At 34.7% G+C, this 72,089-nt stretch overlaps 7 protein-coding genes across 12 annotated transcripts in view; 4 read left to right on the top strand and 3 right to left on the bottom strand.

The window, feature by feature from the left end:
* Positions 1 to 1,690, top strand: part of LOC104900686 (pathogenesis-related genes transcriptional activator PTI5) — a 7,322-nt gene extending 5,632 nt beyond the window's left edge. The window contains exon 3 of the mRNA XM_010688177.4: positions 1,523 to 1,690. Within this exon, the coding sequence (XP_010686479.3) occupies positions 1,523 to 1,690 (168 nt within the window). The remainder of the gene's footprint in view (positions 1 to 1,522) is intronic.
* Positions 1,691 to 3,462: 1,772 nt separating this feature from the next.
* Positions 3,463 to 4,490, bottom strand: LOC104900685 (ethylene-response factor C3). The gene has a single exon (XM_010688176.4). The coding sequence runs from the start codon at positions 4,488 to 4,490 to the stop codon at positions 3,714 to 3,716; it is 777 nt and encodes a 258-aa protein (XP_010686478.2). The 3' UTR covers positions 3,463 to 3,713.
* An 18,995-nt stretch (positions 4,491 to 23,485) lies between these two features.
* On the top strand, positions 23,486 to 42,961 carry LOC104900598 (GDSL esterase/lipase At5g45960). Its single transcript, XM_057391289.1, has 5 exons — positions 23,486 to 24,208; positions 24,791 to 24,921; positions 38,161 to 38,397; positions 39,958 to 40,219; positions 42,584 to 42,961. The coding sequence occupies exons 1-5, from the start codon at positions 23,923 to 23,925 to the stop codon at positions 42,775 to 42,777; spliced, it is 1,110 nt and encodes a 369-aa protein (XP_057247272.1). The 5' UTR covers positions 23,486 to 23,922; the 3' UTR covers positions 42,778 to 42,961.
* Positions 42,962 to 45,662: 2,701 nt separating this feature from the next.
* Positions 45,663 to 52,208, top strand: LOC104900597 (GDSL esterase/lipase At5g45960). The gene is made up of 5 exons (XM_010688060.4): positions 45,663 to 46,097; positions 46,272 to 46,402; positions 49,485 to 49,718; positions 51,095 to 51,371; positions 51,841 to 52,208. The coding sequence occupies exons 1-5, from the start codon at positions 45,788 to 45,790 to the stop codon at positions 52,032 to 52,034; spliced, it is 1,146 nt and encodes a 381-aa protein (XP_010686362.2). The 5' UTR covers positions 45,663 to 45,787; the 3' UTR covers positions 52,035 to 52,208.
* A 2,427-nt stretch (positions 52,209 to 54,635) lies between these two features.
* LOC104900596 (GDSL esterase/lipase At5g45950) lies at positions 54,636 to 60,240 on the bottom strand. Its single transcript, XM_010688059.4, has 5 exons — positions 59,931 to 60,240; positions 58,169 to 58,299; positions 57,472 to 57,705; positions 56,152 to 56,401; positions 54,636 to 54,956 (listed from the first exon to the last, which is right to left on the bottom strand). Exons 1-5 carry the CDS (start codon positions 60,205 to 60,207, stop codon positions 54,766 to 54,768), a joined length of 1,083 nt encoding a protein of 360 aa, XP_010686361.2. The 5' UTR covers positions 60,208 to 60,240; the 3' UTR covers positions 54,636 to 54,765.
* Positions 60,241 to 66,246: 6,006 nt separating this feature from the next.
* LOC104900595 (uncharacterized) lies at positions 66,247 to 70,873 on the top strand. The gene is made up of 8 exons (XM_010688057.4): positions 66,247 to 66,582; positions 66,958 to 67,049; positions 67,551 to 67,617; positions 67,766 to 67,796; positions 67,885 to 68,025; positions 70,122 to 70,147; positions 70,234 to 70,292; positions 70,420 to 70,873. Exons 1-8 carry the CDS (start codon positions 66,379 to 66,381, stop codon positions 70,445 to 70,447), a joined length of 648 nt encoding a protein of 215 aa, XP_010686359.2. The 5' UTR covers positions 66,247 to 66,378; the 3' UTR covers positions 70,448 to 70,873.
* Positions 70,874 to 71,264: 391 nt separating this feature from the next.
* LOC104900593 (hypothetical protein) overlaps positions 71,265 to 72,089 on the bottom strand; it is a 6,745-nt gene continuing 5,920 nt past the window's right edge. For all 6 annotated transcript variants that reach the window (XM_048634848.2, XM_048634847.2, XM_057391208.1 and 3 more), the window contains one exon: positions 71,265 to 71,637. The gene's annotated coding sequence lies outside the window, so the exon portion shown is untranslated. The remainder of the gene's footprint in view (positions 71,638 to 72,089) is intronic.

Below are 72,089 nucleotides of genomic sequence, written 5' to 3'. Positions count from 1 at the left end.
ACAAAAGCTAGAGAGAGAGATTAGAGAAAACACAATAGAGAAGATTAGAGAGAGTCTTTGAGATTCAATTGGAAATCCATTCAATTGAATCTTGCCTATTGTATTTGTAATCGTCTCGTTCATAGTGAAGCGATCTTTTTCCCTGCCTTGAGGACGTAGCTATCACGTTGATAGTGAACCTCGTTAAATCTGTGTGTCTTTTATTCGCTTTCTTGTTTTCTTGTGTGTGTGCTTGGTTGTTGTGATTTCTTGTTGGTCTAATTAAACGCTTCCGCATAACAAGTGGTATCAAGAGCTACAGGTTAACACCGGGGTTAATCGCTTTTGGGACATGGCAACAACAACCTTAAAGATCGACAAGTTTACGGGAAGGAATAGTTTTGGGCTATGGCAGATAAAGATGAGAGCTTTATTGAAACAACAAGGTATCTGGAAACATTGATTAAGGGTTTCACAACGACATCAAAAGAGGGAAATCTGACTGGTCTAACTGAGGCTGAGTTGGAATCTATGGAGGAAAGAGCACACTCCACTATCTTGCTATGCTTGGCGGACGATGTCATCACAGAGGTTGCAGATGAAATCACAGCTGCAGGTTTGTGGTTGAAACTGGAGAGCTTGTACATGACAAAGTCGCTCACAAATAAATTGCTATTGAAGCAAAGGTTGTTTGGCCTACGCATGAGAGAAGGTATGTCCTAAAAGATCATCTCGATCGTTTGAATTCTATTTTACTGGACTTGCGTAATTTAGATGTTAAGATTGAGGATGAGGATGCTGCTTGATATTGTTGGTTTCATTGTCAAGTAGCTATGAACATTTTGTAGAGTCTTTTGTGGTTGGAAAAGACACTGTGTCCCTAGAGGAGGTAAAGTCGGCACTTTACACTAGGGAATTGCGTCATAAAGCAACTGGTGATATGGTAGAGGATCGTGATTATTCTGCAGGTTTGGTAGCAAATGAGAAAAATAAGGGAGATTCGAGTAGGGAAAAGAGAAAACCTAGGTCGAAGGGCCCTAAAAGTAGTGATCTTTGCCATTATTGTAAAGAACCGGGTCATTGGAAGAGTGAATGTCCTAAGAAGGATGGTTCGGCTTCTTTTGCAAAACAAAATAAGGTTGACTATGACTCTGAGGAAGATTTAGCTCTAATTGTCCATGAGGAGAAACGCTTAGAAGATAAGTGGGTTCTTGACAGTGGATGTTCTTCACATATGTGTTCTGACAAGGAGATGTTTTCGACCTATAGCTTATGCAAGAGTAGTGTTACTTTGGGTGACAATACGGTGTGTGAGGTGGTTGGAGTAGGCTCTGTGAGGTTTAGAATGCATGATGGGAGAGTTAAGGATCTTAGAGGCGTGAGGCATGTTCCACAACTTAAGAGAAATCTTATATCTCTTGGGATGTTAGACCGTAAGGGTTTTCGATTCCAAGGAGGGGATGGAGTTTTGCGTGTGGTGAAGGGTTCTTGTGAGTTACTTCGTGGCGTGAAGTCAGGTGTGGGTAACTTGTATGATTTGCAGGGTACAGCACTGGCTAGAGATGATTCTGAGTTGAAACTGCATTCTGGGTTGAAAAATGATGGTCTTGAGTGTGAGGTGGAGCTTATGGGGGCTTCTTCACAGGTTGAGAGGTCAGAGTCAACGGGAATGAGTTCAACAACCTGGTTTGAGAGTACTAGTTGGGCTTAGGATGAGAATGTCAACAGTGAGGTAGAGTTTGTGGGAACTTCTACACAACTGGTTGAAACTAAGGGTCATCAAGAAGAACAACCAAGGGTCTCTCAGCAGCAGATTGGTATGATAAGGTTCGGTTCTATCGATACTTGTGTGCCAACTTATAGCTATGGGATCTCGAGCGACATGTCTTTGCCAGGGAGTGTTGGGTTGAGAGGTGATTCTGAGAGAAGTCACAAAGAGGTAGCTAGATTGGAACTCCAGGAGGAGTTGCCTGCGTTCCAGTGAGAACGGGGTGGAGTGCTCCGGCGCGAGCATAGAAGAACTTCGACGGAAGTTCCCCTGCGCCAAGGGTGTTTTGTTTTGGGTACTTAGACGTAAGTGCAAATGGCTCTAGTTGGAGCAACTGGCAGGGTACTGGCTCGTCTTGATTAAGGTGGAGCTAGTGTGTTTGCGGTTCAGTGAAGGCGATTTGATATCCGACGGGTAATAAATTGGGTTTCAGGTGAATGCGCAACATGGGTCTCATAGGCTGTGAGACCGGGTCGTTCATGATGAGTGGTCAGTGATCTTGGCGAGATTGGGTGAGACTCATATGAGGGCAAGCCTGGCATCGGGGGTGAAAGATGCATGAGCATGAAGGGAAAGGAGTATCTCGCGTACTGTTGCAGAGGTACATGCTGTGTTGATGGTTTTCGAGGTGGAGTTGTGTAGTAGATGCAAGTCAAGGTGGAGATTTGTGAGTTGTGACTTGCAAAGAGACGAGGATCGCGACCATCGCGAGTCGCGACGTGCTTCGCGAGTCGCGACCAGGACATTTTTGGAGCAGCGAGCAGCAGCAAGGCAGGAGGCTCGTCGCGAGTCGCGACGAGTATCGCGAGGCCATCTATCGCGAGGGGTTCGCGAGTCGCAACGCTTGTCGCGGGTCGCGATCTGGGCTGTTTTTCCGCGACGCGCGAGGGCGATTTTTTCACTCGGTTTTATTTTACCACTTAGGGCTTGTATCTTAGACTTCATATAAATATGTTTTGTCATATTTAGGGCTTATAACCACAAAAGCTAGAGAGAGAGATTAGAGAAAACACAATAGAGAAGATTAGAGAGAGTCTTTGAGATTCAATTGGAAATCCATTCAATTGAATCTTGCCTATTGTATTTGTAATCGTCTCGTTCATAGTGAAGCGATCTTTTTCCCTGCCTTGAGGACGTAGCTATCACGTTGATAGTGAACCTCGTTAAATCTGTGTGTCTTTTATTCGCTTTCTTGTTTTCTTGTGTGTGTGCTTGGTTGTTGTGATTTCTTGTTGGTCTAATTAAACGCTTCCGCATAACAGTTAGTTATTTGTCTTCAACTAATTGAACCAAATAAAGATCTACTTCAAAATTACTTATTAATAGATCCGGCCTCTCATAATCTCTTGTATCAAATTAGTAACAATGTGAAAAAAGACTTTGTCGAATTGGTAGATCGCACCAGTGATATAACTTAAACACAATATATATAATGGACTAATTTTAATAATGAAAGGTAGTACATATATACCTAAATTTACATAACATTACACCACCTAAGTTGATATCTACCGCCCACTTAATCTACCATCCATCTGCCCGCCACAAGCACTATATTCGCTATCTGAAACCTGTCGATCATATGTCTAATAGTTGCAAGTTGTGTGCAAGACTGTCTTACAATAAAATTATGGTAATACCACCTCACTATGTGTCCTAAAAAGGTCACTTTATAAGTAGATGAGTCACTTTACAAGTTGAAAGGGTCACTTTTAGATAATGGGTCGCCTTATACCTTAAATAGGTCACTCCAACCATAAGTGACCTCTTTATGACAACAAGTTACCCTTGTCTTTCTTGACGAAGCTATGAAGGGGGACAAATCGGAAGTTACCTACTTACCATCTCTATAACTAGAAAATATACATAAATTTCAGATCAAATTTTTGGAAGGAAAAAAAGATCTAGCTCATGATACACCAAAGTAGTTGAACAACAAAATATTATTTACAACACTTAATTACAATCATGTAGTCAAGGAAAGCAAATTTTCCAAGATATCACTCCCAAGATCTTCCAACTCGAGTACATCATCTTGAGCATTAAGTGAATTCTCCATGTTATCTCTTGATCTCTTCAATGATGGCTGCTCCATCATCAAGTTATTACAATAATAATTACTTTGCAAATCCCAATCTGATCTCGCTTTTCTTTTCCATGGATTACAACCATTCTTTTCTTCCAAAGGCTCATATTGCCTTCCAATACCTTTGTTTAAAACCTCAATTGGAAAATTAAGACAAGCTTTAGCTCCTCTAATTCTTAAGGCTGCCTTATCATAAGCCAAAGCAGCATCTTCGGCTGTATTAAACGTTCCAAGCCAAACTCGAGCTCCTTTCTTTGTAGAGTCCCTTATCTCAGCCGCGTACTTTCCCCATGGTCGCCTTCGTACACCTCTATAATGTCGATCTGGTACAATTCGGTTAGATTTCTCCATGCTTTCGCTCGAATCATATCTCCCCCTTTCGCTTATATTGCCCTCCTCGCAAGGGTTTGTACTAGTACTAGGGATGACATTGCCATTAAGGAGTTGTTCCCATGTTTCGGCACCCATTGACATCCATCTTCCTAGGCTTGGTAGCCTTTGTAGCGCGAATGGAGTTCCTTCTTTCTCTTCTAAACAAGGTATTTCTGTCCAATCTTGAAAAATTTCCGATGTTGATTCACCTACGTAGTTAGCCCAAATGTTCTCTAGAATAGCTTCTTGTGGTTGGTAGTTTTGCTCCTCTTTTTTTATTGTCATTGTGATCAATAAATGGCTAAGATAACTTCATTACTATGTTGTAGAGGAGATATTTTTTGGATAAATATGTATATATAAAGAGCAGTGTTACGGCGTAGGCATATTATACTGGTTTTTTCAAAGAACAGCTCAGCTATTGCTTAATACTAGTTTTTCTCAATTGAATTTGAACCAATAATAAGATGATGCTTGTGTTTTAAACTATTGCCTTCACCTGAACTCAAGGATGATTTTCAATATCAAGTGCTTGAAATATGCTTGTATTGATAGCAATCCACTGTACTTTAATCGCTTTCATATTGTTCTCATGCGTTGAATATGTTAAATGCAAGTTGAAGACAATTATTCTAAGAAGAATAACTCAAAAATGGCTTATAAATCTTAGTTGGTATTCTAGGTATGAAGCGTAAGAAAGGTGATGCCAGAATGTTTTTATTGGAGCACATTAATTAGCAGTCTTTATACTACACCCATTATAGAAAAAAACAATTGCAATATATAATGTACACCAACCTCAAATAAAAAAATGGAGGATCCCAAGGAGGGGGGAGGAGAAGACAACCTATAGCCATGGCATAGCCTTGCCCATAACGCCTAATGATTATCAAATTCAACTTTACACAGCATATAAACTCCATACTCTATTTGGAAATAGATCTCATATATATTGTGCCTATTTCTAATAATTAAATTGGGAAATTTTCTTAGGTATCCCTGAGATTTGACGTAATTCTCAAATTACCCCTCACATTCGAGGAATTTCTCAGATACTCTTGAACTTTGTGTTTGTGCTCAAAATACCCTTAACATATACCGAAATTCAAGTGCATTAATTTCCTAAGGTATCCTTAAAACTTAAACTTTGAACTTCAAAATTCAATAAGGGTATTTTGAGAATTGAGCTGAACCTCAAGGCCATCTCAGAAAATATTCCTTAAATTTATAGTATGATTTGACCAAAATAAAGGCTAGAGGTGCTCGTACTAATCTATTTTCTATTCATAGCTTAAATTTAAATACTTAATTCTAGATGAATGCATTATCTCCTTATACTGATCGATTATCTCTTATAAATATGTCCTCCGTTTTTAATTATATGCAACATTTGTATAGTAATCATAATTTATATACCAACCTTATTATTTAAGTTTCTCTCATAAATGTATAAGAAAAAATATAGTCAAGGTTAATATTATTTGATTCATCTTAATACATACTTTGGAATAGATTGGTATAAGAATGATAACCCCATGGGTAAGGATTCACAATTCATTAGCTTTTTAGTTGTTTGTTTCTGTTGTAACCTAAGGGAACACTCAAGAAGGGGGGGGGTTGAATTGAGTGGTGAAATCTAATCGATTTTCGCAAAAATCCTTTCACAGCTCAGTGCCAGGCTCTGAGCTGAACACTCGAAAATTGCTATTTTGCGTTTTTGCGAATAATAAACTTAAAAGATATTAGATTTGACACAAGATATAACGTGTTCAATCTCACCTCTGAGATCTACGTCCACAAGAAACAAAAACTCTTTTATTTCTTTGAATCCTATAATATCAAACTCTTGATACAATACGATTCCCCTCACTACTAACCCTAGTAATGACTCCCAACACTTAACTCTAAGTGTTGACACTCTCAATAATGTAAAAGTTACAGAAAAGAACGATCCTCAAAGATGTGCTTCTTAGTCAAGCAAATAGAGGACAATTACAATTATGAAATAGTAACTTAAACCTAACCGCTCAGTGCTATGCTCAGTGCCAAGGAAATAGTTTTCAGCTTTTTAATTAGACTCGATTTTTTCTCTCTGAAAACGTGAGATTTAAAAGTGAATTCTGATTCCCTTTTATAGGCTTGGTTAGGACGAAAATCACTTAAAAATATCTTTATCTTTTAATCCTTGATTTAAGGGATAAACTTTTTCTTTTTCTCTCTTTTATCTTTTAAACAAACAAAGATAAGTTTTCCATAAAGATTTTCTTTTTCAACTTAAAGTATTTTTCCAAATCCTTTTAGAAAAACTGAAAACACGTTTTTATAAAATTCTGTTTTTATAAAAAATCTTTTCTTTGAAAACACGTTTTTATAAAAACTTGTTTTATAAAAATCTTTTCTTTAGAAAACACGTTTTTATCAAAAACTGATTTTTATCAAAATCTTTTTCAAAAACTTGTTTTATTAAAATCTTTTCTAAAACTTGTTTTATCAAAACACGGTTTTTATAAATCTTTATCACAACTTATTTTTATTAAACCGCAATTTTTAGAAAATCTTTTTCTTTAAAAACTCGTTTTCCTAATCCCTTTTGATTTCTGATTTTGAATACTTTTTTCCTTTTTATATAGAAATATAATTTTAATATAATTATTTACTTTCTTAACTCAAAGAAGATAATAATTATATTAACTTTATATTTCTATATTGAGCACATTGCATATTACTAAGCATATTACATTTGAATCTAAAGTTACTATTCTAAGAAATTATAAACTCGAACTTCATTCTTGATTCTTCTTTTCTTCAAAGTCTTCGTTTATCAATTTCTTTCTTCTTCATGCATCTGTTGTAACTGTTACATACTTTCATGCTATAACATATTATATTAATTTTCATCATCAAAACATAACATGTGCATAAAACATAACTTGTACATGCACAACAAATTCCCCCTTTTTGATGATGACAAACTCATGAATATAATATTGTTAAATAAACATTTGTTCCCCCTTAAAGTATGCATATTCCCCCTCAAACAATGCATGGTTTGAATATTTAGTATTTACCCTTTTAGAATCTATCCGTACCTCAGATTAATAGCTTCAATCATTCACTTGTCCCTACAGGCTCATTTATATTTTATTCACATTAGCTCAACCTAGGATATCATCAAGATTCTAGTCAATATTATATGCTTTCTTTTCCCCCTTTTGTCATTCTCAAAAAGCATCAAAAAGACAAAAAACACACATATACTCAGAATAGATCCAAAATAATCCAATAGCTCAACCAAGTGGGCTAGGGATGCTGGTGCTACAACCAATACCAATTCACAATCAACAGAAAGTTCCAAATAAACATCCAACAGTACCAAAACAGTTTAACAAAACGACAAGGTTAACAAAAACTACAAGCCATCATCATAAGTTGAAAGTGGAGCTAGGAGAAACAGATGGAAATCAAGGTTTGGACATAAGTTGACGGTGACGTTGGGCAGCTAGAGTGTCACTGGCGCGTTGTCTAGCCAAGAGCTGCTGCATCTGAGCCTTCATAACTTTCATATCTTCCATCATTTTCAAGCACCCTTCACACGCCTCTCTTGGTTTAAAACCCAGAAAATCTTTCTTGAACAATTCATTTTTGAACACATAACTCCATTCTGCTCAAAACACCATCACTCATAACATCTTTGACAGTAATCCCAACCGAAGTAGGCAACAGCACATCAAACTCGCGGAAAATCCGAGTCAACCACAAACCATACGGATAAAAATGAGGAGATTGAGAAACATGTTGCATGTGTAGCATCATAAGGATGGGCAGATTAATGGGCTGACCGTGAATCAACAACCACAGCAGAATTTGGTCCATAATCAAGACCTCACCACGACTTTCGACCCTAGGCAAAATGGTTTTAGTTATCAGACTACGAAGTAGTTTATTTTGGCCGAGAGATAGGAGGTAGGAAAGATCTGAGCATGTGGAAGAGGATGGTCAGAAAGTGTGCGGCTAATTTCAGCATTATCAACCCCATAAATAAACGGCCAAGATTGTGTTTTATACTCAGAAAATCCGACATAAGAAACCCCAAGAATTTCGGCCAGCCTATCAACACCCATATGAATCCATTTGCCATTAACGTGGGCTTTTAACTCAAGCACATGTGAAATTTCCAAAGTCTGATAAAATTCTTTAACTTCCTTTTCATAAACAGCATCAGTAAAGGAAAGTAAATTAGACCAACCTTGAGATTGTATGGCGTCAAGAAAAAACTTGAAAACAGGTTGCTGACGCCACGGATCTGCAAAAACTCGCCCAGAGAGAACCTTTGCGCCGGTGTTGGTGACCGGATTTCGATGTGTGGAAGACGAGGGGTCAAACGCCGGGGATGCAGTGGCAGCGAAAGTTTTGCGTTTGCGGGTGGAGGGTTTTGGTGCAGCTTTTTGGCGAGTGTTAGGACGACGAGCAGAGGGTTGTGGGGATTTTGTGGACTTCGGAGGTGGTTGTGAAGGTGGAGGCTGAGTAGGAGAAGGAGATGGGTGCGGTGGTGATGGCGGGGGTGTCGGATTTCGCGGAGGAGAAGGCGGTGGAGTGGGGGTCGGTGAGGGAGTAGGGGGAGGAGCGTTTTTCCGGATATAACGCCGCCTAGCCTCCATTTTTCGGCCCATAGTGAGATATGGAGGTTAGAGGAGAGAGTAGGAAAAAAGTGGGGATAGGGTTTTTTGTTTGAAAGGTGCCGGTGTTTAGGAAGGGAAGGTGAAGTGTTTTAGGGTTGTTCTTGAAATGGGGCGGTTATTATGAGGGTAGGTGGGGGTTGTTTATGAGGGTAGGTTTGTCCACTTATTTCCTCTATGTTAAATGCCTTGCATATATTTTTTTTTTTTTAAAAATTTTATAAAACAATTTTGAAATTCTTTTAGTTTAGTCAAAGCAACATCAATGGAGATTTTCGAAAATTGTGATACTTTTGTTGGAACTTTTTATGGAATTTTTCTGAAGCAACTTAGGTGTCAGTTATCAGGACAGCATCAATAGCCTTTTCAGGAGTCTTGAATTAAATCAAACATCTGACTTAGTGTAGGTATAATCTTTTGAACTCTTGAAGTTTGCAAAGGGATCAAATAAACACATAAATCAACTAGGCACTAGAAATCAACCCCAAGGCTAATCTAAGCTTTTCAAATCTTTCACGAGCAAGAGGTTTAGTGAAAATATCAGCTATTTGGTCTTCAGTACAAATAAATTCAAGGGCTATGTTACCTTTTTCTACATGATCACGTAAAAAATGATATCTGATTTCTATGTGCTTTGTACGTGAATGCTGAACAGGATTTTTAGAGATGTTTATGGCACTTGTATTATCACACATAATGGGCACATTATCAATCAACACACCAAAATCTCTAAGTTGTTGTCTTACCCATAATACCTGTGCACAACAAGATGCGGCTGCAACATATTCAGCTTCTGCAGTGGAAAGAGCCACGGAATTTTGCTTTTTGGAAGCCCATGAGATTAAGCAAGGACCTAAGAAGGTGGCTGTTCCAGAGGTACTTTTTCTATCTACTAAAAATCCTGCATAATCTGCGTCAGAAAAACCAATCAAGTCAAAGTTGCCTCCTTTAGGATACCATAGATATAAGTTAGTAGTGCCTCTTAAGTATCTAAGGATTCGTTTGACAGCTTTGAAGTGAGACTCCTTTGGACATGATTGAAATCTGGCGCAGAGACATACACTGTGAAGAATATCTGGTCGACTGGAAGTTAAATAAAGAAGAGAACCTATCATACCTCGGTAGATTGTTTCATCTACTTTCTTACCATTTTCGTCCAGATCTAACTTAAGTGCAGTAGGTACAGGTGTAGGATAAGTCTTTGAATCTTCCATACCATACTTTTCAATAGTTCCTTCACATATTTCTGTTGGTGTATCATGATGCCATTGTCCAGTTGCTTGATTTGTAAACCTAGGAAGAAACTTAATTCTCCCATCATAGACATTTCAAATTCACTTTCATTAGTTCAGCAAAATAATGACATAATAATTCTGTAGTTGCTCCAAAAATAATATCTCAACATAAATTTGAACAACTAGCAATTCTTCCCCCTTACTTTTCAGAAACAATGTCCTATCTACTGAACCTCTTTTAAAGCCATTTTCCATTAAAAAGATAGATAGGCGTTCATACCAAGCTCTAGGAGCTTGCTTTAAACCATAAAGTGCCTTATCTAGTTTATAAACATGTTTAGGAAAATTTTGATCAATAAAGCCAGGAGGTTGTTCAACATACACTGTTTCTTTTAAGTACCCGTTTAAGAATGCAGTTTTGACATCCATTTGAAAAAGTTTAATATTTTTAAAAGCTGCAAAGGATATCAAAATTCGAATAGCTTCTAAACGGGCTACAGGGGCAAAGGTCTCATCATAATCAATTCCCTCTTGTTGGTTAAAGCCTTGGCACACTAGTCTGGCTTTATTTCGAACAATCATCCCACTATCATCCAGTTTGTTTCTAAAAACCCATTTTGTTCCAATTACTGATTGATGAGTGGGACGAGGTTCTAGATGCCAAACTTCATTTCTTTTGAATTGATTTAACTCATCCTGCATAGCCAAAATCCAATCAGGGTCAGTCAATGCAATTTTATAATTAGATGGTTCAATTTCAGATATAAAAGCATTGAAAGCACAAAAGTTATGAAGAGATGAACGAGTTTGGACTCCCTTTGATATGTCTGTGAGTATTAGGTCAGTAGGATGTGATCCTTGGTGTTTCCACTTCTTCGGAGTGAAAATTTCGTTCTGTGGCTCAGTGCCATGCTCTGAGCGTTCACTGTTGTTTTCGTTTTCTTCAGCTTCTGTTGGTTCTGCCGACACTTCTTCTTCGACAGTTTCAGTTATCTCTTCTGCATCTTTTTCATTCTCGTCGCAGTTGTTGATTTGTTCTTCAGACTGTGCCATGCTCTGAGCCTCAGAACTTGTTTCAGGTTGATTCTCATCATGCTGTTTGTCTCGTGACTCTCTAATCAGTCCAATAGAGAAGTCTTCGTCATCATCTACCTGCACATCTTGTAAGCTTTTATCAGATTCATCAAATATGACATGGACACTCTCCTCCATACGCATTGTTCTTTTGTTGTATACTTTATATGCTTTGCTATGAGGAGAGTAACCAATGAACACTGCTTCATCACTTCTTGGATCAAACTTACCCAAATTATCCTTGCCATTGTTGTGAACATAACAAGTACATCCAAAACATCTTAAGTGAGAGATATTTGGTTTCCTACCTTTGATCAGTTCATATGGAGTTTTATTCAAGATGGATCGTACTTTAGTTCTGTTATATATATAGCATGCAGTACTTACTGCCTCGGCCCAAAAATTTCTAGGTAAGCCACTTTGTAGAAGCATGGTTCGAGACATGTCTTCTAAAGTACGATTCATCCTTTCTACAACTCCATTCTGTTGTGGTGTTCTTGGTGCAGAGAAATTATGATCAATTCCATTGTCATTGCAGAATTTTTCGAAATCTGTATTTTCAAACTCAGTGCCATGATCAGTACGGACAGACAGCAATTTACAATTTGTTTGATTTTGAACTTTTCGAATATGAACAAGAAAAACATCAAATGTTTCATCTTTCCCACCAATGAATAATGTCCAAACAAATCTAGAGAAATCATCAACAAGTACCAACACATATTTGCTACCACCTCTACTCCTTACACGCATTGGGCCACAAAGATCCATGTGAATTAGTTCCAAGGGTTTAGAGGTGCTAACAAATGTCTTTGACTTAAAAGATGATCGAACATGTTTGCATCTAGCACATGCATTACAAATTGTTTCCCAATCAAAGTTTATGGATGGTAAACCATCTACTAAATCCATTTTTCTCAATTTGTTAAGCAGTCTAGACTAACATGTCCAAGTCTTTTATGCCAAAGTAGTGGATTATCTTGTAGGGCACTCATGCATGAAATTTTCTCATTAGGTAAGGTATCTAGACAGATTATATAGACATTGTTTAATCTTTTACCTTCCAAAATTACTTCCCTAGTTTTCATATTCAAGATTTGGCACAAATTTGCCTGAAATTCAACAACATTACCTTTATCACACAGTTGTGATATACTTAACAAGTTGTGTTTCAGTCCATTTACCAACATAACATTCTCGATGGAGTGTGTTAGAGACTTGCCGACATTGCCTATTCCAATGATCTCTCCCTTTTTGTTGTCGCCAAATGTAACACACCCTCCATTGTGGGCTACTAGTGAGAGGAATTGTGTTTTGTCACCAGTCATATGTCTTGAGCAACCACTGTCGAGATACCATAGGTTGCTTCCTCTCACGTTTACCTGCACAAGAATCACTTGTTAGTTTTAGGAACCCATACTTGTTTGGGTCCCTTTTTCTTACGTTGAGCATCTAGAATGTCTTTTCTAACCCAGATTTGAGTGACATGTTTAATGTTCTTTGCAATTCGATTTTTCTTTTTGTTACAGTCCTCAATTAGGTGTCCATTATTTCCACAAAAGTTGCAAATAAGATATTCAGGAAGGCCAACATATTTTCTTTTTCGAAAGTCTCTTTCGAAGGGTCTGGCACTGAGCCTGGCACTGAGTCGCTGGTCAGAATATCCTAATCCTGTTTTGTTCGTGTTGTTTGTGGTGCAAGTTAGGTAATTTAGAGCATTCTTCCCATTGGTCCATTTTTCGTGCATCTTTCGAGCAATAGAAAGTTGTGATTCCAAATATTCAACTGAGGTGTTCAAATCACTACTTCTTTTTCGGGAAATCTCTAAGTCCTTTTTAACCTTATCCAGTTCTTCTTTTATTTTCTCATCACTAGGTAGCGTAAGTGGGACAATTTCAGATTGTTGTCTTGAATTTTTAAGTTCATTCAACTCGTGATTTAAATTTTCAATTTGTTCCTCAAGACTAGACTTTTCAGCTTGGAACTCAGTGACTGGCACTGAGTTGTTTACGAGATTATCAACTAGAGTCTTTTCTTGTTTTAGTGTGTTTATCTCTAAGTCTTTCTCGTCAATCCTTTTTATTAGAGTTTTGTTTTCTTTCAGCAATTCCTTATATTCTGTTTCTAATCCAATTTTTAGCCTGGTCAAATTTTTTATTTCCTTTTTCATGTTATCAAAATTATCATTCATGTTTTGACAATCATCAATTACGTTTTCAAGCAATATGACAAGCTTACTTTTGGAAAGAAGATGAATTGAAGGTTTTAAAGAAGTTAGACTTACCTCACTGTCTTCTTCCTCTTCAAGAGGGTTCGAACTTTTAGCCATCAAGCATAGATGTGAGTCGTCAGGGCTCAGTGCCGTCTTCAGAGTGGTCTGTACAGCATTCAGACATAATTTTGCTTCGTGGCTCTGAGCGTGGCACTGATCTTCGTCAGAATCCGAGTCTCCCCAGACTGCTGCGATCATGGCTTTCTTGTACTCCTTCTTAGACTGCTCTCGTTTTTCTCTAGGCTTTTCTTCATCCCACAGAGGGCATTCTTTAATCTTGTGATCATACTCACCACACTTGAAACAACCAGAGTTAGTAGCACTTTTCTTAGGGTTAAAAGTAGTGCCTTTACCTTTGGAGTTTCCACCTCTCCTGAAGTTGTTATTCCTATTCTTTTTCAGAAAGTTTTGAAATTTTCTAGTTAGAAAGGCTAGTTCTTCATCACTATCACTATCATCCGTTTCTACTTCAGTTTTTAAGGCCAACCCTTATTCTTTGGTTCACTTGATTTAGAGTCTAAAACAAGTTCGTGAGTCATTAAGGAACCAATGAGTTGTTCTAGTGAGAGTTTTGATAAATCCTTAGCCTCTTGAATAGCAGTTATTTTAGGAAGCCATTTATTAGTCAAACTTCTTAACACTTTTCTAACTAAATCTTCAGAAGAATAGATTTTTCCTAAAGATCTTAGTTCATTAGTTATTAGTGTAAATCTGGTAAACATATCTTTAATAGATTCATCCTTAGTCATTGTGAACAGTTCATATTGTTGGACTAGTAAATCTATCCTAGACTGTTTTACCTCGTTTGTACCTTCATGTGCCAATTCCATGTGTCCCAAATTTCCTTAGCAGTGTGCATGCAGAGATTCTTGAATATTCATCAGGTCCAATTCCAGATTGGAGAATACTCATAGCTTTGAAATTCTTTTCTGCCTTTCCGTAGTCAACAGAATTGTACTCTCTTCCTCTTTGTCGAACAGGTTACCTTCATCGTCTTTGTTTTGAATAGGAAGAGGTCCAGTCTTTATGATTCTCCAGCATTGAAAGTCAGAACCTTGAAGTAATCCTCATCCTGTCTTCCACCATCCATAATCTTTCCCGTTGAAAATTGGACACTTGGAATACTTGTCGCGAAGTCGTCTTGTGTGTTCATGATTTCTATTCTCTAGATGTGAGTCTTACGAGAATAGCCTGCTCTGATACCACTTGTTGTAACCTAAGGGAACACTCAAGAAGGGGGGGTTGAATTGAGTGGTGAAATCTAATCGATTTTCGCAAAAATCCTTTCACAGCTCAGTGCCAGGCTCTGAGCTGAACACTCGAAAATTGCTAATTTGCGTTTTTGCGAATAATAAACTTAAAAGATATTAGATTTGACACAAGATATAACGTGGTTCAATCTCACCTCTGAGATCTACGTCCACAAGAAACAAAAACTCTTTTATTTCTTTGAATCCTATAATATCAAACTCTTGATACAATACGATTCCCCTCACTACTAACCCTAGTAATGACTCCCAACACTTAACTCTAAGTGTTGACACTCTCATAATGTAAAAGTTACAGAAAAGAACGATCCTCAAAGTGTGCTTCTTAGTCAAGCAAATAGAGGACAATTACAATTATGAAATAGTAACTTAAACCTAACGCTCAGTGCTATGCTCAGTGCCAAGGAAATAGTTTTCAGCTTTTTAATTAGACTCGATTTTTCTCTCTGAAAACGTGAGATTTAAAAGTGAATTCTGATTCCCTTTTATAGGCTTGGTTAGGACGAAAATCACTTAAAAATATCTTTATCTTTTAATCCTTGATTTAAGGGATAAACTTTATCTTTTTCTTCTTTTATCTTTTAAACAAACAAAGATAAGTTTTCCATAAGATTTTTCTTTTTCAACTTAAAGTATTTTTCCAAATCCTTTTAGAAAACTGAAAACAGTTTTATAAAATTCTGTTTTATAAAAAATCTTTCTTAAAACACGTTTTTATAAAACTTGTTTATAAAATCTTTTTTAAAACACGTTTTTATCAAAAACTGATTTTTATCAAAATCTTTTTCAAAAACTTGTTTTATTAAAATCTTTTCTAAAACTTGTTTTATCAAAACACGTTTTTATAAATCTTTATCAAACTTATTTTTATTAAACCGCAATTTTTAGAAAATCTTTTTCTTTAAAAACTCGTTTTCCTAATCCCTTTTGATTTCTGATTTTGAAAACTTTTTCCTTTTTATATAGAAATATAATTTTAATATAATTATTTACTTTCTTAACTCAAAGAAGATAATAATTATATTAACTTTATATTTCTATATTGAGCACATTGCATATTACTAAGCATATTACATTTAATCTAAAGTTACTATTCTAAGAAATTATAAACTCGAACTTCATTCTTGATTCTTCTTTTCTTCAAAGTCTTCGTTTATCAATTTCTTTCTTCTTCATGCATCTGTTGTAACTGTTACATACTTTCATGCTATAACATATTATATTAATTTTCATCATCAAAACATAACATGTGCATAAAACATAACTTGTACATGCACAACAGTTTCATTCACAATGCATTAGTAGTATGGATTTATAATCCATTAGTAAAAGGAAGGTGTAGAAATTTAAGTCTTTTCAAGGGTGGTGACTATGAGATTTCATGGGTTCGGAAGAGGATGAGAAACCTACTAATACGAGTTCCATGCTAAAGTTACCTCAGCAAACAATTTCATGATCATCAATGATATCGCATCCATTCGATTCCATTCCAAGAATTTCAACTAAACTCCTCTAAATCGTAAACGCTACACATATACTGGTTGTATGTGGGCCACACATATACTAGGTAGTGTATGTTTCTCTAGTAAATCTGTATCTTGTGTATTTATTACTACTAAATTGTATATTATTACTAAAAATATTACAAACTTACAATATTTCGACAGATAATTTTGTTTTTAATGATTTGTTCTTTATTTTTGTTTAAAAAATATGTTTTATGAAATTTTCTTTGTTTAGATTTGTATGAATTCTTTGTTTAAAAGTAAAAAAAAAAAGAATTAATTTTTTTTCCAGATTATTCATATATTAGCTTCATCTTATTTATCTTCAGTATTTTTCTACTACTGATTTCTACTAAATTTTCCTGTCAATTTATTATTTAATTTATTTGTAGAAAAATAATGCTATATTTTCATCCCTACCATGTAATAAAATTCAATTCAAAATATAGTATTTCAATCGTCTATGTATGGTGTAAATTCAAATATCGTTGAACAACAAAACATGTTCAAATGATGGTAATTTTGTAATTTTTTTAGTAACAATATACATAGTAGCAACACATACAAAAGGTATATAGTTTACTAGTAACACATACATCCAGTGTATGTGTGACCCACATACAACGAGTGTATGTGTATCATCTCTCCCTCTAAATAAAACGTAACTCTATCACATTAAAGACAGAATCGTATAATTGTTTCTTTCACTCCCCCAATTTCTAAATTATAATACTCCATAATATAGTATTTGTTTTGTTTCATTTCATATATTTTCGTAATTTGCATAAAAAATGGTGCTAGCATCATTTATTTTCTTCTTGGAATTAGTCATACACTTAATACTCTCTCACCCATATCTCCATTCTTTTATCTCTTAAATTCAGCTATTTCCTCACAATATTAATTATTTATCATTTCATGTCCACTTATCTTGATTCTTATGAAAAATGATAAACAAGCACTATATTATGAAAAGAAGGGAATAATTAATAAGCCATACTTTCTAGCGGGTTTTTCTAAGGAACTAATCTGAAAAGTGAAAACCATTATTATTGTTTGTTATTTTAAATTTTATATCTCCACAATACCAGTTTTTTCTAATAAATTCTTGTTTAAGAAAATCAATATTAAGGGGAATACGAAAAAAAAAACTTTAGTCTTTACATACTAAATTTAGAAAGTGACACGCTTTTGAGACGTCAAATATGAACATATTAGTTAGGTGTCCTCTTATTTAAACAAAAAGAAGACTAATATTCTTTTTCTTCTCCTGCAATCTCGTCGTCTAGATGAACTGATAAACTTGCAAGCTCAATAGTCTAATATTAGCCGCCTGTCCTAGTCTTACCTATTATTTTCAGCATATTTTGAAATATAATTTCTAATTCTAAATAATTAAGCAATGTATAATCTCATTGGCATAGCAATCTCTTAAAACGAGCGTAATACATTTTCACATTGAAGAAAAATAAAGAAATTACTCAAGGAAATGATAAAGAAAAACACAAATGTCAAACAAAAAGCATTTAACTTGTTCTAAAAGTTACCCATTTTGTCAAATATATCATGCGTGTCTCTGAGAAAGATAGGGAGAGAAGACTTGTAATTAGCAGTAAAAGCTTAGATAGTTATCACGTTAGAAGTTTCTCAAAAATAAAGACAAAGATTACCATAATAATTATACCTTTAACTTTATCGGAAAACATATGTCTATGATTCAGCCTTTCCCTAATTTTTGTCTTATTAATTTTTATGATGAGATGATGTAGTTTATAATTTAATGGCTGAATTGGTGTTAGTTGCCCCATTGGGTTTGCCAGGTTGTTGTAGTTTGATTAATGCGGAACAGATTATCAATGAAATAATAAAGGTAAGAAAATAATAAAGATGAACAAACAAATAACACAAGGATTTATGTGGTTCAGTCAAATTTGACCTACATCCACAGGTGGGGAAGTAAAACTTCTTCACTATAATGGAGAAAATCAGAGAGAGAATTATACAAGGAGTCCTAAATCTAGAGGCTAAAAGTGTTTCATAAGTTGTGTTAATAATAATTAACACTAGGAAGCTCTTTTATAACAAAGGAACCCCGTACAAACCCTAAAAGACTGGATTTTTGGTCATTTCATGAAAGACTGGATTTTTGGCTATATGTAATGCACTCTGGTTATCACAATGGAGTGTAACCGGTTGGAGATTATGAACACCTAACTCGGCTTCAGAGAAAGATTTACTAATTGTGCTTTGCTTTTTAGACTTCCATGAGATGGGAGAATTACCAAGCAATAGATTATAACCTGTGATTGACTTTCTAGAATTAGGGCATGAGACTTAATCCGAATAAATAAAAAAAAGCCTGGAAAGCTAGATGATCACTGCCTTTAAGGAGAATACCATGCCCAAGAGTATGATGTAATGCTTGAAGATGAGAGGATCTTGAGAGATGCATAAACTGACTCAAGATTTGAATAACAAAGGAGAGATTAGGTCTTCAGCACATTTAGTTTACCAACCAAAGACCTGTAGAAATCTGGATTAGGTAGGAGTGTACCTTCATCAACAGATAATTTAAGATTAACAAAAGCGGTAGAAGCCTTTTTTGATAAATCCATACCACATTCTCACAATGATTCTTTTGTGAATTTCTTTTGACTCAACAAAATCCCCTCAGAAGGGTAGCCAACTTCTGTACCCAGAAAATAACGAAGGATACAAAGATCCTTGATGCTGAAAGTGAGATTTAGATGTTGTTTAAGAGAGGTAATAGTATCAATATTTGTACATGTGAGTATTATATCATCAATATAGACTGCAACTATGGTGATGTGTGATTCCTCCCTTTTATAAAGAAGTTGTATTCGTTTTTGGATTGGAGAAAACCTTGTGCAGAAAATTCTTTAACCAACTTAGAAACCACTGGCGTGAAGCTTGTTTCAGCCCATTTAGGGATTTGTTAAGCTTATAAACTTGTTGTTTAGGATTTAGGAAAAACACCTCGATTTCGCAAAGAAGGCTGAATAAATTCATCAACGAATTGGCGAATTCAAAGAAAAATAATCCAGCTGCTGAAGATCTTCAACTATGAGATGTAATCTGATATTTCCAGAAAAATTAAGCTAAGAATCCGCAGATTCTAGCTCTGATACCATGATGAGATTTGAAACAAAAGAGTTTGTAAGATCATAAAAAACGTAGAGAGATAAATTGTATTATGTTGATTATAAGAATACAATACAATATGTAATAAAGACCCTTTTGTCTATAACAAATTAGAGAAAATGTATATATAAATTAGAGAAAATAACCAATTGTAACAGAATGATTAATTAACTATAACAAATTCCCCGTCAAAAAAAAAAACTATAACAGATTGATTGAGGTCTTGATTAGCTGCGTGTTGACTAATAGCTTAACCATCAACTTGTGTGGTATCTCCAATATAGAAGAAGTTAGGGGAGGTCAAAGATCATTTGCATGGAGGGATTATGTTACGGCACTACAGGTTTTGACCATTTGGCTCACGTCTTTCACATTGGCAGGGAGATTCCAACACTAGTATGATATGAAAAACTTAGGTTTGTTGGAGCACGCAACACTAGATAGAAGAGGATATGGAGCAAGAGGATCAACCGATCCATGTAGATGACAGTCGCAAGTAAAGTCTTGACTTGGCGGCTAACTCCTTTTTAATCGAATTGATAAAGCCATCAGATTGTTGTTAAAATTGCAACATATTTCGAATGGTTTTATTTGTTTAGTCCTGAAAAAGCCAAATATAACAATTTATATAAATTTAGGCATACACATTAAGTGTTACTCCCCCTATTAACATTCAAAATTAGTTGTTTTACTTCCTTGGGTTTTAATTGTATTAAAAAATTTTGACACTATATATTGTCATAATTCACTTTAAAACTCCAGTAATATTTATATTAAGGAATAACATTGTCACGTGGGATTTTATCATATTGGTCTCGGTATATATAATCAGGACCGGCTATGGGCTTGTTCAATCAAACCCATAACATAAGGCCACATATGTTGGGGGCCTCAAAATCTCAAAGTTAAGCGGCCAAGCCAACTTTCAGTTTTTCTTTCCCTTTCCGCCAGTTTGCGCTTCTCATCTCTCAAAGAAAATTGTATCTTCTTATTCTCTAATTTTATCCCCATAATTAAGCTCTTATAATCCAAAAAGAGAATGACAATTCTCCATATCTATATCATTCTTAATTTTCTAAATTTTTCATAAATTTTCTTTTTTTTTTGCTAAGTAAGATTATTTAAAAAAAATTATAATCCGTTTTTAAAATAATATATAGAAGGATTTTAAAATTCGTCTCTAAGTTAGAGACAAATTTTAAAAGTTACCCCTAAGTTAGAGACGAAATTATAAAATTCGATTTTGGTGTGTTTTACCAATATCTCCAGACTTTGTAAAAAAAAGTTAGATTTTTTTGTCCGAAATTACCTTTAATTTTCAATTTTTTGCGAGAAACTACCTTATAAAAAATTGTTGTCACAAACTACCTTACTTTTACCATTTTGTTGTTGACAGCTACCTTATATCGGTTTTCGGTGTTGATTTTTTTTTATAATTTTTTAATGTCACATCATATCACTTGCTCTCTTCAAACCCTTTTTTAATTTTCCCCGGCCACCATAATTTCCCATTTTCCTGTGTGTACACGCTCTCTCTCCCATATCTCTGTGACACTTTGTACCACCAATCTACCATTAAATTCCTCTTCTACGTAAACTAAAATTAAAATAATCACCCTCCTCAATCACCCTCTGAGTCTACTCGAATCTCAAGCAATTTCCACAAGGATAATTTTGTTTTCCCATAATTTTGTACTGAAAAACAAAAGTCAACGCCGAAAATCGGCATAAGTTAGCTATAAACAACAAAAGTGTAAAAGTAAGGTAGTTTGGGACAATAATTTTTTTATAAGGTAGTTCTCGCAAAAACTTGAAAGTTAAAGGTAGTTTGGGAAAAAATTCCAAAAAGTTATATCTAATTTATTACAGACAAATTTTTAATTTCCGTCTCTAATTTATTGACGGATTTTTAAAATTTCGTTTCCAAATTAGGGACGGATTTTTATTTCTGTCTTTAAATTCGGGATGAATTTGAATTCCGTCTCTAATTTAGTCAAGTAGATATGTTTTACAATGCACTTTAGAGAGTCCGTCTCTAAATTAGAGACGTGAATTCAAATCCGTCTATAGATTATAGACGAATTTTTATTTCTTTCTCTAATTTAAACGATCAGGTATTTTTAATAATACATATTAATTAGAGATAGATTATTCATATATCTGTCTCTAATTTTAGAGATGGATTTATATATTTGTCTCTAATTTTGGAGATGGATTCATATGTTTCCTTCTCTAAATTAGGGACGGATATATACACTAGTCTATAGATTAGGGATGGATTTGAATATCCGTCTCTAATTTAGACAAGTAGATATTTTTATAATGCACTTTAGAGGCGGAAATTCAAATATGTCTTTAGACCTTCTCTGAATTAGAGACGGATATTAAGATCCGTTCCTAATATTTCTTTCAAATATTATCAATTCCACACATAGAAGTAAACAAGTAGTACTTAGTGTAGTTGGTATGAGTTTCTCCTTGTGACTTAGATCATTTCCCATTGCTTCCAAGAAGCTTGCCTACAAAGCTAGATCGGGTTGACCAAAGCGAGGTTTTGAACCGAGTGAGATTCTAAACGAGTAATGGAACTGGGTTGAACTGAACAATTTACAATAAGTGATTTTTTTTTAAAAGTTCCTAAATTAGAGAGATTTGAAAATCCATCTCTAAGTTTAGGGACGGATTTTGAAATACGTCTCTAAAATCAACTCAAAATTAGAGACGAATTTTTAAATCCGTCCCCCTAAAATTAGACACGGATTTCAATCCGTCCCTAATTTAAGAGACAGATTTGAATCCGTCTCTAATTTTTGCTACGGAATCGGAAACGGATATTATTCCTTCATTAAATTAGAGACGGTTTTTTGGGATTCCTTCTCTAAGTTCATTTAGCAATAACGAGAGCTAGCTTTAGCAACGAACATATTTCATCTCTAAACCCGTCTCTGAGTACATATAGCGACGGATTTTGACAATTTAGAGACGGTTTATGTTCGTCGCTATAGTGTGATTTTTTTGTATTGATTGTATTATGTCCTCTTCAATCCGAAAATTAATTATGCGAATCAAACACAACTAAAGTTTCTTTTCTAGAACTATCTTAAGCTATTCCATAATTTAAATTTATGATGAATCCTTTCTGTACAAGCTCTGTATAGTGGACTTAGTTTATAAGCTTTTTTTTCTTTGACGAGAAGTTATATCTCCATCTTTTGAACACAAGAAGAGAGCTTCATTCTCGGCTTTGCATAAGCAATTTCTAAAAATGTGTATTGCATGCCTGTTTTATAGCTAAGTAGTAGTAATTTAATTTACAACAATATTTATGATTCCTTTAGCCTTTGCCACCGGTCTCATGCACCCATTGTGGTCATAATAACTAAATGTAGATGACTTAAGTGAGGGGACCCCCTTGTTTGATTCCTTTTGATTTGTTAGGTGTCCTCTTCAATTGTCCTCAACTACCCAAAAGAAGGGAGAGGACAGATAGAATTTATTTGAAATGTCCTCTAACCCGTCTGAAAGCTCTAATGTTACGTGGATTATTAGTTATGAAGAATTGAAGGTTGTAATCATCTCTCATCATACACAAAAAAAAAACCTAAAAAATGTTATGTGGGTCTCACAGTTGTATGATTAATCTCTTGTATAATGCGTTATCATGTTCTTGATTTGAAATAACATGAAAACCCGATTATGTTTAGTTGTAACTTTCATAGTCACGAAAAAGATAATATATTATTTTGTGTGTGTATAAAGAGAGATTTAAAGAGCAGTGAGTTTAACATAATTTGATTCTATGAATTTAGTATTACTCTTGAAATTTTAGCAATTTCATTTTTCTTTTATTAAAAAAATAAATAAAACTTAAGTTATTTGGTCTTATTGGAACTAATATAAAACGATTAGAATTTACATTAGTTTTGAATAATTGATATTGGGTAACCCTTATATATATAAAAACTTATTGAAACATATAAAGTATTTTTTTACAAGAATCGTGAGAACCGTTCATTTTACTAAGATTTTACTCATTTCGAAACTTTTTTCTCATTTTATGTTTTTCTTATTTTGTGTTTATGCTTATTTTACATTTTTGCTTCTTTTACGTTTTTGCACTTTAATGCTTTCTACTTATTTTATATTTTTTCCCATTCTTTTTTTCGATCATTTTGTAACAAATTTATTCATTTTAAATAGTTCTCATTATATATGAGAAAAATTCTTATATGAGAGCATGCTGAGAACACTTTAGATAATCCTTTTTAACCAAAATCCACTTTGGCTAGATTAGAAACTTTTTTTTCCCTTGTCGAACAATCTTTCAAAAGGATTTTATTTTAAAAAAAAAGGTTATCATGTAATATGTCAAAAAAGGATTATATTTTAACTAAAATGAATTATAATTTTCGTTATTCTCTTGTTATATATTAGAAGTGTTCTCATGTAAACATATACATATCCATGCATTTATTCATGTACATAGTTGATAGTACTCCTTCCATGCCATCTCTTATAAGAAAATATGTCTTTGTGTAAGCAAACTTGGGTTTCTTGTTTCTTGCTTTGTATCTTGATTTCGACAACTACGTCAAATATAGAAAATGGCGACAATCCAACAAAACAAATGGCGTCCAGTAATTCATCTGTTACATCAGTTATTATATTTGGAGACTCAACTGTCGATCCAGGGAATAATGACTTCATTAACACGATTTTCAGAAGTAATTTTCCTCCATATGGTGTTGATTTTCCAAATCAGTCTCCCACAGGAAGATTCACTAATGGAAGACTTGCTACAGATTTTATAGGTAACTATATATTTGACATTATCTTTAGCCCTTTCGTTAACATATATTTATATATATATTGCTGTTTTATTTGTGGTCGTAAGAGACTTAATTAGCAAATAAGTTAGCTCGCATTAGCTGAAATTTTCTTTTGTTAACTAATCACGTACTCCTTTTTTACTGAAACCATTTGGCTTTCAAGCTTGTCAAAGTAACATGACTTTGGTTATTAATACTGTATTTTTTTATATCTATAAGTAAAAAGTTTAAAAACATGTATACCTTGAAAACATATATATTCAGGTGAATTCAATAAATATCACTTATATGTTTTTCCTTATGTATAAATTGTCAAAGTGAAATTTTTGTAAATGGTGTTAACGTGACACATATATATATGCAAAAGTCAAACTAGTGCAATTAACTAATGAGCTGAGTAATCATTGTGGTAATTAATAACAAATCTCCTTTACTCCGCTAACTTGTCAGCAAGATTTCTCGTTACCAAAAAAATATATAAAGATTATATATACAAATGTTTAAAATGGATAGGATGTTAAGGATTCATGTGTAATAATTAGTTGGTTTTATGTATTTTTGCAGCTTCATACATAGGAATCAAAGAACATATCCCAGCGTATCTAGACCCAAATCTTACCATGCAAGATCTTATTACCGGAGTTAGCTTTGCTTCGGCTGGTACGGGCTATGATCCTGGTACAGCAGAAAGAAATGTACGTAAACTTATGGCTAATAAGTTGAGTAGTATTAAATTTTTGAATATTAGTTTATAAGACATTTTATAAATAAAAAAAAAAGGTGAAACCCGCTATTAAAAACTCGTTTAAATAAAGGGATAGGATATGTTAATTGTGGTACTTTTTGATTTTTAACTGGGGGAGTAATTAATAATGCAGTGTGAGTGGGCCTGTAAGAAAATATTGAATACATGTATCTATCAAGTGAATGCTCCTAGCAAGGATTTGGTCGAGGCTAAAGTAGATTCCACTTGAGTTTCAGTTTACTAGTTTCTGGCTTGGCTAGATGGAGATCATACAATAACTAGAGGAGAAAGTATACTTCCATATTCGGTATGGGAAACTTTTTCCATACCATTTACTTGATATGATAAGATTTAACCCAGATATAATTTAATGGCTAACTGATATGATAAGATATTATTAGGATATGATATAAGATTTCAACTAACAGCTCCCAAAAAAAAATGAGAAACAAAAAATTTATAATTTTTTAATATCACTTTTGTCATAAAAATTACATAAATACCATGGTATTGGCCCATACCCGGTATGAGAATATCATTGCTCATAACTAGAGAGTGAGAAAAATCCTACTTACATGCCTACACGGATCGATAGTCGGGAAAGTCTTAGGCTCTTAGCTATAACATCAGCTGTCTTTTTAGTTTTTAAACTCCCTACTAGAGTGTAGGAGTCTGAATGTCCTAATATTCTTAGGGCCTGTTCTCCCCAACTTATTTTCAGTTCAGTTCAATTCAATTCAGTCCAGTTCAGTTCAGTTGAATTCAGTTCAGTTCAGATCAATTCAGTTCAGATCAGTTCAGTTCAGATCAGTTCAGTTCAGTTCAGTTCAGCTCTTGACAATACTTTTACTCTCACATATCATTATTCATTTCAGTTTAGTTCAGTTCAGTTCAATTCAGTTTAGTTCAGATCAGTTCAGTTCAGATCAGTTCAGTTCAGTTCAGTTCAGTTCAATTCAGTTCAGTTCAGATCAGTTCAGTTCAGTTCAGTCCAGCTGTTTTATGCCGAAGAGAACAGGCCCTTACTCATGACCCTACAAATATTGAAAACATTTATGTATTTATCAGATGTGTTTTGTGCATGAAAGATCTCGATCGCAATTTTACAATCCTAGTATAGCCAATATAGAGCTTCATTCTTATCTGGGCACAGCTTTAATTAGCTTGGAATAACATGGATCCGCGCGCACCTTTTAAGCAAGTTGGAAAATATTTGCCAATAAAATGATGTTACCCAAACACACAATAAGCATGTCAAAAGTAAAAAGAAACAATAGCATCAATTACCTAGAAAGTTAATTCCCTCTTGTGGAGTTGAAGTACTGGTGCAAGATTGAAGAACTCCTTAATGAGTTAAGAGTTATTGCTCCCTCTTCTCTAGAGGGCCTACAATATCTTCAGCTTGTAACACAGCATGTAACACGATGTAACATATCATCAAACTAATTACACCCCCAACAATCATCAAACTGCATCAAACAAAACAGCAGAGGTGGCTAAGGCCATGTGCAGGATGAGCAACTGCACAGGACCCTCGAAATATAAGGGGCCCAATTCTATTAGTTGTTCGCCCAAAAAAAATCTAAATCTAATTACAAATATAAAGAGATTAATTTATATTTGGTGTTTTTTCTTCTTCTCATATTCTCCAAAAAGCCCCATTTATAACTCTTCCGTCTTTCTATTCACCAAAAAATTTAATCTTTATAATTTATTTTAGCACAGGTCCCCTAATTTTATGAGACGGTCCTGCAAAACAACAACTACAGAGTATAGAACCAATTAAGATCATTACTCGACACTTTCTTAGAAAGCACTAAAAAATCCTTCTACTAACATTTTCTCTTATGCCATTTACCATACAGCAGTTCACAATTGGAATTTTCTGGTTCCATTTGCTTTCATTACGTGCTTGCCAAATACCATAAACAACTCCTGAAATAGTTGCATTATATGCTGCATGCTGGAATTTCGATTTCCTGCAGTTTGAAATCCACCTTATCAACATGTTCATATCATCAATTGGAGTCTCAATCCCCAACCAATTCTTGATCAGCTTCAAAATTTGCATACTATAACAGCATTTTAAAAATATGTGCTCCTGAGTTCCAAGCATCAATCCACATAACCAACTGTTAAAGGACCAACTCAACCAAAAGTTTAAGCTGAGGTTGAGGCCACAGGAATAGATCTATACTCTATCACACCCCCTCACGCAAGAGCCCTTTGGGCTTGAAGTGTGGATGCAGCACAGGCCTCCCTCATACCTGGCGCGAAATATTCCACTGAGCAAGGAGGGGTGGATGAGATTCGAACCCGTGACCTTTTTATCATGCTGGCTCTTGATACCATGTCAAAGTACCAACTCAACTAAAAGCTTAAGCTAATGGTTGAGGCCCCAGGAATAGATCTATACTCTATCACGCCCCCTCACGCAAGAGCCCTTTGGACTTGAAGTGTGGATACCTGGCGCGAAATATTCCACTGAGCAAGGAGGGATGGATGAGATTCGAACCCGTGATCTTTTTGTCACGCTGGCTCTAATACCATGTCAAAGGACCAACTCAACCAAAAGCTTAAGCTAATGATTGAGGCCACAGGAAGAGATCTATACTCTATCACCAACAATATGTGGGAGCACTTGTATCATATATGGATACTCTATCTGCTCTATGTATTCTTCCTCTCATTGCAAGCCAACTTATAAATTTATGTTTGTTCACACTCAATCTTGTTCGAGAACATTAGAATATCTTGTATAATATTCTTGTAAACTTGCCAAGTATACGAAAATATTATACACCCTCCGTCCCAAAAATATAGTTTTCATTTCCATTTTGGGTGTTCCAAAATATAGTTCCCATTTTCATACTTAGTTCCACATTTTTCCATAATTTGTCTAGAAAAACCGTGTCCCATCATTTATTTACTTCTTGAATTTTGTTTTTTCCTTTGTTTATTCAACCAAAATGTTACAATCAATGCTCTTCCATCAATTATTCTCCATTCTCTATCCTAAAATCATTTTTTCTCATACAAAATTTATTTAAATAAACAAAAAATCTTTAATATCCCTTTTAGATTCTACTTGCATAAATTACCGTGAAAAAAGGGAAATGAAAACTATATTTTGGGACGGAGGAAGTACAAGATATTCTAATATTCTCTAACAAATCTGTTCCACACAAAAGCATTCCAAAACACATACTCCCTTGCTTCAACCTAACTTATGATAAACCTCCCGAGTAGACTATTTAAGAGCACTTTGAATTTCTTTTCTGTTGTATACTTGTTTCATTTCCCTTTTTACTGCAAACACTCTCTTCCAATACCAACTACTACCATTAGTAGGACTATAATCCCACCAATCCATCGCCTTAATATAAACCGAGTGAACCCATTTGACCCAAACATTATCCTTCTTTGTTGCAATGGCCCACACATATTTTTCCAAACTAGCTTTATTCCAGCTTTTCACGTCTCTAGACCCGAGACCTCTTATGCTCTTACTGTTGCATAATTCTTTCCAATCTACATAACTCCCTTTTGAACTAAAGTGATTTCCTGACCAAAGAAAAGATTTATAGATTGTTTCTATATCCTGTATAACCTTGCTTGAAAGAATGAAAATTTGAGCCCAATATAAGTGGATGCTCATAAGTACATCATTGACAAGTTGCACCCTTCCTGAATAAGACAAAATCGTAGTACTCCATATCCTTATTTTAACAGTTATTTTCTCCACCAAGCATTCACATTGAGCAGTTGAAATTTTTTTTTTTTTTGAAGAAATTGGGACTCCCAAATATCTAAAAGGCAAATAGCCTCTCCTAACACCTGAAACTTGCAGAATTATATTGATATCATTACCATCATTTACCACATCAATAAAAAGAGGACTTTTGTACATTAGTTTTCAATCCAGAACAAACTAAAAAATAGCTTAAATGTTCTGATCATCAAATAAACAGAAGCATAATCACCCTTTGAACTAAGAATTAAGTCATCTGCAAAACTCAAATAAGTTAATTTCATATGATTACACCTCGGATGATAGTGGAACAGATCCTTAGCACTCATTTACCCCAAAATCCAAGCAACATACTCCATACATACCATAAAGAGCAAGATAATGGATCTCCTTGCCTCAAGCCCTGCCTTGAAGCAAAAAAAATAATTTGTAGTTCTCCATTAATCATCAATGAGAACATTGGGGTACACACACATTCCATAACAATTTTCAAAAAAAAATTCAGGAAAGTCCATCGCATTCATCATATCTCTAAAAAAAAAAAACCCCCCAATTGACTGTGTCATATACTTTTTGCATATCAAGTTTGATAATACAACTAGCTAGACATCGTTACCTTCCTATTGTAATGTGTAGCTAGATCTTGAAGTATCATAATATTGTGCACAATATGTCTACTGTGCACAAAAGCCCCATATGTTTCATCAATCACATGACGCAAGACCCTTCTTAGCCTATTATAGATCATTTTAGTGATGCATTTGTATAGGGAATTACAGCAAGAAATTGGTCTAAATAAACTCGCTCACATTCTTTGGACAAGCATTTTTGGGGATTAAAGTAATACGGGTAGTGTTTAAAGCTCTCGGCATATCCCATGCTGAAAAAAATCTAAAATCGCCTTAGTCACCTCCTCCCCTACAATACCCCAAGTATCTTTAAAGAAAAAACTATCAAACCCATAGGGCTTGGAGCCTTGTTTTTATCAATGCAAAACATAGCTTTATTCACTTCAACTGGAGTATAAGGAGCAAGCAAAAAGTCTTTGTGCTCCTAAGTTAAGAGATTACCTACTCTAATAATGTCTTTGTTCACAGGTGTAATGTGCTCTTCTGTTTCACCCAGCAAAACGTTCTAATAATCCATGAAAGCATTTTTCACTACATCACCAATATCTTGCCATTTCCCAGCCATATTGTAAATGCCATAAACTGAGTTTTGAACCTTCCTCTGTCTGATACTTTGATGAAATAAAGAAGAGTTATCATCCCCATCTCTTAGCCAATCCACTTTTGCCTTTTTTTTCAAAAATGACGCATATGCTTCATGCTTGATCTTGTACTCATATACTGCTTTTAATTCTTCATCAGCAAGCATAGTATTTCCAGGCCTTTCATGTGTCCTCTTTTGCACTACCTCCATTGCCACAACAACTCTCAAAACCTCGGCCTGGATCTCCGAAAATCTGGATCTATTCAACTCTTTGAGCTGCTCTCTCTTCACTATTAAAAGTATACATTTTATTACCTCTAACATTCTCATTCCAGCACTTCTTTGTTAACTCCTCAAACTTAGGAGAACTTTTTCACATTGTAAAGTATTTAAGGGCTTCTTAACACTCTCCGTTCCTTCATGCATAAATATAAAAGTTGGAATATGGTCAAACTCTCCCTCATTCAAGAAAGCTACCCCTGCATCTGTTAACCCCTCCTCTCATTTTTGATTTACTAAAACTAGATCAATTTTCAAAAGACCCTCGCATTTCCCTCCAGCTTATTGTTCCAAGTGAACAAGTTTCCTGTGCTATTTAAATCATGTAGCTCACACTGATTCAGACACATCCTAAGAGGTTCAATCTCCTAATTCCTCACTGGAGCTTCAATTTGTTCATCATTGTGCAATACACAATTAAAGTCCTCTCTTACTATCCAAGGCCCCCCCTCATACTTCTGACAATTTTCCCTAATTCCTACCATAAAATTTCTTTTTTGCTTCTGTCATTAAATACATTCACAACAGTACATTCAAAGACAATTGAACCATTTTTAGGAGTCATTAAACAATTAATCCATTGGCTTGCTCCCCCTCTGAGATCAACAACGACTTCACCTGATTTCAAAGCCAAAGTTACCCTTCCTCCTTTATGAAATGCAGAGTTTGACGTAAAGCACCAGTTTTAAAACATATTCTAATAAAGATTACCCATAGCTGCAATCTTCAATCCAACTAAGTGTGAGCAATAAATTCTCTCACTACTCTCTGTTTCCTAGGGATGTTCAACCCCCAGACATTCCAAATATCGATTTTATCCATTAGCGAAGCAGAGATCCCTCTCTCAAGCATCTTCAACATCCTTGTTATGCTCAATTTCACCCGCCGTCTTCCACTTCATTTGTATTAATCAGCGCATCAAATGAACTCCTAACTATGGTTCTAGCAATTGGGCTATTTCGAGTTCGCACCACTCTAGTAGATGGTTGGAATCCTTTAGCATCTCTTCTATTCTCAATAGGAGCAGTCTACACAGGAACATTATGAACTGTACTTTTCTTATTCACTACCACATTTTGTCTCTCCCTTGAAACATTCTTAGGCACCCACTCTTTATTCCTCTTCCTCCTACAGTTATGATCATAATGCCCAAAGATGCTATACAACGTCGGTTTCCATTCATAAGTGACCTGAACACTTGTGTCTTTCCCTTTCTCATTTTCAAACTCAATCACATCAGGAAATTCTTGTGATACCTTCACCTCAATCAAACTGAGTTGCACTATCCACTTTTGAGAATTTCCCCAAATTGCTCACAACCTTAGTTTGGCAATCCTGACCCCAATACTTGAAATCCAGATTAAGTTGCACTCAAATAAATACTTGCCTCACCTCATGTCTCTTAAAATCAATATCCGGACTCCATGCTTTAATCGTAACAGGTTTCCATGAAAAAAATTGGAAACCCACCCTTCACAACCTTATCCCGATTCTCCATTGAATTAAATCTGACCATGAACATCCCCTTCTCTACCAATGCTACTCTGTCAACTCACAAATTCCTCTACATTCTTCTTACAAAACCTTACATAATCATACTGTTATAACGGATGTGAGGAAGAACAAATAATGAATGCAAAAACAATAAAATCAGACACCAGAATTACGTGGTTCACCAAATTGGCTACGTCCACGGCAGAGAGAGGGAGAATATTTTATTATATGAGAAGAACAGATTACAGAGAGAAAAGAATGTATTTCGTGATAAGAAACCTAGAATATAAACAGAGTATTTATATCCCGTCAGAAAAACGCGAAAACGCGTTAACCGGGCAGCCGCCCGATCGGGTCGGGCGAACCCGCCCGATCGGGCGGTAATTATAACTTCGCCAGAACTTGTTGCGCGCCCGGTCGGGCGAAGTCGCCCGAGTCGTAATTCGGTACTTCGCCCGATCGGGCGAACACGCCCAATGTCATCGGGCGAACCCCCTTTTCACTTCAGCTTCTTCTCTCGTTGCGGGCCCGATCGGGCGGCCTGCCCGACCCGATCGGGCGGAACCCAAGACGTTCTTTGCCGCATTTTGTCGAACAACTTCGATGCACAATGATTCAAGGCATATTTCTACAAATCTCCACCTTGACTTGAATCCTCTCATAATAACCCAAAAACAGATGCATTGATCACAACGCCCAGAATCTCCCAAACACCAGATTTGTCCCAAAAGACAACCAGACCAGATTAGTCCCTAAGGACCCCAGAATTGCCCAAGGAGGGCAATTAACAATCACGAACATTGAGTAAGTCCAAACAATGTTGAAACTTACTCTGCGGAACCGGCTTGGTGAACATGTCAGCAGGATTATCAGCAGTTCCTACCTTTTTCACCTTAATCCTAGTCTCACTCCTTAGGAAATGGTATCTCACATCAATATGTTTAGTCCTCTCATGATGGACTTGATCCTTAGCTAAACATATTGCACTCAGACTGTCACAGTAAACAGTAGCCTGATCATGATGCAACCCAAGATCACTAACTAGTCCTTTAGCCATATTCCCTCTTTAGCAGCTGCTGTCAAGCCATGTACTCTGCTTCAGTAGTAGACAAAGTAACTGTAGCCTGCAAAGTTGCCTTCCAACTAACGACAGAACCACCAAGAGTAAATACATAACCAGTCATTGACCTCCTACTGTCAACATCTCCAGCATAATCAGAATCCGAATAACCAGTGACTAAACACTGGGTATCATTCCCATAAATGAGACCAACATCAGAAGTACCTCTTAGGTACCTAAAAATCCTCTTGACTGCCTGCCAATGCTCCTTACCAGGATCACCCATGAACCTACTACTACACTGACTGCATGTGCAAGATCCGGCCTAGTGCAAACCATAGCGTACATCAAACTCCCTACTGCACTAGCATAAGGAACCCGACTCATGTACTCCTTCTCCTCAGCAGTTTTGGGTGCAAAAGCCACAGACAAATGATTATTTGAAGCACTTGGAGTGTCTATAGGCTTTGCAGTTGTCATGCCAAACCTTGATAGAATCTTCTGAATATAACCTTTCTGAGATAAGAAAAGTTTCTTCTGACTTCTTTCCCTATAGATCTCCATCCCCAAAATCTTCTTTGCAGCACCCAAATCTTTCATCTCAAACTCAGCACTGAGAAGACCCTTCAACCTCTGAATATCAGACTTAGCCTTAGCAGCTATAAGCATATCATCTACATACAGAACCAGATATATGAAAGAACCATCACTCAACTTGTTATGGTACACACAGCAATCATACTCACTCCTGTTGTAGCCCAACTCAATCATGTAGCTGTCAAACCGCTTATACCACTGCCTAGGAGATTCTTTAGCCCATACAAGGACTTCTTCAATCTGCAAACATAGTCTTCTTTTCCCGGAACTTGGAACCCATCTGGTTGTGTCATATAAATCTCTTCTTCCAACTCCCCATGTAGGAAAGCTGTTTTCACATCTAGTTGCTCAAGTTCAAGATCCTGATGTGCAACCATTGCTAGTAGCACCCTGATGGAAGTATGTCTGACTACTGGTGAGAAAATCTCATTATAATCTACCCCTTCCCTTTGTGTGAACCCTCTTGCAACAACCCGAGCTTTATATTTAACCCCCTCAGTAGGTGAAGACCCCTCTTTCTTCTTGAAGACCCATTTGCATGTCACAATCTTCCTTTCCTTAGGACGTTTACTAACTCCCAAGTCTGATTTTTATCGAGAGACTCCATCTCATCTCCCATTGCAGCAAGCCATAAAGTAGACTCACTTCCAGAAACAGCTTCCTTATAGGTGGATGGCTCATGATTTTCAACCTCCACCTCCTCAGCAACCTGAAGTGCATAGGCCACCATATCTTCAAAACCATACCTCTTTGGAGGCCCCACACCAACTCTTCTAGCTCTATCAAGTGCTATGCTTGGTTGATGAATTTCAGATGGTTCTTCTTCATGTTGATCTTCTCCACCTTGGTGCTGTGATTCACTCTCAGCCTGAGTGACTTGCAGCTCCACCTGTTTATCAACATCTCCACTGACGGACTCCACAGTAGACTTTACAGAAGGGTTAAGCATGGAATTTTCATCAAATATTACATTCCTACTAAGTATGACACGATTTTCAGAAGGTGACCATACTCTATAGCCCTTAACCCCAATCCCAAAACCAACAAATCTACCCTTCTTAGCTCTAGGTTCTAATTTTCCCTCATTTACATGATAATAGACAGTAGAACCAAAAATTCTCAACAAAGAGTAATCTGCAGGCTTACCAGACCACACCTCATAAGGTGTCTTGCAGTCAATACCTGTGTGTGGTCCCCGATTGATCAGATAGCAAGCTTGTCTTACAGCTTCTGCCCAAAACTCCTAGCCATCCCAGCATTTGAGAGCATGCACCTTGCCTCTCTCCAGAAGTGTCTGATTCATGCGTTCTGCAACTCCATTCTGTTGTGGCGTGTTTCTAACAGTATGATGGCGAGCAATCCCTTCATTTTTGCAGAACTCATCGAACTCAGACCAACAGAACTCCAGACCATTATCAGTTCGCAGCCTTTTGATCTTCCTTTCAACTTGATTTTCCACTAAAACCTTCCACTGTTTGAAATCATCACTTTTATGCTTCATCATAATCACCCAAGTCATTCTTGAATAATCATCAATCATAGACACAAAATACCTGTGACCTCCAATAGATGCAACTCGGGAAGGTCCCCAACAATCAGAGTGAATATAATCAAGTGTACCTTTAGTTGTATGAACCGCTCGTTGGAAACTTGCTGCGATGAAGCTTCCCAAACACACAATGTTCACAAAACTCTAGGCTCTGCACCTTGTTCCCACATAGAAGATCCCTTTTGACAGAATTTGCATCCCTCTTTCACCCATGTGCCCAAGTCTCATATGCCACAACTTGGTCAACTCCTCCTTGTGAATCTCAGATGATGCAACGCAGCAGAATCTGTCATAGTAGACCCCTGAAGAATATATAAGGTACCAACTTTAATACCTTTCAGAACCACCTTTGAACCCTTGTAGACACTCATAGCTCCACCTTCACCTTGAAAACTGAACCCCTTACTATCTAGAAGACTCAGAGATATCAGATTCTTTGTCATTAATGGAACATGCCTAACTTCGTTCAAGGTACAGAGTGTACCATCATGAGTCCTCACCCTTATAGAGCCTATCCCAACTACTTTGCAGGCAGCACTGTTAGCCATAGAAACATTGCCTCCATCTATCTGCTTGTAAGTTGAGAACCACTCCCTGCATGGACTAATATGATACGATGCCCCAGAATCAAGAACCCACACATCCCTACAATGTGACTGGCTATTAACTACTAGGGCCAGATCTTCCTCAGAATCACCTCCAGTTTCTGCCAAAGCAGCAGAACCTTCACTTTTATCCTGCTGTTTCTTTTTCTTAGGACACTCATTCTTCCAATGCCCCTTCTCCTTACAGTAATTACAGATATCAGTAGTTTTAGGACCCTTAGAATTCGAATTTTTAAAGTTCGTTTTCTTTTTACCAGATTTCTTTTGTCCCTTCCCTCCAGTAACTACTAATCCAGATGCCTGATTTTCTGTACTAGACCCAGAAGCCTGGTGACGGACTTCTCTAGTATGCAGAGCAGATCTTACTTCTTCTAACGACAGACTATCTTTACCAACAATAAATGAATCCACAAAATTCTCATATGACATAGGCAAAGATACCAACAGAATTAAAGCAGCATCCTCATCATCTACTTTAACATCAATATTTCGCAGATCTAGTAAGATGGTATTTAATTTATCTAAATGATCTCTTAAAGACGTACCTTCCTGCATACGCAGGCTGAACAGACGTTGCTTCAAAAGCAACTTGTTGGTTAGAGATTTCGTCATGTACAACTCTCTAACTGCAACCACAGACCAGCAGCAGTGTCCTGCTCCGCAACTTCAGTAATTATGTCGTCAGACAGACACAACATAATTGTTGAATGTGCTTTCTCCTCCAGAATTTCCATCTCAGCGGTAACCGAATCCGTTGCCTTCTTGGCCAACGGTGCCCACAACCCCTGTTGCTTCAGTAAAGCCCGCATCTTGATTTGCCACAGACTAAAACTATTCCTCCCAGTAAATTTATCAATTTTGACATTCATCCCAGACATCTTTCTCACACAGATCGATCACCAAAGCTCTTGATACCAATTTGTTATAACGGACGTGAGAGAAAACAAATTATGAATGCAAAAACAATAAAAATCAGACAACAGATTTACGTGGTTCACCAATTTGGCTACATCCACGGCAGAGAGAGGGAGAATATTTTATTATATGAGAAGAACAGATTACAGAGAGAAAAGAATGTATTTCGTGATAAGAAACCCTAGAATATAAACAGAGTATTTATATCCCGTCAGAAAAACGCGAAAACGCGTTAACCGGGCAGCCGCCCGATCGGGTCGGGCGAACCCGCCCGATCGGGCGGTAATTTTACTTCCCAGACTTGTTGCGCGCCCGGTCGGGCGAAGTCGCCCGAGTCGTAATTCGGTCTTCGCCCGATCGGGCGAACCGCCCATGCATCGGGCGAACCCCTTTTCACTTCAGCTTCTTCTCTCGTTGCGGGCCCGATCGGGCGGCCTTGCCCGACCCGATCGGGCGGAACCCCGAAGACGTTCTTTGCCGCATTTTGTCGAACAACTTCGATGCACAATGATTCAAGGCATATTTCTACACATACGAGGTAGATTTACCCCTAAAACATAACCAGTAATCTACCTCGCCCTGAATATCATCTAAGTCAATCTGAATTTTAGGTTCACTTCCAATTCCTAAATTCCCAATTCTAAAATTATCCACGTCATTTACTTGCTATAAAATAGAAAGAGGGTTACCTAGTTCAATTGCATTATCACGAACCTGATTTGTAGAACTATGAATCGACGTCATCTAAGCAGAGAATGTTTGATTCAATTCAGATTGTTGTCGTAGCTGGATTATTGATTGTTGAGGAGTCAATATTTCACCCACTTCAAAATTCCCAAATTCTAGGGCTTCAATACCCATAATCTCATCAATGAATCTTATCTTCTTTGCCCGAGAGTCAAACGATGCACCCCTCGATTTTTCTGGAATTTTCTCTGGTGTTCTCTCTTCATTTTCTGACGTAATTGCGCGTTTCTTACCACCCTTGTTACCCGCCATGGCTACAGCGAGAGATAAAGGAAAGAAAAAAAAAATGCAAACTCAAGTTTATTATGTTTCTAAAAACTAATATATACATTTTACAGTAACAAAAATACAAAGTAATATTTTTTTAAAAATTATGGAGCTGCTCATGAGCTTATCAAGTCGAATCGGGTCATGCTCAGCTCGTGCTAGTTAAGGTTTCAAGCTTTATCGAGTTAATACAGAGTATTAATTAGTAGACAGTAATTTGTTTGAATCAGATCAAAGAAATCAAAAGTGAAACAACCCGTTCTTTCACATTCTATTTAATTAATCACAGTGACCCCGATTTGAAAATCCTGAATCCGCCATCAATATTATCGTCAAACCACATAATAATAAGACTTCTGATCATTTCATTTAATTTCTCATTTTATATTATACATCATTTTAGATGTTTTTTTTTTTGATCCATATGAGCCACGAAGGCGGTACAAAGAAGGGGATGGAGATTCGAACCTGTGACCTATTGTTCACAACACCTCAATATTAACCACTACACATCATTTTAGATGTCGGGACACTATTATTAGTAAGATTAAATAATATAAATGTGTGATTTCTTGTCAAGTATAAATATTACTTCCCCATTCACAAATAAATGATGATAGCTTGCTAAGTTTTAGCGCATACTAAAAGAGGATTAATAATCTGCTAGTTTACATCTCAAAAACCTTAATTAATCTTGCTGTTTGTAATTGCAGAAGGTAATTGATTTGGAAACGCAACTGCAGTACTTTGAAGAATACAAAAATAAACTAAAAGGCATGGTTGGGAAAAAGAAAATGGAGTATATCATTAAGAACGCAGCATATGTGATTAGTTGCGGGACAAACGATCTTGTTTATACATATGGACCGCTAGATTTGCGTCTAGTGCCTGATGACGCCATTTCCGCTTACCTTCATTTTATGCTCGAGCGAAGCAAATGGTTCTTACAGGTATATATGATGTTGAGTTATTGAGAATTAATTGGGAGAAATTTACAGCGTATCTATTTCTTGTGTGCACAACGTATATATGTAGTACAGGATTGTCAAGATATAAAGCAGACAACCAACACAAGGAGAAAACTATACATGATTGAGACACCGAAGTTCCCTTAATTTATTGATGAACTACTATATGAAGTTTGCGTGGAAATTATTCTATGCAACAAAGTGATATATCCTTAGCAGTTGGTGATGGATCAGTGATATTGACATCACATTCGATCTTAGGGGTCTTAGGATGGATTGAGCCTCATGCACCGCTTGTAAAAGGAATCCCCAATTCTCTCCTACCCCTACTTACAAGGAAAAATTTTACCTAATTAAGGATATGTTTAGTTCACCTGAAATTTTCTGATATGAACTTATCTGATCTGATCTGATCTGATCCGAACTTATTTTTTCTGATCTGATCTGATCTGATCTGAACTGATCTGATTACACGATTTTATCTTTTAGATTTTTCTCAATATATAAGAAAAAATATAGTCATGTGGGGTCTTGTTTGATTCGTCTCAATGAGTACTTTATTAATATTCAATTATTATAATTTTTACTAATATGTAATGAAAGAAATAACGATTTTTCAATATAAGCATGATTTGAACTGATCTGATCTGAACTTATTTTTTTTGATCAGATCTGATCTGATCTGATTAGATCTGAAATAAGCAAAAATAAGGTGAACTGAACATAGCCTAACTAAAGACCAAAGTGATAATTCTTCTTTTTCTTTTTTAGTGCTACCAAACTTCTTGCCATGTAGTTTTAGGATCACGATAGACAAAGTAAACGGAGGAAATTTTTTTAAAAAAACGTAAAGATTAGTAATTTCGTTATTAAGTTGCACTTAAAAAATAAAAAATAAAAGAAGAGGAAATTTTTACGGATACCAAGCTCTATCATCTATGTCCAACACTTCCATCGTTTCACATAAACAAGATACATAAGATGTGCGAAGATAAATATTATCATGTGGTATTATGTTAACAATGAATGTTTTTTTTAAAAAAATTGAAAATCAGTAATATTACTCAATCTAATTAATAAATTTTCCTAAATATGTTTGAAAAGGTGGAGGGAGTACTTGCAAGCGCCATAAAATATGTTGTAAATAGGATATTAATTTGAACAAAAATATTAGCAACTAAGACTAAATGTTTAATGTGCCATGGGGCTTCATATAGGTGCATTTCACCGATTATTAAGGCGTTTGATTAGTATAAAACTGTTGTTAACTTCACTATATAAAATCTAAATTGCATCCTTTGGTTTTTTTTGTCGCACGCTAATTAAATTGATTTATTAATGTGATACTATATAACAAGAATCAGACGAATATAATTTTTCGTCCGCAATGATGTTTTAGGTTGGTCCCCTGATTAAAAGATTTTCGTAAGTTTTCTCTCCTTGTAAAAAAATGGAGTACATAATTGTACAATAAATGATTTTAGAATGAAATAATTAAAATAGGCATAGGCTTACTCTTCTATTTTTGGAATTTACGTGTAGAGTTTACTTGATCGAGGCGCAAGAAGGATCGGAGTAGTGGGTCTACCACCAGTGGGTTGCTTACCAATAGTGATAACTTTTCATTCTTCTCTACATCAACCACGTGATTGTATAGAATCTATGTCATCAATTGCGAGAGATTACAACAAAATGCTCCAACAAGAATTGACAACCGCGCAAGCTTCCCAACCGAACATACGAGTAGCTTATGGGGACATATATTCAACTTTACAAGACCAATTTAAATATCCACATAAATATGGTAAGTTGTTGCATTTAATTTTCATGACATTGTCGAGTAAATTGCCTACACTATCTAGAAGCTTTTCAAACTCAAAATACCTCATTCTTCATATTACAAAATCGATTCCGTTAACGGATATGTCTCGGGGCGCTAGATAAGAGATAAATTATACTACTCTCTTCATCCTATAATATAATGCCTACTTTAATTTATTTTTGGTGGGTTAAAACTTTAAAATCTTTGACCAAATATTCTCATTTGTATATATACAAAAAACATATTCATATGGGATCTTGTTATAGTCGTCTCAATTATGTGTAGTTTCATAATATCAACTTTTTATATTTTTTATTATTACGAAATTGAAGATATTAAAGGTCAACGTTACGTCTTGGAGACCGTGTAAAAAAAACAAGCACTATATTATGGGACGGAGGGAGTACTTAATTACTCATATTTATACAAAATAATAGAATAATATATAATTCAAATGCAAAGCATTTAATGTTTTTCAAAAGGAAAGGGGAAAATATTTAATTCCAATGTAAAGCATTTAAATGCATTGCATTGAAATTAAACATTATTATATTATTTTATATAAATATTAGTAATTAAGTAGAACAATATATTTCTTATCTAGCGTCTCGGAGACGTCCGTTAGCTTTTGCCTTACAAAATTCAAAACTTGACAACTTTTAGCACACGTCACTAAGATATTTTGCATTTTTCTTTGCCAAACGATTTTCCTATAGTGCTAAAAAAAATTCTTCCGTTTCCCAATGGTTTCAAACTTAGGGAATTGTTAAATGTCGCCCCCATACTTAAAATCGCCCCAACTCCCTTCAAAAGTATCATTATACCCTTACTATATTTATTTATTTTTTTACTCCAACTTAACTCCTTCTCTAATTCATATTCTCTCTCATCTTCGCCATCACCACCAACGAGCACTAAATTCCGACGAGATAAATTTTTTTAATGAATTCCATGGGCCTAACATGTGGCCTGCACGTTGGCCCCATGGACACAACGTCTGGCCTGAACGTTGTGTCCATGGGGCCAACGTGTGGCCTGCACGTCAGGCCCATGGACACAACGTCCAGGCCAGACATTATGTCCATGAGGTCAATGTGCAGGTCACACGTTAGCCTCATGAAATTCATTAAAAGAATTTACCTTGTTGGAAGACATGGCTTACATAGACGTTTCGGTAATTAAGTTTGATTCTAATACAAATTGTAATTTTCTTTTTCTTTCTAAAGTAATGTAGAAGAAAATTGTCTTCTTTTACTATTATTCTAACACATTTAAATATTGATTAGTCTAATTTTTGTGTTTATTTTTTTCTTTACATTGTTTGTGTAAATGCTTAAATGTATTTGAATATATTAATAAAAAAAAGCAAAAATATGTGTTTTGTGCTCATAATTGTCTAGAGTTGTCAAGTATATATTTTGTAAGTGTGCCTAGACAATGATTATAGTTAGTGTCATGGGACCAACTCAACCAAAAGCTTAAGCTGATGGTTGAGGCCCCATGAATAGATTTATACTCTATCACTCCCCCTCACGCAAGAGCCCTTTAGGCTTGAAGTGTGGATGCAGCACATGTTTCCCTCATACCTGGCACTAGATATTCCACTAAGAAAGGAGGGGTGGAGGAGATTCGAACCCGTGACCTTTTTGTCACGCTGGCACTTGATACCATGTCATAGGACCAACTCAACCAAAAGCTTAAGTTGATGGTTGAGGCCCCAAGAATAGATTTATACGTACTCTATCACGCCCCCTCATGCAAGAGTCTTTTGGGATTGAAGTGTGGATGCAGCACAGATCTCCCTTAGTTAGGACCAAAATTTGTGTCACTGAACACGATTTTCTCTTTTTAATACAGAGAATAGATGTCAAGTAGTCATTAATTAAATTTACATATACTTAATTTTATTGTAGTTTAGGTTTCCACTAGTTACTATCCTTTAACATGCTTGTCATAGGTGAAAAGCCCAAATTATTGTATTTTTATAATACAGTTTGCACTTTACTAAATTGTAAATTTGAATTCTCAACTATACCTATTCACATAACTCAAACTTTATAATTGAAAACATATTACTCTTTTTATTCTGTTGGTTCTTCTACTTTTTTTTTATTGGGATGTTCCATAAAGTTTTTCATATAGACAATATTACCATATATCCAAATTTCAAACAACAAAAAGTAAGAGAGAAACATCGAAAAGTAAGAAAAACTTTGCAAAATTATATTTATTTTGGAGTCAGTCTATAGTCTATATATAAGAAGAACAAATAAAAATGGAAGGAATAATAATGGTTAATTTGTTTACATGTCATAAAGAGTTTATGACTTGTGATTTGTGATGTAGGTTTTGAGGTTGTTGATAAAGGTTGTTGTGGAACCGGTTTATTTGAAGGAGCAATAGCATGTAATTCCTTGTTGCCAATATGCAATGACCGATCCAAGTATGTATTTTGGGATGCAATACACCCCACCGAAAGATCATACTACTTTCTTTACGAGGCTCTTCGTCCTGTCGTTGATTTTGTTGTCAACAACTAAACAGAAGCATTTATTTCAAATAATATCGCAGCCAACAATATCAAGATATCGCAAGACCGATTGTACGTTTTGTGTCGTCTATCAAAAAAGAAAATGTTGTCTGTGTGTTTTCATTCTTTCGAGGGTCACAAAATGCAATATCAAGGAATATGTATGCGCACAGCCGCGCAATTACTTGCTCGATGAGCAAAATCTTGAAAGTTAAACTTAATATATATACATGTAAACCTTTCTGTTTGGAACATATTTAGTCATGTCATTTTTTTTTACACGAAGAAAAGATATCATTAATGATGATTAAGATTTAAAAAACTACTCCCTCTGTTTCAAAATATAAGGCATTCACACTTTACGAAAATTTGCTTTGACCACAAATATCTCTCAAATATGATAAGTAAAAATTATAAAAATTATACCGTTGGATTCGTCTTGAAAAATACTATAATAATATTATTTTTTAAAATTTTATATCAACATAAATTGAAAGTAATTAACGGTCAAAGTTCGACCTCGAACATCGTGCATGCCTTATATTGTGAAACGGAGGGAGTATAGATTTAGCAAATCATAATAATTTTTATAATGAAATCAATTAATATTAAGCATATTCGAGTATAGCTCCAACTCCATCGCTTCCAACTTGAGACGGCAGTATATTTCCATGTCTTTACATCTTTCCAAGTGGAAACCTTCACAATTTGATCGATTCTAAGATATAATTGTTTTCAGCGACGAATTATTGAAAAAAATGTAAATGTTCATAAATCCTGATCATTTTTCAAATTATTAACAGTATGAAAGCCAAAAAAAAAAACTCATACAAAAAATAGAAGCAACTCGGCAAAAAAAGGTGTGAATAAAAAGTCTCACAAATTGAGAGAACAATCAAATAAAGCAGTAAAGAAGATAACAACCCTAAAAACGAATAAAAAGGGTTGGAAGTAGCATTATTTCCAAAGAAATTAGAATATTTCCGATCTAGGAGGTCATAAAAATTAGAAACCCTGGAAAGAGAATTATTGGAGAGGAAAGGAGAGGATGAGGCAGCTGGATTTTTGTCTACTGTCTAATTTATATAATGATCACTATTATACATGTTTTTTTTTTTCTTTCTCATGCAAGCATCATCCTTTCTATTACCAAAGTACAAAGAGATAATTCTCAGGAAAAAAAAGTGCAAGAAATAATTTTATATTCGTAAAATGAAGCAAAAAACAAAAATGAGAAAACATAAAATGAGCGATTTTTACAGTTCTCGACATATGAACCTAAATCTTTTGAGATAGGTCCGCTACGAGGATGGGTTCAGGGGCCTATGAGTGTCGATGAGAGTGATAAAAAGGTCCATAGCCTCGTCCACCAGGGGAGATGGGATCTATCTGCTATAACTCTCTCTATTCCACCGGAGCTTGAGAATCGTATTTTAAGTACTGTCGTACCTACTCCTGCCTCACAGGCTGACCTCCTAATTCCAAACTTTGTCGATCATAACGGATTCGTGTTACAAAGAGCACATTTGGCCCAAATCCCTCAACTCCCAATCTAGGAGGATATATCGTGGATCTGGAAGGGTAAGTGTGAACCAAAAATCAATTTCTTTATCTGGCTCACTTGGCACGATAGACTCCCTCATAGACATCTTCTTACGACTAGGGGTATGACCATTGATCCATCCTACCCTAGGTGTCATGACCACATCGAGAATAGTGCCCACGTTGTACGTGACTGTCATTTAAGTAGAGATGTATGGGAATATGTTGGGCTGTATCCTGACCCGGCCATATGAGGACTTCGGACTTTGGATTAGGGAAAACATGCATTCCACGGTGCATTTTAGGGATGTACCTTGGTCTTCTGTATTCCCTTATATTTGTCATGAGATTTGGAAGGATAGGAATCACTGTGTTTTTAAAAATCAGAAAGCCTCCACTCCCCATGTTATATGTCTTAGGGCCTTGGAAGGATAAGGGAACTCACCCGGGCCATGGGTGAGGGTCCTGGGAAATATACCCCTCTAGTGTTTGTCCACCCTCGCGATTTTTTAATGATCCATGTTGATGTGCTTCCTTTATAGATATTCTCCAGGGTGCTGGGATTGGGGGAGTGATTCGTAATGCTTCGGGGCATTAGATTGGGGGGTTTGGGAAGAAGATTTATACTAACAATTCCCTTGCAGTTGAGCTTTTAGCAATCTCGGAAGCCCTTCGACATGTAGTGACGTATAGCCTGCCTAAGGCCATTATTTACTCCGATTGTAAAAACGCAACGAACCTCCTCACAGGAGGTCACTCTGACCTTTATTCAAATCTGATTAACTTGTGCAGGCAGTGGCTCACCCAGAGACCGGATCTTCAGATTAAACACTGTAGCAGGCAGTTCAACCTAGTGGCTGATCAGATGGCAAAATCATGTAGAATCATGGATGGAGATAGTGTTGTAACTAGGGTTTTCCCCACTCCCCCTGGTTTTTGTTCGGAACAACTTCTCGCGGATTGTAATATGTTTAACATTATTAGTTAAAGAATGAATGATTGGCCTTGTTTACCAAAAAAAAAATATCTTTTGAGATAAATTTTATATTTCAAAATTAGAATATATATATTTTAAAAGTCGTTTGTTAAAACTAGTATTGAAATAGTGCACAACTCAAAATGATTAGAGAAAGAAATAAAGTAGCTTTTTTCCCTAACATGTTGACCATCCACAGCAATATTGTATCTAACATGGAAAGTCCTATGAGCAACTCCCTTATTTTAGAAAAAGTTCGCTTTTTCTCATTCACCACTATAATACCTAGTAAATGGTCGTTGAGAATTTCAAACCAACAAGTTAGAGTTTCGTCTAGATTTTCTAAAACACATCGACCTGCCTAAGTGCATAAAATCATTGTACACAAATTATAGCAACACAACACCAACTCAATAAAATAAAACATATACTACAATACTACATATACACAAACTTATCGGAAATAAATTATCCAACCCACTTAATCTCCTAGAATTCAGCCATGTTTCTTGGGATAGAAAATCTCATGAACATGAACACTCGTTTAACTTCACTATATAACTTACTATTACTTGCTCTTCATACATTGATCATTATATTGTGTGCTTCAGCCCAGTCTACCCTGGAGCCTAAGGCTCCAAATAATTCGGTCTCGGCGATTTTCGTGTTCGGTGATTCTACATCCGATCCTGGAAACAATAACTACATTAGGACACCATTTAAGAGCAATTTTGCACCATATGGAAAGGATTTCCCTAACCATGTTGCAACCGGAAGGTTTTGTAATGGAAGGTTGGCTACTGATTTTATTGGTACGTACAAATGTCTAATAGTTACGTGATTATTATAAACTCTGATTTACGTGTGTTAATGAATGAATTTTCACTTTAGTAAAGTTATAAACTCGGATTTATATAATGTGGAGTTGGGAATGTTTTGCATGAGGATTCAAATTTTTTTTATCATCTTTTTTGTATTGGTTGCAGCAAGCTATATCGGAGTTAAAGAATTTGTGCCACCATATCTAAACTCGTCACTTAGTACAGACGAGCTGATGAGTGGAGTTAGTTTTGCCTCTGCTGGATCTGGATATGATCCTCTTACACCAGCATTAAGTGTAACTCATCTTTACTCTTACTCCCTTCTCTAATGCATGCATGATGTACACGCTTAAATAGTCGTAAATACGGCACCATTAGTCCAACACCTATTCTCTCATATGATTAATTATTGGATAAATAACAAAGATTTAGTATATTATTGATCACCTTTGTAGGTTGATATTTATATCTATACAAATATATTGAAAGGCGTGCTTGAAAATGTACACACTCCACGTGGCACCTATTACTCCATTAGAATTGTCCAATGTGTAAATAAGTCATGTCAATTAACAAAAGTAAAATTAGCTTGCAACAAGATTTGAATTCGTGATCTCTTACTATTATACATGACACAATTATCATCTCAACCAACTTTTAATCATGTTTTAAGTGTCCACATTATTATATTTGTACTTTTTAAATGTTGAGTTTTTCTTAATATATTTTAACGGGAATGGAAAAAAATGCATATCAAATTTGGAAAACAATACCAACCCAGGGCAACGCCCGGGCCAAAATACTAGTTTATATCTAAAACTCAAAACAAACAATTGGCATAATGTCACATGTTCTCCCCCCCTCCTAAGCAATCGACACAAATTAACAATAAAAATATGGATGTTAAGACTCAGACCCACAATCTCTCCTTTGAGATACAAATGCACTAACCAACTCATATACAAGCTCATATTGATTTTTTATTGTAAGTAGAAGTAATTATGCTTCTTAAGTTGACACACTAATTCGACTCCTACAATAATTGACTTATAAAGTAAATGAATAAATGAGTAATATACTAATATATTTCTATGTTACAAGTTATATTACCTATCAAGTTTTCGTTTATCGTAATAGTGATAGTAAAACATCAAATCAATCTTGTTGCATTATAAAAACCTCTAATGAGTCCACCAAACCTTAATTTATGCTTAGTCTTTTACAAGATAGAAAACACAAATATTAACTATTTGAAGGAGAAATTTGAGAAAAATATATTGTAGTTAATTTCAATCAATGTATAAACTAAAAAGTGTCTTTATGACCTGAAAAATAATATTACAAACTTTGTTTTGTCGGATCAACTAATTTAAAGGACCAATCCATTATATGATATGAATTTGTGAGACATGGTTACATGGGTAACTATTTGTCTTAAATAGACACTAATTAATTTATATATGATATCTACTAAGATAAAAATTAAATTTACCTTTTAAACATAGGTAACCTTTTGTTCTAAATGGGGCCACTTTTACTTAAATTCAAGTGACTTATTTAAGTTAAGCAACTATTTTTTTGTTTATATATGACTCATTTTGATTTAAAAGAGTGACCCATTTTGCGAAAAATGAATGATATCACAAAAAATTTATCATGCACCCGATACTCAATACTAATTGAAAGTTACGAAGCATATATAGGAGGTAGTTATGTATCACATCTAAATGCATATGCTGATATGGAGGCATGGATTTAAATTAATTTCATAAAATAATAATAAATTAATTATACGCAATGACCCGAGGCATCTCCGGGGGATAACAACTAGTTTGGTTTTCAAAAGGAAATGTTCTCGGCCTTCTATGTTAATAATTATTGGGGTCATATCTTAATTATTAGGTAAAAGATAAAATCACAATAATCTGCTGGGAAAATTGTGTAATAATATCTTTTATAACACCGATTTTGTGAACTAGTACCTTTTATGTATTATTTTGTCAAATCGTCTCTTAAAGTTCTTTAGTGTTTTATTTTCAGTACCTTTTTTCAAGATTTCTTCCTAAATGGTCAAGTTTCGAGGATTTACCTTGTTATTCCCTCCAAAACTTGTGATTTATGTCTTCAATTGTGCGTGTCTTCACTCTCCTGTTTTGACTCCCCCCTCCCCTCTCTCCTTCTCTTCATCTTTTTTTACTCCCTGTCGCCAACTTATCCTTGAAATTCTCTCACATTCTCACTCCTCTCTCTTTCATCCTTTGCAATGAACTCTATTGAGCTGAGTCATCTTTGTGAAAAGGTACCCAAACCACAACCAGCGAATCTAACAGACAATTGTGTAAACTTACTTTCTTTTCCCACTTTTGTGCGCATGTATGGGAAATTGCTTATATATTCAATTAGGTTAATTACATTGATTAACGTGTTGATGTTAAATTAAACAATGTACTATTAAGATGGGGAAAAACATTAGCTTAAATTTTCCAAAAAATTAAAACCAAAAGAAATTGAGAGAATAAGGCTATAAAATTGCCTTTGATCGAAGAGAATTTGAAGAAGATGGAGCGAAATATTGGTAAATGGGGAAGAAAAGGCTTTAAATTGGGGGATTAACAGGGGAGACTAGGAGATTTGAATCTGACAAACATAACAACACACACTCAAGTTATGGAGGGAATAACCAGGTTAATGTCGGAAACTTGACCATTTGGCTGAAATTTTGGAAAAAATACAGAAAATAGAACATTAAACTAATTCAAAATACAGTTAGTAAAATAAAATATAAAAGATACTAATTTAAAAAATAAATGTTATAAAAGGTATTATTTCACAATTTTCTCTAATCTGCGATATTTTTTGAAACTATTGACTAAGTATGATGTAATCACAATTATTGTTTACTCATTTTAAAACTTTGAAAATGAGCAAAGGAGAAGAAAAAAAATAGCTCTGATAAAATATGCTCATAAGTCATAGACTAGTGTACCATGGTTATTTAGTTGGGGTAGGCTACCACCAATAATACCATATCCTCATTCTTCTGATATGCTAGTTTGGAACAACAAAGTTAGTATGAGTAATTGACTATATTACGCAAACTCTCGTGTCTGGTATGAAACAATCATTAATGGAGAACATCTAGTACACCATTTCCTTGACCTGATTTACTAATGTATATTAGGCTCGTGGCCCCTCTTGATGTTAAGTCAAAGTTGCTCAACTGATGATATCTTTTGTCGAAATATCAAATATGTATTGGAAAAGTTCCTTGTGATTACAGTCAAATATGTGACTTTTTTCCCAATACTTTAGTTTTATAATTAAGAAGAACAAAGTTGTAAAGGATAATTTGTATTCTTTTTGTTGGTGTTTTAACAGGGAGTAATTCCACTCTCAAAACAACTGGACTACTTCAAGCACTATAGATCAAAAATTGAGCCCATAATTGGCCTGAAAAAAACTACCGAGCTCATTAGCAAATCAATTTTTATCATCAGTGCTGGAACTAATGACTTTGTGGTCAACTATCTCACTGTACCTTTTCGGAAGAGAATGTATACTATACCCCAATACCAGCAATTCTTGCTGGAAAACGTTCACCAAGTCATCAAGGTTGGTCTCAATTGCCTCTATAATTATTTGTTTTATAAAAGTTCAAAATTAAGTCATTAGTCTATATATATATATATATATATATATATATATATATATATATATATATGTAAAACCTAAAGCAAATAATTGTATGCTGTCGTATGTTCTCCCTCCTCCTAAGCATTGACACAAATTAAATAACAAAATAGTGTGTTAAAGACTCAAACCCACAACCTCTCCTTTGAGATACAAATACACTAACCAACTAATTTACATGCTCGTATTGATTTTTTTATTGTAAGTAGAAGTAATTATACTTCTTAAGTTGACACACAAATTCGACTCCTAAATTAATTGACCTATCAAGTGCATGAGTAATATACTAATATATCCCCGTGTTAAAAGTTATATTGCCTATCAAGTTTTCATTTACCATAATAGTGATAATAAAACATCGAATCAACTTTGTTGCATTATAAAAATCTCTAATGGCCTAGGCCCACCAAACCTTAATTTATGCTTAGTCTTTTACAAGATAAAAAACATAGTATTACCTATCTGAAGCAGAAATTTGATAAAAATATATTGTAGTTCATTTCAATCAATTATAGGTAGGAACGGAAATAGAGTGTGTATTTATGACCCGAAAAATGATATTAAAAAGTTTGATGTGTCGAATCAACTAATTAAAGGATCGATCCATTGTATGATATGACATATGAGAGTGCGCGACTAACTTTTTATCTTAAATAGACACTTATAAACTTATATAGGAGTGATATATTTAACATACAAAGTTACCCTTTAGACCCAGTAACATTTTGTCCTAAATGGGTCACTTTTACTTATATACAACCGACTCATCTAACAGTTCTGACTTAAAAGAGTGGTCCATTTTGTGAAAAATAAATGATAACACGATAAATTTATTATGCACTTGGTACTCAATACTAATTAAAAGTTATGAAACATTGGAGATTGTCACCTGTCATCTAAATGTATACGCTAATATGGGGCATGTAGTTCAATTAATTCTATAAACAAATAATAGTAAGGTATAATTTCAAAAGGAAAGGGGAAAACATTTAATTCAAATGCAAAGCATTTAAATGCATTGCATTGGAATTATACATTATCATATTATTTTATATAAATATGAGTAATTAAATAGAACAATATATTTCTTATATAGCGTCCCCAGGGCGTCCATTAGCTTTTGCCTTTACATAAGTATGAGTAATTAAGAACAATATATTCCTTATTTAGCACTTTGGGACGTTCGTTAGCAAGATCCTTTAGTTAAATTACAAATTTATTTCTGCATAAATGTAGCATCTTTAATTGAAAATGGCATGCTGATTTTGTATTTTCACAACTTTTGCACAAACTAACAGGGTTTGTGGGACCAAGGGGCTAGAAAAATAGCAGTGGCTGGAGTTCCACCAATGGGTTGCTTGCCAATTGTAATCACTATGACATCAAACAACTCCATTTCGCAACGCGGCTGCATTGAATCTCTATCGTCCATTGCTAGAGACTATAACAAACTTCTCCAACTTCATCTCAAATCTTTACAACTTACCTTACAAGATCAGCGCACTAAAATTGCTTACATAGACATATATTCTCCACTGGACGACATTGTCCATTCTTCAGGAAATTTAAATTACAGTAAGTTGTGACTTGTAGTTCCAAATTACACTCTTTTCCCACATCTTACTAACTCATTTGATCGAATATAGGATAGTGTTACTTTAGAAAGTTATTTTTTCGCCGAAGTTCCTTTTTCATGAAAAGTGTTTAAAAGTTGTTTGGTTGATCATGTGAAGAAAAACTTCCTACATCTGATGGGAAGTAAAACTTCCGAAGAAGTGCAGCTTTCAACATTTTTACTAGACATACAACATTACCTTATTATACATCCTAGGAAATTTCACTTCTCATATATTTTGGGTCAACTAAACAATCTCGAAACAAATACTTATTATGTTTTAAAAAGTCAAATTGCTATCACTCTAGTAGTTCATATTACTAGTACTCCTATTATTACTTGCTACTACTATTGATTGGCTTTAAAATAATAGTCATTGACTTTACTTTGCTGAGATAATACTAAAATTTTATCCTCTACTTTATGTAGGTTTTGAAGAGGTAAGCAGTGGGTGTTGTGGTACAGGTTACCTGGAAACAGCATACTTGTGTAATCCTGCATCGTATGTTTGTAAAGATGCATCCAAGTGTGTGTTTTGGGATTCCATCCACCCTACTGAAATGACTTATTACCTCGTTTTCAAGGCCCTTCGTCCAGTCATTGACTATATCATTAAAGATTGAAATCCTATTATATATTTCTGAATCATCTCTTTATGTATAAAAATGCATTCATCAATTGCACTAGTTTTTGTATTTATACAGATCACGTGCTCATTCATTACATGTTCAAGAATTCTTCTTGTGATGATTTGAGATTGAACTCAAACAACATAAATGAAGAACATTACAGCTCTAGGATTGCAGCATAGAGAGAAAAGAATACCTTTCATTATGATTTAGAGAGAGAATTACATTGAATGAATTGAAAGTATTACAAGAAAACACTTTTTATATACAAACTTTAGAAACTAATTAGTTGAGCATTATTATAACAAACTATGCCATCTCATTATTCTGTTATCTACTAATTAACAAACTAATTGTTAACTGACTTTCTTGTAGTGGAAGCTAAGCAACTAACTCGGATTTAGCTATAGGATCCTTAACAACCCCCATCAAACTAGAGATGGAAGAAACCAAACCTAGTTTGTTTAATAATAAGTTATGCTGAGGTGAGGGAAGAATCTTGGTAAAAATGTCAGCAAGTTGACTGGAGATAGGAAGATAAGTTAATTAAATTATATAAACCCTCTAGAACTTTGTCTCGAGTGAAGTGACAATCAATGTCAAGGTGCTTTGAACTTTAATGGAACACTGGGTTCCTGGCTATGTAAATGGCACCCTCGTTATCACAATGCAATGTAACTGGAGCCAAGTGATCCAAGCCAAGCTCTTGAAGTAGCCTAACAAGCCAAGTAATTTCACTAGCTACTGAAGCCATAGCTATGTATTCTGCCTCCTAGAAGAATTAGAAACAGTTAATTGCTTTTTAGACTTCAAACTAATGGGAGTAGTACCAAGCATCATAATGTAGCCAGTGATAGACCTTCTGCTATCAGGACAAGAACCCAGTCTGAATCAGAATAAGCTTGCAAGATTGGTGTAGAACAACCATGCATTGAGAAAGATACCTCTTGTAACAGTAGAAGATATGTATCTCAAGGTGTGATTCAAGACTTGGAGGTGAGGATGTCTAGGAAGATGCATGAATTTACTAATATATTGAACCGTATATGCTAGGTCAGGCCTAGTATGAGTTAGATAATTGAGTTCACCAACCATCTTCCTATAAAATTCAGGATCAGATTAAGGAGGTCCTTCATGAGCAGAGTGTTTAAATTAAGGTTAAGAGGGAGAGGAGTTATTGCTGGTTTGAAGGAAGTGAGACTCGATGCTTATAGTAAGTCTTTAGTAAAATTTATTTTGGGATAAGCATATGCCAGAAGGAGGTAATTAATTCTATACCAAGGAAACTAACGGATCTTACCCAAGTCTTTGATACTAAAAGTATCACGAAGATGAGACTTTGAGAGAAGAAATGTTGAGAGGATCATTGCTAGTGACTATAATGTCATCTACATACATTGCAATAAGAGTGATTTTGTCACTTGATTTCTTAAGGAAGAGGTTGTAATCATTCTTTGATTGAGAGTAACCTAGACGAAGTAATCGGTCACTAATTTCGCAAACAATTGCCTACAGGTCTCTTTAAGGCCATAGAGTGATTTCTTGAGAAGGTAAACTATGTTAGGAGGAGTAGTCAAGCCATTAGGAGGAGCCATATCACTTCTTCTAGTGAATCACTACGTAGAAAGGCATTGTTGATGTGCAATTGCCAAAGATCCCAACCTTTAGAAGCTGCTAAGGATATTATACATCTAATTGTGGGAATCTTTATGATATGGGAAAAATTTTCTTGGTAATCTATCTTTTCGTTTTGGTTGTAGCCTTTAGCTACCAACCTAGCTTTATATCTTTCCAAAGATCCATCAGTATATTGAACCAAATTGTGTATATTCCAAGTAAATATTAAACCAAATTGTGTATATTTTAATCAAATTGTATATATTTTAATCAAATTGCATATATTATAATTTAATCAAATTTAAATATAATGAAATTATTCAATAATATTAATATTTGTATATATTTTTAATTTATTTTAAAGACTTTATGTAACAATAATGAATAATTTCAATGATTAAATAATTTTGAAATCTCTAGCCAGTCCACTACGGCCCACGGTCCGGCCTGCCCAGCCCGCACTAGTGGCCATCACTAACTTCTTGCAGTGGTCATTACATCAAGACTCCACATCATTAAAGTATAAGATTTGACAGCATTATGTTGGTTTTGAGACCTATTTCGTTACTTCATGGAGTATTAAACAAATTAAACGTTGCGTCAATTTAATCATCAAATTGAATTGGGATGTTGCCCCTTATTCTTGGAATTTGGGTGATTAAAATATCAACTCTATATAAAAAGTGAAAAGGTCAAAGTAAAACCGCTAAAAGAAAAAGAGGTTGTATAAAACTATTGAGATTCATTTTAGACCTGCTTCAAACTCAAGACCCGCTAGATTGATTAAATCTTGGTAAAAGTATGCATATTTCAAAAATCAACCCTATTGATCTGGGTAGGGTTTGATCCGAATGAAAATTGCCATCTCCGAGTCTCAAAGACTCGACCCATGCCCATTAGGTCTTAGCTCACCATGAATGAAAGGAGAAAGGTATTGAGAGGTACATCATACTTGAATGTTGAGCAGAAAAGGCAGACTAAAAATTTCTTTTCAAATTATTGTATTGCTCAAAACACAGAGCCATCGATTCACCTTACTCCATATGGTGTATATATGCTCTCTGAAATCAGTTATTTGATTCTCACATTACATCAACCTTTAATTACGTTAACTAAAAAAGCTATATGGTATCGACTTCAAGATCTCATCAGCTAGGATATTGTACATCTTTTGAGAGGGATGAACCGCATCCCAGAAAACATAACTATCTCGATCCTTGCATACATTTGAACTCTTGCATGTGTCACCTAGTTCAAATATTCCTGAACCACAGCATCCTTTTGTAGTCTCACTAAAACCTGTACATCCAAAATTTGAGATACACCATTGTGTTAGCTACTTCGAAGTAGTCCACTAAAAATTGAGAAATTTTATATGAACTTCCTATGTTTTGAATAGTTGAAAAAAAGCAACTATTCTATTTCTAATAAGTTCATGTTGATTACTTAAGGATTTTTTTATTAGACTACTTTCTCTGTTTTTTTAGTTAATCAATTTCCTTTCGACACTTTTGTCAAAACACTAATTTGAACCTTAATATCAACCATCAATAAGCAAAAATTATGAAAAGTCGTCTCTAATGGATAATATACGTTGACACAAACCCAACAAGATCTCACATAACTAAATTTTTCGCTAAGTACAAATTACAAGAGATAATCAAAGTTATGTACTAAATTTTTCGCTAAGTAACATATGTTGTTGGTCCAATTTCAAAGAGAATATAGACCAAAAAAATTCTGGAACTGATATATTTGCTCTGCAACCTTTAAGAATTTTTATTGCGACTAATTTGGGATAGATTTATTATTTTATTTTCTTGTGATCCAAGCAATGAGATTCTCTAGATGTGGCATGATAAATATAATTTTCATTTGATTACATGTAGATATGGATGGTTGTATGATATATATGTGATAGATGCAAAATCAAATCTAGGTAGTTAGTTACTTCCTCTATTCCTCATACTTGTGAGCGTTTGACTTTTTCATTTGTCAAGACACATATTTGACTATTAATAGTTCAAGTATATGTATAAATTAGTTTAAATTAAAAAATTATTATTTTAAAAATACATATTAAGACTAATCCAACAAAAATTTACTAAATAACACCCATAATTTATATATGAATTATGCTATATGCAATCCTTAATGTTGCATATAAGACATAAATACACTGTCTAAAATAGAAATAAATTGTGAATTTATGGAAAAATTATGTATCAACCATGTAATAAATGATCAATTAATGCATATTTTTTCCATTTTTCACTTTTTATATGCAGCCTTTAAAATTGTATATATAGCTTTTCCTTTTATATGTAAGAAAAAAGTTGTAATCAAAAGTACTAGATGAATACTGCAAACGTCAAACGGTTGCAATAATTAAGACATGTATAGAGTATGTACTCACATTTTGTCATTATAATTTAGGAGAATAAATTATCTCCCATGAAGTGATTTCAAAGACTTTGCGATGTGGGAGGCTTACCATATTTCTTTGGGTCATCTATTGCTCCCTTTATGATTCCATAAGCATCTACGAATTTTGTTTTCATCTTCAATTGAGTCTCAACAGCCTTCAATTCTTTCGCAATTTTGGAGTTCAGGGATAAGACTGCTTTGTTAACTTTGTCAACGCAACCTACTCCATCGCCTAAAATTGACATCATAATAGGCATGCAGCCTATAGGGGGTACACCAACAACGGCCAGTCTTCTTGCACCAATTTTGTGCATATCCTACACTCCCCACACACACACACACAAAGTAAGCCAATCTTGCGATGTATTAATCTATACAAATATAGTAAAAGGCGTTCATAAATAAAGAATGGTGTCACGTAGCACTCTATTTAAGGGAATTTTACTTCATATTATGGACATACAATAAAAAAAAAAAAATTGCACAGTATTGGGTTCAATCTTGTGACTTCAAGTTTATATATTAAAGTCTTAACCACTAGAGACCAAGTTTTATTTAGTATTATTATTTTAAAATATAAAATTAATAAATCAAAATTATAATAGCCCGGGTATAGCCCAGACCTAAAAACTAGTTTAATTGACAGTGTGAGGTGCGTGCAAGAAACCTTACATCATACCCTCATCCATATTTACATAGGATACTTTCTTTTCTGAATAAGCAATAATATCATATAAGGCTAATGTACGCGTAGAGGATGGTGAATTGGTGACCCAAAACTTATTATTGCGGGCAAAAAGAAGAATGGTTTTTAGGGGCGGGGCGGGCAAAAACCTTGGGCCAAAAACGGGACATTTGAACCATAGAGAAAGGACCCGTCTAGTTTCAAATCGAGCTAAATTGTGATTTGGGTTTTGACCCTAAAGTGATTAACTCGATTTTTACACGACGTAACAACATAGATAGACCCGACCATTAATATGATCAAATCTTCAATATTTTTCAACAATTAATCATTCCTAAGCATATCTAGGTAAAAACTCCGCCTCCATTTTGACAAATTGGCAAACAATAGTGATAGAAGGATGTTGACATATAACCCGAACATTCGGATACTATTAAGACAAAGCTAACTCAAATAAAACCTTATTCGAACAACTCATTTAATTTACCACCCGTAGTTATTAATTATTACTTGCCTCAACGGCAAAGTTTATAAAAGAGATCGGACCAAGTAATCTTGGTACTTATCTAATATAAGTTGTTGAGGCCGACTAGGATAATATGTAGTATTTAGCTAGAAAAAGCTAACTCAAATAAAACCTCATTCAACCAACTCATTTACCACCCGTAGTTATTATTAAAGAACGGAGGAAGTATAACTCACCTTAATGGCAAGGCGCATACAAGAGACCAAGTAGTCCTGGTACTTATCCAATGTAAATTGCTTAGGCCGAGTGGGCTCCAAAAAGTAATTTTGTAGGTAGTCGTTGGTCCCCATGCTCATGATTATTCCAGCCTTCCTTACAATTTCATCTGCTCTTTTGAATCCCACAAACTGTCTTAGGTGTATCTTATAATGCCTGAAGTAATTCACTTGTCTTCCCAATGATATGCTACTCTGTTCATGACATGGAGAAACAAATTATCATGCATAAACACATTTTGTTACGTCAAAATGTCCAAAAAAATATTATTTTGAGTTTGCGCTAGTTTCTTTCCGTGGTTTTATCTTGGTAGTATAATGTTAGGAGATGGATTTTATCTTATGATATTATTATCTTATATTTACCTAGGTTGATTAGGATTAGGACATCAGTCCTTTAGGTTGTATATTGAGGAATAGACACGGGAGATGATTTGATTGAAACTTGATATATGGTCCTCTAGGTTGTACTCCCTCCGTCCCAAAATATAGTTCTCATTTCCATTTTGGGTGTCCCAAAATATAATTTTCTTTTTCATATGTAGTTCCACATTTTTCCGTAATTGATTGAGGAATAGATACGAGAGATGACTTGATTGAAACTTGACATATATTCTCGTTTCAAAAGTAGATTAACAAGCTAAGTTAGGCAGCTTACAGTGAGATTGGCAGTGAGATCATCATAACCAGATCCAGCAGAAGCAAAACTAACAGCATGCAGTAGATCCACTTTTGTTGTATTCGGGTCTAAAAAGGCCGGTATTGCAACAGCTAAACCTAGTGCTTCAGCTGCATGTCAAAGAAAAAAAAATTGTATCAATTAGCAAAAAAAGCAGTTATAGTACTTTTTTTTTTTTTAATACAACATTTGCTTTTTAGGTATTTAGATTAAATTAATTGAATGTTCATTTACCCCATCAAAAAAAAATTGAATGTTCATTTAAATAAACAGAGATAGAATCAAATATGCAATAAATTGAATTGCACAAGGAAATTGAATTCCGCATTGTTTTAAAAACAAAACTCAGATTTGAAAATTGAAAACTATGTTTAAGATTAAAATTCGATGGACGGTGATAGTTTAAGATGATACTTCGGCACAATAAATGTTGATTAGAATGGTGTAAAACAATAAATACGGGCACATATTTAAAAAAAAATGTAGGGATATTTGGGAAAGTTTAGGTAGAAATGAAGGATAATTTAGTCCAAATAAATTTAAAAAAACAGGCACAATATTTTGAGACATCCTAAAAGAAATGTGAGTATTATATTATGGGACAGAGGAAGTATAATTCAAGTCCGATGACATCTCCTGACCCAAAAACTAGTTTTTCATCTAAGATAAAAGAAGTATCCCACTATAATTGTCTACTCCTTTGATGCATCAATCACTGACATCAACAAGTAGGAATCTTATTTATTGATGAGTTGATGACTATCCCTGTCATTGTTAACTCTTATTAGATGTGATGAAATTTGATACTATCTATATCAAAGGATGAAAGGATTCACAGGACCATATCATCATCAGGTAAGCAGATAAAGACTCAGGGGACTTCCACGATCTAGACTTCTTAACTTTGTACCATAATTCCCTAGCAAAATGAAGTATTGGATTATTTTACTACATTCATACTAAGAAGGCATATTTCTCTAGCATAATGATATGCATACAACATTTTATGAGAAACAAAAAGAAGTACTAATAACTTGTTCTAATGTTGCCGAAAAAGAAGTTGTTCTAGGACACAACTTACATTTAATTTGTTTCTTCTTTTTGGGTTATAATATATCATCTTTGAGACTATAGCCCATTATTTCCCTATCATATCATATTCTACAAAATTATATATACCAAGTATGTCTTCGTTTAGTAGTTAAGATTGAGGTGTTGTCATTGGTCACAGGTTCAAATCCCCCCTTGCCTTTTTTGTGCCATAATAGGTCACATGTATTAAACTATTCTGGGAGTCCAACCATCAGCTTAAGCTTTTGGTTGAGCTAGTCTTTTGACATGGTATCAGAGTCAGCGTGACATAAAGATCACGGGTTCAAATCTCATCCACCCCCTCATTTCTAAATGGAATATTTAGCATCAGGTATGAGGGAGGCTTGTTTTGTATCCACACTTCAAGCAATGGGCTCTCGTGTGAGGGGGTGTGATAGAGTATTAAACAATTCATAAGACTCCAACCATCAGCTTAAGCTATTGGTGGAGTTGGTCCTTTGACAGTACTTTATACTGCCTTCTTGACTTATATGGATAAAAAAAATTCTACAAAATTATAATATCTTAGTATAACTCTCTAATACATATATAACAATGCAAATTAACTATCAAACTTAATATGTATTGACCATTGCATCAAAACCAAACTTGTATGTAGTAGACAAAGGGAGTACAAAGATATTTTTACCAACAAAATCAGTTCCAAGTTTTCCATTAGAGAACCTCCCTGTAGGGCGGCTACCAATGAAGTCCATCCCATAAGGTAGGAAATTGCTCTTCATCGTGGTTGCGATGCGGTTGTTGTTGCCAGGATCAACACTAGAATCCCCAAACACTAACAAACTCGAAAGCCGGTGTTTAGCTTTCAAGTCTCTAATTTCAGGCACTGTCATAGCATGTAAATAGTTTGGCATATACATCATGTAGAACAATAATGCACAAAAACAAGAATTTCTTAACCCCATTTTTCTTTAGTGGTAAGTATTACAAAACCCCAAGAAAATATAACCAAGGGAGAAATAAAGCTGATATTTGAGCTTAATATATATACTAGCACCGTAGTACGTACAGTAATAAAGTTTGATTCTTACCATTTCCACACACAAAAAAAAAGGAAAATTTTATCTAAATGTTAGTATCTCTATTATATAACTCAAGGGATGAGTTATCGTGTCGCCGATGAAATGTCTTTTTAGCTAAATATATATAGCTAATTGGATATTCGGATTTTGTATAATTATATCCTTTTCGAATTTAAAGATGGGTGAAAATTTCCAATAATAACTAAATAAGCATTAACAAAGTAACTTGACATAATGAGAAAAATGGTTACTGAATAAAAAAAATTACAAATTTAATTTGACTGTAAAACTTCACATCTAAATGTTTATCTCAATTTCTAAAAACTTTACAGATTACAGTAGTTTGTATAATAATAACTATAAATTAAACTTCTATAATTATATTTTGATGAAATTTATTAAAAAATAAACCCAAACAATCTACGTACGCATCGCGTGTATGGAAGACTAGTTTTTTTAAAATAAAATAAAAAGTCATTGTCAAGTGAACTTAATTGGTAGAATGAAATTTGAATAGATATTGGTGGAAATATTTATGGGTTCAAGCAGTTAGGTTCATCTAACATATTATTGTTGGTCTTTGTAGGGATCAGATGCAATAACTATAGCACGGAATAGTAACTGATGGTGTGAAGGCTTTCTTCATGATAAGACATTAGATTGAAATGAAAGAATTAATTAGGTTGATCCAGTTACGTGTTTAAAAGAAAATTTTGCACTAGCTGTGCCATTTAATGAGGCACCATTTTGTCTTGATAATTCAAATCAACCAATGTCCCCTCTTGCTTGATCATCTCTCATATCAATAATAGTAGTGTTATTGGCTCTTGGGGATGTGATAATGAAGGCCGTCTTAAAAATTTTGAGCATCTGTGCTAATTATAAAATTGGGCCTTAAATATAAACATATTTTTCATAGATTGTAAATATATAAATAATTATTAATATTTTGGATAAAATAAAGGTCGGGTTTGAACAATATCAATAATCACAAATATTGAGTTTAAGACTCTTGCACCCTCTAAAAAGCTAGAAAATTTGTTGTGTGTCACTTTATACGCTCTATTAGACGGCTTTGAATTATTTAAATAATGTTGGTGGTGGTAATCATCGATTAAATTTCAAGGTTTATGCTCACGTTATGTTTATTACAACAATGTTTTTCTTTACATTTGCGAGTTGTCTTTCTTTCTTTTTTTTTGGGCTCTTTATCTTGTTTAAGGTATAAGGTACCTTTAAATTATCTTATTATGCAAATATTTTTATTCCGAACCAATTACAGGACAGATGGTGAAATACTCGACTATAATGTGATATCCAAAATTATCAAACATAACACAAAAAATTTGGAGTTGGCCCAAGTATGATCGAAGTTGCTTTGTTTTGTGTTTCTATTATGTATATTTATTGTTCTGTGGAACATATTTTAGCTTATTTTTAAAACTTAAATATTGTTCAAAGTAATCTTCAAGGACCTCATTCTCTAGAAGTTATTCTTAAGGACTTGAGAATGAGGCAATGCCAAATTATTAAAGTGACAATAAACAAACAAAAAAAACACCATATATAATAATATTGGTAAATAAAAACACTACTTTACATCCACAACATTTGCCTCATTACCTTCAAAATAAATGAAATATTTTCTTTGAGGAAACTTTAAAGGAAAAAGATAATAATACATGGAGATCATTGGAATTTTATGTTAAAACGGGTACAATCGTCCTAACCATGCAACATGCATGGACCAAACGTATATATCAATTAATTGATAGAAATAAAATATGATGAAGAATAACACCACGAAAATTTGTTCAATGTTATTATACAATGGTGTGTTTTGTTTTTTTGGTTGATAATATTTTGAATTAGTAACAGGTAAGATTTTACTCTTGGGATCAATTAGTCAACACACCTTGGCTTAAGCCAAGGTTTTGTAATAAGGAAAGGTAGCTGAGACTGAGAGTGCTTCATTGTTTAAGTTCTAGTTGATGATTTCATGAGTTAGGTGTCGTTTTTAATGCTTCTCAACCTAGCACCCAACAACTAGTTATTATTAACGCACATGATCAAATACGATTAGTAGCCAGTAGCCACACAAAAGTAAGGAGCTTTTGTATGAATAAAACAAATTTCATACTCTAATTGGTAAATGTAGGACTTTAGGGGAAAACAAGGGACCCACATGCCAATTCGGTCTGCATTCGACCCTAGGTTGCTTCGATTGAAGGTAAAAATCAGAACCGACTTCGACAAAAAATAATTTAAATCCGACTACGTTTAAAAAGTCCGACTCCAAGTTGGGGGAGGGTCGGACAAGTTGGATCCCATAAAAAGTCAGACATCAGAAATCGATTCTGACTCCGACTTTAAGGCAATTAATCCCTTTTTTATTTTTATTAATGTATTATATATGTATATGTATAATCTGACTCCGACTTTGAGTCAATTATATTATCGATTAAAGAAATGATTGTTAAAAATAATAGTAATGTTTATATTATTGTTACTATAAAAGATTTCATATGATTATTACAAATAAAGTGTTGATTAGATTATTTGTATTATAGAAAATTTTCTATTGAAAACAAGCGGGCTGAAAAAAGGTCGGATCAAGTCGGGGGATGTTCGGATTTTAAATCGGGTCAGGCTCGGTTTTTTAAAGTCGGTCAAGCTCAAGTTTTTATAGTCGGATGTATGGGTCGAACTCGTGTATAGAATCCGACTTTTAGTAGGGTCGGAGCCGGATTATGCATAATTAGGTCCATATTCGGTCTGTTGTCATCTCTACCCATACATGAAATTTTTTTGGGTCCCACTCGGGATCCCTTGGTAAGAAAAAGGACCCTATTGGACCAGCACCTCGCTCAAGTCAGTCAGCCCAGCTATACAGGTCAACGCTTGAGGATAAGATGGATATAAGGGAATCCATACTCCCAAGCACAAGTAGGTAGTGGGGTTCAAACTTGTGACCTCCAAATCATAAGATGAGTTCCCCACTATTTCCAACAAGCAAGCTTGGTTCTACCCATACATAAATTCCCACCCATACATAAATGCCCAAAGTAACTAGTATATCTTTACTGTACATGATATTTCATTCATATGGTTTCGGTATAGATACAAGTCATACAGTTTACAAGGGAGTACAAGCTATATTTAAGACGAGCGGAATGTGAGGCTTGGGTTGATGATCACCTGACACCTACAAGAAAGTCAATAAATTTAGCTGATCTTAGGCTTGAGGGAAGGATAACTCCCACGATATGTCTTTCATTAGTTGAGAATTGATTTTATATGAGAAGATTTTGGATCAGAAACACTATATTGGTCAGACTTTCATTTTTGCATTCAATATCATATACTACACGAGTCCTCGGATTATCGACATGTAATTATAAACAATTTGATATTGTAGTATTTTGAAATTTGGTTAGGTCAAAATTTTAATCGAGTCGACACTTGAAAATATATTTGTGTCTAAACTCTAGCACAAATTTTCAAAATTGTATAACATAGCTTGAATATATACTTCACACAATCACGTTCGTTGTTGGATTGTATTTATTAGGTGTCACATAGCATTATCATAGGTCATACACTCATACATTTGTCCAACAACGTTTCTTTTAGACGTTAGTCCAATAACATATATAACTAATGTGTAATAAATAAATGAAAAAATTGATGTCAGGGATCTTACCTTTAATCATACATTTTATAGCAATCTCAACTATCAATTAACATATATAGGTCCCAAATTTAGACGGTTGTCACTTTATATGAAGCCAACTAACTTATAACTTGTTGAGCAGCTCAACACATGTATGCGCACGGCTCGTTATTCATCTCCTTCTCTATCTATCATCGTAGAGCTTCAGATTGACCTAATTGGGTTATCATAGCATCAAAGCTTCCATCATTCTAGTATGCATATTGTGATTATCATCACAAATTTCTCATCAAATTGACCTAAGTGCGACATTATTGTAGATTTGGGTGACGCTTAATTAAATCCTCGAAATGATTTTCTTTATCTTCGACGACATCTCTCTCAAAAGTCAAAAGTATAATCATTTAACTAGTCAGATTGACTTTAACCTAACATATATACTTCTATATCCCAATCCTCATATAGATATATGGGCAATTTGTTTGAGGTATAAAAGACACATTTGTCAGTAATGAAAAGTAAGGAGAGGCCAGGTAGAATTAGTAAGGAGCTTTTAAGTAGTTTTGGTGCTTATTCCTAATACATATAGTCTTTATCAAATAATAGACAAGTACGATTATATCTTTATTCTACTTAACAATTCATTTATTGTTCTTGTTGTGGTGGTGGTGGTGGTGGTGATGTTGCTATTGTTGTTGGTGATGTAGTAGTAATATAACATTAAGGTCTTATAATTATACTTTATTGTTACAAGACTTGTCCAAGTACTTCGATTTCTAATACTCTGGTGGTAATAATAAGAGTATTATAGACATATTTTCTTAGGCCAAATTCCTTGTTGAAAGATAATATCTTATTCGTTAGTGTTTTTTATTTTCAATTTTCATCATTTTCAAAAACAAAAAACAAAAATATGAAATCCAAAAAAAGAGCAGTTTTCCGTTTTTCTGCTGTCATATTTCAAAATTAACATGTTTAGTATAACTATAACTAATTTTAATTTTATCTTACACCTAAAAACATATGAATTTATATTCGAGGTTGAGGTGGTGGAGTAGTAGCATCGCTTCCCACCTAGACCTGGCAATGGGACCGTACCAATCGCATCGGATTCGGACCAGACCAATTCCGATCGGGCCTTTTTTGGATCAAATTAAATTCGGATCGGACCAAATTTCGGATTATTCTTCGAATCGTCATTGGATTGGGATGCTTTTCGGATCGTACGGTTGTGGGTCGGATGGTGGATTGTCTCATCTTTATTATGTATGGATTTGTTACTCCTTTGGTCTGATACTTTCTTTGACTATGAGCTTTTGTTATGTATATATGGAACTGCTACTCTTCGTCCTCTCTAAAGGTATACATAACTAATTTGCTATAGTTAGAACTTGTGTCAAAGAGTACTTGCAATCATCGATTTTTTTTAAAACATGTTAATTACGGGTACTTCGGATCAAATCGTAATGGAGGCCAATAATTTCTGATTGCTTTGGGATCGGGTTACCTCTGGATTGGATTGATTTCGGATCATGCAAGATCATGTCGGATCATTCAGATTTCTTATGAGTTTTGGAACAAGATTATTTCGGACCGGGTCGTTTCAAATTCAGACCAAGATTCGGACCGTCTAGTTCGGACCCATATCGGACCACGGATGGGATATTTTAGATCAGGACCAACTTTGCCAAGTCTATTCCCACCTCATATCCCTGAGGTCTAGGGATCAAATCTCATAGGACTCATTTGAAGATTTTCCCTTATCCTCCCTCAAGTGAGTCCCCTTTATCTTATCTTAAAAAAAATATGTCATTTATATTCATAAACACCAACCAAAGACCCTTGAGTTCAATAGTATGGCTTCCACATTGGAGACCAAGGTTCAAATCTTGGTGGAAGCAAATTTCAATATTGTTAGGGGAAGGGGAGGAGGGTTTTGGGCTTATTGGGCCTGTGGGTGAGAGGTCTTGTGCGAGGGCAATACAGAGAAAATTTATCTTACCACAGGTTCTCGAGAAGAGCCCAAAAAAAATATTCATAAAAATCAAAAACTGACAATAATACTGAACATGCATTAAGCTATTACTTTCATCCTTAAACTTTTAAGGATTTAGCTTATAAATATCATTTAATCATTTATCAAGTCATGACATTCATTTTTCCTCATTAAAATATAAAATTATAAAAGAGTAAAAGACTAGTTGATATCTAAATAATGCAAAAACTCTACTAAGTAATAGAGAAGATAAGAGGGGAAAAAAAGACCAATTTCAATGCCAAAACTCAAGAATGACAAGAGTTTTATCACCAACTTTATTTTATTGAAACTATCATCATTGACCCTCAACAATCACCAAAATTTGGAAAACAAAAATTGCTAAATGGCCATAACATTGACATTGTCATCTCACCCTCCTCCATCTCTCTCCTCTTTACTCTTAAACCCTCTTCACCTTGTCAGCAGAAGATCTTCATACTCTTACAAAAGAAGACAACCTCAAATCCAACAAAAACCCACTTCTCCTCTCTTCATCACCAGAGCTATGAGAGCTGTTGTCCAACGTGTCACTTCCGCCACTGTCGAGGTATCCCCACTTTCTCTCTCCTCTTTCCATTTCCCACTCCATCATATTATAATTATACTTTCCGTAGACGTCGTCTAGCTTAGTTGGTAAAGTCTTGTCGGGGTGATATCCAAGACTTGTAATTGAATCTCATTTATAATATTTCTGTGAATGTCGTGTAGTTTAGTCGATAAAGTCTTGTAGGTCTTGGTACTGATACCCAAGACCTGTAATTGAATCTCGTCTATATTATTTATGTGAATGTCGTGTAGTTTAGTCGATAAAGTCTTGTGGGGTGGTACTGATACCCAAGACCTATAATTGAATCTCGTCTATATTACTGCACTTTAGTCACTCTCTGACACCAAATAAACAAAATTGGATTTTTGTTTTCAGGTGGAAGGTCGTATTGTCTCGGAAATTGGGCCAGGGCTTCTTGTCTTCATTGGCATTCTAGAATCTGATTGTGATTCCGACTCTAATTACATGTATGATGTATTAGTTCTTAGCTCTTAGTATGTCTGTCTTGTGTTATGTGTTATTGATAAGATAAACTGTCAAAGTGTTGAACTTTTTGTATGTGATTTTGTGGAATTTTATTGGATTTGTTTGATTAGATTTTGTTCTAGGATGACCCAATGATTTGAATGTGTGTTTAGAGTGATGTATAGTTCATAGTGGTTATGATCGATTTGATGATGAATATTTTATATTGGTATATTGTAATCAAGATTTCACCTTTCTAAATACAAGTAGTAGCTCATAGGTGATGCTATTCCCCAGATTTTCGTACAGGACATTTGTGATTCTATGTGCAACGTTCATGAGTCGATAATCGATATATACAATATTCGTTGTTGAGTATACAAACACGCAATGTTATGAACAAAAAAAAAGGGGGTTATGATGGTTTTAAGTTTTAGAATGAATATGATTTGGGTATGATAATGTTTATGGGAAGATGAAATTAAGAAATGATGTTTTGCCAGATGCAGGAAGGTGTTAAACATGAGATTATTCCCAAATGAGAATACAGGTAAAGCTTGGGATCAAAGTGTAAGACCCACTATCCTTTCTGTCTTTGTATGTATTAGTTTTTGAATTCGCCATTCTAAGGGTTGTTTTATTTTGTGCACTAAAATTTATATTGTTGATGAGTTCTTAGAAGAATCTAGTTATTGATTTGTTTGATTTGGATTTTCAGGTTGTGCAGAAAAGTTATGAGGTTTTATTGGGTAAGATGAAGATTTAATTTTTGTTAGAGATCATGAGATTTTGTTTTCCGTTTGAAATTTAAAAGTTGGTTATTTGTGAATTTGCCAGTGAGTCAATTTACACTCTATGGAACATTGAAGGGTAACAAGCCAGATTTTCATGTGGCTATGCCTCCTCAAAGAGCAAAACCATTTTATGAGTCTTTGGTAGAAAAATTCGGCAAGAGTTACAACCCGACTTTGATCAAAGGTAACTCCGACATCTTATTAGAAAAGTTGGTCTTTGTTGTGATTATCTTTTCTGCATTTTACAGTGGAACTTGGTAAGGAATACAATAAATTCTTTTCTGACTTCTTTGCTTATCATAACTCTTGGTTAGATATAGTTTCTACTGTTATTATACTCTGTTGGCTGTTGCAATGTGGAATATGAAAATATTGTTTTAGGTTGTAGTATCAATGAGCCAAGCCAAGCTCAAGTCTTGGCTATCTCAGTTTGGCTCGAACAAACTCAAACTCAAGCTTAAGCTTGTCAAGCTCAGACATTGCAGGCTCAGTTCCGTTGAGTTTGTTGCTCAACTCAAGCTTGAGCATGTCGAGTTCTAACATACAAATGTTTCTTAAGAGAGATCTTCATATTCCTTACTTTTTTGCTAACTGGATTAAGGTTCCAACATAGTTGTTGCTGTTGTAACTTTTTGCTAATTTTGAGAGGTGCTAATAGTATTTCGCTGACTTTAACTTCTACTCCTGAATTTGAGCCTGCTCAGGAGCTTTTTTAGCAGCATAGCTTTGTTGTACTTGGTTTGTTTAAGTCTCAAATAAAGCAAGCTCAGTAGCTCGGGAGCTGGTTAGACTCACATACGTACCCAGTCATAGTACTCAATTCTTGTTGGGTTTTTTTATATATACTGCTGATTATATGTAACATGACAAATGATATGGCCATCTATTTTCCATGAGATTCAGGAAACCTAATTCCCTGTGGCTCATTGCTGAAGTAATTGCCATAAAGGGAGTTTCATGGAAAGTTTGAATTGCTTCTTTGTGTAGATAAGGAATGTAGGACGACTTAATTGATTCAACTCTGCCATGATGCTGTTGTATGTTTTTATGTTACCTTGGTGCTACATGTTTGTTATATTTAAAAGAGTGCTTAAAGATGGTAGTGTCTCAAATTTTTTTGTGATATAAAATACTGAATCCTAAGTTCACAACCAAGAGAACCTCCACTCCAACTTAGTTGAACAGGTGCGGTTTTATGTAAATCATGAGTACTGAGATTTGCTCAGATCTGGCATAGTTGTCATTGGACTCATATTTTGCTCACACCCAGCATACTGGCATAGCTAGCAACCATCAATATGCTTTATTTGTGACATTATTGTTGTTTTGAGCAAAGAAGCAATACCCTTAGAAAGATCAGAATTGTGTGTACTGTGGCTTTAATGGCAACTAGTCTTACATGCACGCAATCGATCATGTGTGATAACAAATGAAGTAAAAATAAAATTAATTGGGTAAAAAACTGTTTTATATTTTTCTTTCTCAAAAAACTAATGTTCAATTTAAATGTCTTACTTCCCCCTTTTCCATTCAAATGAAACAGTTAGTTATCTTCTTTTCTTCTTCTTTTATTCTTTTTTTTTTATTTTTTGGTGTCCCCCATGTGTTGCCTTATATAATAGAGATAGTGTTCTTCGACTAGGCTCTAATGGTTTTGGCATTCAAAATTGTCTACATATTGCCCTCTAGTAAAAACAAAAAACAAAAAAAGAGCGCTAGGGGAAAATGGAAAAATAAGAGAGAAATTAGTAGGAAGAGTTTCTATATCTTTATTCAAGAGGTTTCAGAAGAATATATGTTTCTCTCTTAAGATTAAAAAAAAAGAACATGATAAGATGTCCCCATTACACATTACCAGTTTACCACAAGCCAAATTTTGATTCAAAAATATAAAAAATAATACCATTAAGATCTAATTGTACCTTTTATCTTAATCTCACTATTGAAAAGGGAGCATACATGTTCTTAATCTACCATGGCGGTATTCCTGTTGACCAAGATAATCTTGTTATTGTGATCAATTTGCATCTACTCTTGATGTTTTTAGACCAAGTAACAGAACGAAATATTTCTTGGCTTCATTTAGCTACAATACGAGATCAGTGATACTCTTACGATATTAACTATAGTATCTTGATTATGTGCAAAATAAATGTCAAGCTGGTTGAGAATCTCGTAATCTATATGCATGGATGCCTGGGTTTTGACATGCTAAATATATGGTTGATACCTGATGTGTGGTTACATCTCACTGGCTCTGTTTCGTTCTCATTACTGCAGATGGCGTATTTGGAGCAATGATGAAGGTAATGTTTGTTTGCTGAACACCTATCTTTCTGCTACATACTTTTCTGAGAACTTCTATCTTATGTTTTATTCTGATGATGTTAAGGTCAATCTGGTGAATGATGGACCAGTAACCTTGCAACTGGAATCACCACAGACATCTAAGTAAAGCATATCCAACCTCATTGATCAATTTCTTTGTAGTTTTACTTTCTTTACACCACATTATTTTGTAATAGGTGTTATCATTAGATCATTGTGTTGAGCTGACAAGCTAGCTATGTGATTTTAGGAGCGAAAACGACACAGAACAACCATGAGTTGTCATCCATGGTTATTGGATCAGAATCGGAACTTGCATTTTTGTGTTTAGAAGAAGCTCATCGAAATTGAAGTTGGCAGACGAGACTTATTTTTGAAGCTATTCAGCCGATTAGAGCAGTTGTACTTCAAAACTGGAGAATGATATTCCAACTTTGATGAAGGTTGATGTTGATCCTTTTGTTCTTGCTATTGAGGCCTTTGCGCATTAGGTTACAACGTAACTAACAATGAAGGGTGCATATGTGCCATCATTTTATACTGTCACTGGCTAGATTGGCTTCTTTTTTTTTCCTAGTACCTTCAACATTTGAGGGCAAATTGGCAATGTAATTTTTCATTGATAAATTATTTGTAAAAGTATCCAGAAACATTTTTTCTTTGAGCTGTGTTTCCATTATCATAAATTTCTCTATTTTTTTGAACCTTTTTGGTAACAAAACAATATACATCCTCGGTTTAGAAAAGTTGAACCATTTTTAACTTCACATATGTCGATGTATGATTTCAACCATTAATATCTTGAATTATTAATAAGTAAAAATTAAAAAAAAGTTTATACTAAAAAATTCTACATCGAGACAAATTTAACAAGACTCCCATAAATCACCAAAGACAGTTTAAGTTTAAGATGTGAACAGTGTATAAAATAGAAATGTTGTAACTATTTCTAAACGGAGGAAGTATGACAGAATAATCATAATTAGATTAACCTTTTCTAAATGACTAAATTCCAATCTTTTATGGTCAAAGGCATATGACAAAGGAGGAGTAGAATCAACTCAGCCAAGCAGGCTTCAGAGAGGCCGACGTGAATAGGTTGTGATCACTAAAATAGCACTTGATTGACATTATATTAGTACATAGTATCCAAAATGTTGCATATCTTAGTAATATGTCCTACCATTCTTAGTATTGCTGGGCAAAGAAAGCTAATGGTTAGTCCAATATGTACAGTATGATCAACAAATCCAATGCCAAACTTAAGTGCCATCTAATTACTGTCTAGAATTGAGAGCACTTTTCATGTAGCTTCCTCAGCTAGCTTAACTTGCATCATATTTAGATGTATTTTCCAAAAGATGGTTGATATATAATTTACATCAACTGCAGTCTAGTCTGGCGGACAGAAGTATTAGTGTTGATCTACTTCATAATCTTTCCTTTCATCGCCAAGAAGAAGCATATCCTATAGAACAAACATGGTTAAACAACCAAATTAAAGACATGTGATCAGCAACGGCCAGTGAAGTACACATTTCTAATAGTTCAGGCGATAAACAAGGAAATACAGCTTTGTTTGGTTGGACGAAAGACATTTTCAATAAATAGTAGTTCTCCATGAAAATATTTTCCAAGGGAAACACAATTATCAATTAGTTTTTCCTCTGTTTGGCTTCTCACAAGAAAAGTTAAAATGAAAATTGAAATTGAAGAGAGACGGTTGGTGGGAGAAGATAAAGAAAGGTACAGAAAAGGTTTACAAACCTTGGGAGAAGAACTATTCTGCACCTTTTGGGAAACTATTTTCCACCATTAGAAACCAAACAAAGGAAAACGGGAGACTATTCAACCACTTCTCAGGGGAAACGATTTCCTCCCAACCAAACACTCACTACTACCTTTAAATCAAACACTTCA

Source organism: Beta vulgaris, chromosome 8 (genome assembly GCF_026745355.1).
Source record: "Beta vulgaris subsp. vulgaris cultivar EL10 chromosome 8, EL10.2, whole genome shotgun sequence".
NCBI lineage: Eukaryota > Viridiplantae > Streptophyta > Magnoliopsida > Caryophyllales > Amaranthaceae > Beta > Beta vulgaris.
Note: the sequence above shows the minus strand (reverse complement) of the source record. Positions and strands in the feature narration are given on the sequence as shown.

Excerpts from the sequence above, each read along its gene's own strand:
- LOC104900597 (XM_010688060.4), top strand. The coding sequence starts at position 45,788 with ATGTTTCTTGGGATAGAAAATCTCATGAACATGAACACTCGTTTAACT. Across the intron at positions 46,098-46,271 it reads GTTGGCTACTGATTTTATTG|CAAGCTATATCGGAGTTAAA; the intron begins GTACGTACAAAT and ends TATTGGTTGCAG. Across the intron at positions 46,403-49,484 it reads CTCTTACACCAGCATTAAGT|GGAGTAATTCCACTCTCAAA; the intron begins GTAACTCATCTT and ends GTGTTTTAACAG.
- LOC104900685 (XM_010688176.4), bottom strand. The coding sequence starts at position 4,490 with ATGACAATAAAAAAAGAGGAGCAAAACTACCAACCACAAGAAGCTATT.
- LOC104900598 (XM_057391289.1), top strand. The coding sequence starts at position 23,923 with ATGTCTTTGTGTAAGCAAACTTGGGTTTCTTGTTTCTTGCTTTGTATC. Across the intron at positions 24,209-24,790 it reads ACTTGCTACAGATTTTATAG|CTTCATACATAGGAATCAAA; the intron begins GTAACTATATAT and ends GTATTTTTGCAG. Across the intron at positions 38,398-39,957 it reads GAAGCAAATGGTTCTTACAG|AGTTTACTTGATCGAGGCGC; the intron begins GTATATATGATG and ends ATTTACGTGTAG.
- LOC104900595 (XM_010688057.4), top strand. The coding sequence starts at position 66,379 with ATGGCCATAACATTGACATTGTCATCTCACCCTCCTCCATCTCTCTCC. Across the intron at positions 68,026-70,121 it reads CAACCCGACTTTGATCAAAG|ATGGCGTATTTGGAGCAATG; the intron begins GTAACTCCGACA and ends TCATTACTGCAG. Across the intron at positions 70,148-70,233 it reads TATTTGGAGCAATGATGAAG|GTCAATCTGGTGAATGATGG; the intron begins GTAATGTTTGTT and ends GATGATGTTAAG.
- LOC104900596 (XM_010688059.4), bottom strand. The coding sequence starts at position 60,207 with ATGGGGTTAAGAAATTCTTGTTTTTGTGCATTATTGTTCTACATGATG. Across the intron at positions 57,706-58,168 it reads ATCTCACTGCCAATCTCACT|AGTAGCATATCATTGGGAAG; the intron begins GTAAGCTGCCTA and ends TGTCATGAACAG. Across the intron at positions 54,957-56,151 it reads AGATGACCCAAAGAAATATG|GTTTTAGTGAGACTACAAAA; the intron begins GTAAGCCTCCCA and ends TTGGATGTACAG.